At 44.9% G+C, this 62,061-nt stretch overlaps 2 long non-coding RNA genes and 2 other non-coding genes across 4 annotated transcripts; 1 reads left to right on the top strand and 3 right to left on the bottom strand.

Annotated features, from left to right (window-relative positions):
- The first annotated feature begins 6,023 nt into the window (after positions 1-6,023).
- On the top strand, positions 6,024-6,162 carry LOC116551086. Its single transcript, XR_004268709.1, has one exon. It is a non-coding gene; the product is annotated as a U4 spliceosomal RNA (small nuclear RNA).
- Positions 6,163-14,811: 8,649 nt separating this feature from the next.
- Positions 14,812-23,455, bottom strand: LOC116551024. Its single transcript, XR_004268674.1, has 3 exons — positions 23,053-23,455; positions 18,212-18,322; positions 14,812-15,221 (listed from the first exon to the last, which is right to left on the bottom strand). It is a non-coding gene; the product is annotated as an uncharacterized LOC116551024 (long non-coding RNA).
- Positions 23,456-28,963: 5,508 nt separating this feature from the next.
- Positions 28,964-37,025, bottom strand: LOC116551025. The gene is made up of 3 exons (XR_004268675.1): positions 36,783-37,025; positions 31,868-32,136; positions 28,964-29,697 (listed from the first exon to the last, which is right to left on the bottom strand). It is a non-coding gene; the product is annotated as an uncharacterized LOC116551025 (long non-coding RNA).
- Positions 37,026-45,370: 8,345 nt separating this feature from the next.
- Positions 45,371-45,444, bottom strand: TRNAN-GUU. Its single transcript has one exon. It is a non-coding gene; the product is annotated as a tRNA-Asn (tRNA).
- Between the last annotated feature and the right edge of the window lie 16,617 nt (positions 45,445-62,061).

Consider the following 62,061-nt stretch of genomic DNA (forward strand, 5'->3'; position numbering starts at 1 on the left):
ATAAAGGAAAGTAAGCTAGAGGCTTTACCTGGGAACCCAGAGAACAATTCTTGATCTTTCCCAAGTCCAACAGTGCTGGGGACCTGGGAATCTGTAAGGATTGCAGTGTACCTGGGCCTAGGGTGTCCTGTAGTCCAAAAATGGCTATAGTGACCACTGGCTTGGGGAACTCATCAGCACACTTTGAATTCTTGGGAGACCCTCTGAAGGACAGGTACAAACAAGACCCAACTGCAAATGCTGGAAAAATACCTTATCCTTCAATGCCCAGATATTGGCAAATATCACCAGTATCAAGGACATTTAAGTCAATGTGACGTCACCAAATAGACCAGATAAGCCACCAGTGACCAACCCTGGAGCGATGGAGATATGTAATTTCTCAGGAAGTTTAGAATAACTATTTTGAGAAAGCTCAATGAACTTCAAGAAAACAGAAAAAATTCAAAATTATATCAGAAAAATTTAACAAGGTTACTGAAGTAATAGAAAATATCAAACACATCCTGGAGCTGGAAAATGCATTAGTGAGTGTCAGTAGAATTGATTAAGCAGAAGAAAGAATTAGTGAGCATTAAAACAAGCTATTTGAAAATTCAGTCAGAGGAGAAAAAAGAAAATAATGAGAAGGAACACAGAATGCTTACGAGATCTAGAAGAGGGCTTCAAAAGAGAAAATCAAAGATTCATTGGCCTTAAATAGGGGGTTGAGAAGGAGCAAAGAGTAGAAAGCTTCTTCAAAGAAATAATAACAGAAAACTTTCTAAACCTAGAGAAAGAAATAATATTCAGGCACATCGTGGAAGACAGTGTGGCGATGCCTCAAGGATCTAGAAACAGAAATACCATTTGACCCAGCAATCCCATGATTGGGTACCTACCCAAAGGATTATAAAACATTCTATTATAAAGACACATGCACACATATGTTTGCTGCAGCACTGTTTACAATAGCAAAGACTTGGAACCAAACCAAATGCCCATCAAAGATAGACTGGATAAAGAAAACGTGGCACATATACACCATGGAATACTATGCAGCCATTAAAAAATGATGAGTTCATGTCCTTTGCAGGGACATGGATGAAACTGGAAACCATCTTTCTCAGCAGACTGACACAGGAACAGAAATCCAAACACCGCATCTTCTCACTCATAATTGCGTGTTGAACAATGAGAACACACAGACACAGGGAGGGGAACATCACACACTGGGGCCTGTCAGGGGGTCAGGGAGCTAGAGGAGGGATAACAGGGGGTGGGGAGATTGGGGAGGGATAGCATTAGGAGAAATACCTAATGTAGGTGAAGGGGGGGGTGGTGGAGGCAGCAAACCAAATGGCATGTGTATACCTATGTAACAATCCTGCAAGAGCTGCACGTGTACCCCGGAACTTAAAGTAAAATAAAGAAAAAAAAAAAAAACAAAAGAAGATACACCCTGGAATGTGGTTTGTTCCCAGTAATATGAAACATTTAAAGAATGGTTAAATGATCACTTGACAGTTATACTATAAACAGGAATAAGACAGCCTGAGTTAAACATCATTACTTTGAGAAGATAAACGTTAATGTCATTTTCAATCTTTAAAATCTTTGGTTTTATTTGGAAAAAAAAAATCCTCAATCTTAAAAAGATCATAGCAAAAAAAAAAAAAAAAGAAGAAAAGGATTATAGTCCTTTTGCTTTTTCAAATAAGAAACTTGGAAATGTATTCTTAAGAATGTCAATGTAGTGTGGTATATTAAGAATTGACTTTCATATGCTGGCTAAGTTTAGAGAGATTACATTTCATGAGAAAATATTTTTTGAATTTTAATGGTGTATGCTTATTTAAATCTAATTTTCTATTCTGTTTTGGGAAACAGTTGTTTGTGTCTTTTAGTGTATTCTCCTTCCTGTCCACATATGTGGAATCTGCCTATTCTCTTCTCTTTTGAAATAGTTTAAATGACTCAAAGAGAATGGCCTGGGCTTTGCATATCCTTAGTCTGATAGACATTTCCCTGGCTGCTCACTTAGACAGACACTAGCAGCTAACTAAGTAAACTATGTCTCTTGGCAGCCAGAAATTAACAAAGGCTTAAAAATTAGCAAAATCTCTGTTTTGCTGTGGCCTTATGTGCTCACAGTCTTATCTTAAAGACAAAAAATCTGAATTATATAGATTAAAATTAACTTTGGCAAAAATTAAAATGGAGGCAGGGATTTTTTTTTTCAACAACAGAAAATAGCAAAAGCAAAGCTACAGTAAAAATAGAAAATTTCCAGTGTAGAGATATAAATATAATAACTGACACAACCAGGGATGATTAATGAATAATAAAATGTTTAGGGGATGATCGTCTGAATACAGGATATGAATACTTTTAAAAACCATTTATTTTTTCAATTACTTCGGCATAAATAATGTGTCTCTGAAAGGTACAGATCTGGCATCACGATCATGGTGATAGACAAATGGTGGAACAGTCCTGGTACCACGATCATGGTGATAGACAAATGGCGGAACAGTCCTGGTACCACGATCATGGTGATAGACAAATGGCGGAAGAGTCCTGGTACCACGATCATGGTGATAGACACATGGTGGAACAGTCCTGGTACCACGATCATGGTGATAGACACATGGGACCTGCTCTGCCTGCAGATGTGTGAGGTAGCATTGACCCTGCAATGTTCCCGGAAAACCATTTAGGCTGATTTTAATCATGAGGACGTTTTCAGACAACGTCAGAGTGTAGACCATGGATCCAGAGATCTGACCTGTCCTCTACAAACAAGCCCATGTCACCACCATCAACAACAACAACAAAAAGGTGAGGAGACGCTTTGGGTTCAAAAGAACTAAAGAAATGTAGCTACAGTACCTTTTTACTCTTTTTCAACCCAAAATGTCTCTTCTCCTTTTAGTTGTGTGATTTGTGGTGACATGGGCTGTCTGAAGCAGACAGGTCAGTCGTGCTGCTCACTGTTCTACATTCTGAAGTTGTCTGGAGATTACTTTGGGCTATGAAACTCAGGCTAAGTGTTTTCAGCAAGAACATGGTGTTGTTCATACTCTGCACTGGCAGAGTCCCATGTGACATGTTGTCTTAGTGTGGGAATATGACCCCTATCCTGGAGACCAGGTGAAGCTTTATCAGCTTCATAGTAAGAAACCTACTGTCCTTGTCCAAATTCAAGCAAACATGCTCTTCTACAAATAAGAAAATGGCATATGTGTAAGCCTGGCATGTGTAATAGAACTCAAGATATGCTGTATATGTGGAACACAATATATCCAGTGAGTACCAGAAGACTTCAGGCTCTCTCTTCTGCTTCCACCAGCTCCAGGCTGAGCCTAAAAAAGGAGAAAAAACTAAAGAATAAGTCAGGGAAAATGAGACATCGTAGAGCCCCAACTAGATTTCATGGGTAGCACAAGAAAGTGGTTAATAAAGAAAAAACATAGATCCATTAATAACGTAACAAACTATTGCCTTATGCTGGGATGGACGAGAGTAGGGTAAAAAAGAATGAGAAAGAAAGACAGAGAGAGAGAGAGAGAGAAAGTAAGCTCAGTGAACCGTCCAGGTGACACACTGATGAGGGAGTAAAAGCACACTCTGAGTTAGTGCCCTCAGGACACACAGTGTACACTGATCCTAAAAACAAGTATGGTCAACCTACAGTAGTTAGTAAACAGTAAGGGGAGGAAGAAACGGAAACCTAAATATCTACTGCAATGAAAACCAACGGCAATGTTAGTAGGAATAATTCAGGCTTCGTTGAAAAGATGATATCAATATTATCAGCCCACTCTGTTTTCCCTGGACCTGGCGTCTCCAGGTATCAACACAAAATTAGCTGTTCACAATTGCTCAGAGTTACCTGGGGCATGGTGGGCCTTGGTCTTCTCCCTCTTCTTGGTCCTTTTTAACCTCTGCAATAAATTCAGACAGGGAAAGACAAAATGAGTCAATTCCCCTACACCCAAAACAGTCCACTGTCTAATCCCTGCACAGGGACCTCAGGCTCCTCAGCATGCGAACAGGATAATGTGAGAGATAGACATCAGGAGGTCTCAAGGCCAATCATGATAGAGATTCCTTCGTTTGTGTCTCAGAACCAATGGTGAAACGTCCCTATTCTGGCAGACCATTATCCCTTTATCCCAAGTTTGTACAAACAGGAAAGAACCTCATAGACATGCATGGGGAACAAAACTCACGAGGAACGTGGTAGCTGGCAAGAGACATTTAATTCAGATTGACAGACATTCAATTCAATTGACAGCGCATGGACATGCACTGCATAGCTTGGTGCGAGTTGGCAACACCTGCCTTGGGTTTCAATGTCCTGAAAGTCAGCCCAGGGTGCGACGGGCATGGCCTGAGACTAGAGAGAGAGCAAAGCTCACTGACCCACCCCGTGTCCGTGCTTCAGACTGGAATCCAGAGTGACTGAAATCTACACTAATGGGTAGGTTCAGCCCACAGTGATGACAACTCTCAGCCCGGCCAGGGGAGCAAGGCCCGAAGACTATGGGGTCTATCTGGGACACAAATTGGAGCTTTATCAACTTCACAATGGAGTACTCACTGCCTATGTTGACAGCCAAGTCAAGTTTCTGCTCCTGTAATGAGTGCAAGTTGCTCCTGTAAGACTCATGCCAGGAGGAACTGAGAGAGTAGAATAACCTTCATCCCAGGACTCCTGGGGGACTTCCTCCTCCACAGACTCCTGCAGGTTCCTGATGAGCCAGGCAGGACAGGATGACAGAGGATGAAACCAACAGAGATTAGACAACAAAGTCTCCCAGGTGATCTGATAGAAGTCGGAATGGAGTGGTCACAGAAAGCAAAGGCATTTTTCCTTCAAGAGAAAACAAAACAAAACAAAACAAAAACTATCCTTCTAAATGCAGGGTGGAGGGTGACTACCCTGGGGACAGAGCACAAATGAGCAGCATGTGCTCAGTGCATTTGCCACAGATGAGCCATTGCAGGCCACCTAGACTCTTCCTGTAAATGATCATCATGACTTGCAGCACGAGAACTAACACGGGGCTTCAACTACCTCGCATAAGTTGTGTTGAATTTTACATGTGGCATTCAAGTGAACAGAGCTCCTGAGGCATTTCAGACACCCAGATCTTGTGTATTAAGGGCCTCCCGTTTCCAATATCTTGATATAATATGTATATTTTTTGAATATCTTCTCTTGCACAAATCCTAGCAAACATGCTAACAATAAATGGGCAGAAAGCATACATGCATCTCTCCCTGGGTTTAAACACAGTGGGGAGAACAGGCGAAACCAGGAAATCCCTGTTTGCTGAGTTCACCTGGCTCATCTGATTGCAGGTTCCCATCTTGGGAGGAGTGAGAAATTAAAGCCTATACAAGTGCCACAAATCACCCACAACATTGTCAATAAGGACAATTTGTAGCTGGCGAAGGGAAGAAAGAGTTCTAGTCATCACTTCCTCGTTTTCCCAGGATCTACAGTCTCCAGGTGTCACTATTGAACTAACAGCCCACAAGTCCACGGCATTACTTGGGGGGCACTGGCCCTCTTTCTTCCTCTTCCTCATCATCACTTTGACTTTCTGTAAATAAATTCAGAGACGCAGGTCACATTAAGCAAATCACACTTCACATATGACCAAATCAGTGTTTAGTCATAGCACAAGCACAGAAATGTTCTCAGGGCAAGAATACAAATTCTGACAGGACTATTCCAGGCTGCCCTAGATGAAGCCTGGGGAGTAGGTGAGCCTGCTTTCCAGACACACAGGCCTAAATCTCCCTCTATGGGTAGACCATCATGCCATATTCTCTGCCTAAGTCTATGCAAAGTTAAACCAAATTTTTTCCCAGAAAACCTCCAAAGACTAGTCAAACTATTTTCTGAGATTGTTGCTGCAATACTGACTTATCTGACCAGGTAGCAAGGTCATTGAATGGTTAGAGGCATCTATACATGAAACTGGACAATATGTACATTCTAACAACACTTGCTTTAAAAAGAATCTATGAGCTTTGTGCAGTGGCAGTATTGTAGCCAATGAGGTTTATCCGAGACCTGGTTTTTGCTAATTGAAATCCTTTCCCAATACCCCACTCTGACGACTTGCATTACAGTCGGCATTGGCAATTTTAAAGTCTTTAGGGAGACTGAATTAAAAAAGACAATATGAAAACAAGCAAAAAGAATCTGTGGGCTGGGCATGGTGGTTCACGCCTGTAATTGCAGCACTCTGAAAGGCTGAGGTGAGCACTTCACGAGGTCAGGAGATCGGGACCATCCTGGCTAACACAGTTAAAGCCTGTCTCTACTGAAAATACAAAGAAATTATCTGGGCATGGTGGCACATGCCTGCAGTCTCAGCTACTCGGGAGGCTGAGGCAGCAGAATCATCTGAACCCAGGAGGCGGAGGTTGCAGTGAGCTGAGATCGTGCAACTGAACTCCAGCCTGAATAACAGAGTGAGATTTTATCTCCAAACAACAACAACAACAAAAAAAACAACAACAACAAATCTGTGATTTCAGAGGACAAGGTGGGTGAATGATTTAAGGTCAGGAGTTCAAGACCAGCCTGGCCAATATGGTGAAACCTCGTCTCTGCTAAAAATACAAAAAGTAGCTAGGTGTGGTGGGGGGCACCTGTGGTCCCAGCTACTCAGGAGGCAGAGGCAGGAGAATCACTGGAATCCAGGAAGTGGAGACTGCAGTAAGGCAAGATGGTGCCACTGCACTCCAGCCTGGGTGACAAAAGGAGACTCCATCTCAACAACAACAACAACAAACAATATGTGATGCTATGAAGAAACATCAGATCGGCCATTGCATGGATGGGGTGGAGAGCTGGGCTGAGCCTTGCTTTATGGAAACATATCAGCAAGGTAAAGAGGAAATGTTTTCATCCTGGTCTCAAGGTGACTATGCAGCTAAGCAAGCTGACTTAAAAGAGATCAAGACTGAAGCTCAGAGCAGTGAAACCTGGGGAGCAATTTCTCCAAATAAATAGGCAAGGCTCCCAGTTTCCTTAAAAAGAAATAGAAACTCCATGGACATCGTTCAGGGACAGATGACATAATTACAGGTGATGAGAGATACCGAATCAGTGCTAGGAGACCTGACAGACACCTCCTGCACTCAGGTGACCATGAGTTTGTCACACTGGCCTGGGGTCTGGTAACTTGATTCTTGGGCCTGGGAGACAAACGCATGGCATGTGCTGAGGAAGAGATAAAAATTCCCTGATATCTGTGTTTAGCATCCCATCATACATTTTTATTCAAACCAATTTGTGTGTATAGAGCCTATCTTCAGAGTTGATCTTCCTCAGCCTAGACAGAGGTACCAACAACCAGGAATGTAGAGGTCACCTGAAAGAATGATTAGAGCATCCTCCACCACATCATGAGATGATTCACTCTCTACAACCAGCGCAGAGTTGATGTTGTCTTCCTCAAATATGATTTCATTGGTGTCTCCATGAGGCTGGCTGGAGTCAGTAGGGCCATAGCTATTTGAACGAGTGATGACACATTCATCCAGTGAGTCCTCAGGGACTTTCTTGACTTCAACCTTCTGCACCTCCCTGATGAGCCAGATGGGATGGAGATGAAAGAAGGTTAAACAAAGAGGGATTGGACCCCAGGAAGTCCTAGATGGTTTTCACAGGAGGAATGAGAGAGTGGTCCCAGAAGGCAAATGGGAGGTTCCCTTTGAGAGGAAACAGGCAATCCTCCTCTCTGCAACAGAGCATGGCTGCCATGGGAACGGGAGAGAAAGACAGCAGCTGGTATTCATTACACTGGGCATAAAGGAGCCGAGAAGAAAAGAGACTCAGTTATCCCTGTATAATTCATACACGGCACTCAGCACATACAAAGAACCACAACAGCTGCCACACCCTGTGTCTAAGTTGGGTTGAACTGAACATATTGTGGCCAGGGAATGTAGGCTTTTTGCCCATGGTAGACACAAGAGAGGGTGTGCTTCTGGACCTTTATCACATTTTACTACCATTACTTGCTCCTGACTATTCAGTATTACCTGGGGGCACGTGATTCCTGTATGTTCCCAGCCTCTGTAAGCTTAACATCTTCATCCTCATCTTTGTCATTTTCTGCAAGTACAGATGTGTTCATTCTGATATTTCCCATTTCACACTCTGCAAGGACAGTCACCCCAATGTGCGCAGGGACATGAACACCTGTGTATGGGTCCCTGTTCTACTGAAATCTCTCATGTTTTCTCTTTAACAAAATGCCCTGGCAATGCATTTCTGATCTGGAGGCTCACCATCAAGATGAGGCCAAATGTTGAAAAGACCTTCTGCTCCCACATCACTGGAGGCTTGTGCAGCCTCTCTCTGGACTTTGACAGCTCTCTCCCCCATCCTGACACAGATCTGATTCCCAGCGACAGGCTTGGTGTCCTGCCACAGTTCACATTTACAACCTATTTCTTTCTCTTAGAAGAGGACAAACAAACTTGTCTCACCATCCTCTGCACATCAGGTGACTTCACAGGCCCTCCAAGTGGCTTCTGCTATGTTATTCAGGGACATTCTCTCCACGGGGAGTGCTCCAGTCTGAACCACTTCCTACCACCAAATGCCCACACATCAACTGCTTTCTCCAACACCAAACAGCGAGGGGCTTTATCTCATTGTGATAAGTGGTCATAAGTGTTGGCACACTTGAATTCTTCAGACACTGCAAGATGTCTGCGTTTGCAGATGGAGAGAGAGAAATTAGCCTGCCTTTGCAGATGGAGACAGAGAAAGTCAGGAAGGAGAAATCAATTGTTCACTGACAGTTCCTAGGAACACTGCTGAAGATACAGCCTGGGAACCTTCATTCTTACTCCAGAGCTCTTTCCAGTCCAACAACTGCCCTCCTGTCACAGCTTCCTTCCTGTCCTTTACAACTGCAGAGATGCTGCCTCTTGTTCCAAAGACCACCTTCCATCATGGAAGGAGGGACATTTGCAATATTGTGACGTCCAACCCCATGGGTTTCCCATCTCTGTCTCATTCAGAGAGTCCTGGTCATGTCATGGCCACATATGTTTAGTGGGAGAAAACACCACTGATAAAACTGTCATTGTGGAAGTATGGAGGTCTGCAGTCTCTCATAAGGCCATAAAGGAAATATGCACAAAGACAAATAAAATTTCTTTTATGTTAGAAATGGTAGAATGAAGAACTAATAGGCAGTGTTTACTCTGTGCCAACAATGGTCCTGGGAGAGTTACAATAAATAGGTCATGTAATTCAGTGCAGCTATGTACAGTGGTAGGTATTATTATAGTACCCTATGAACAGATGACAAAACTGAGTTAACAAACAAAACAAGCAACTCGGATGGAGCTCAGGAGACTGGCCCAGGGTCCCTACTCTATGCACTGCTACCTCCACAAAGTCATGGGTGCTGTCATTCTTCCTCTTTACCAAGGAGAGCCTGTGCACACAAAGCAGCGTGTCCCTTTCACCAGAGTAATCCCTGCTCTTGATGATGCCACTTACAGATAGCACAGGTTATGTAAGGAGCAGAGCCCTCTTTAAGCTCCCCACAGAAGGTACTGTCTACTATCACTGCATTTCCCCCAGGGCCCCCAGAACACAGCTTTGCCTACTGGGCCTCAGAAGAAAGCAGAACCAAATGGAATTTCAGCAGCCTCAGACATTTAGATGAACTGACTAGATGCTACTTGTCTGCAGGATCTTATACGGTACAGAGAGGATTCCTGTAAACAGGGATTTACCCTCTTGCTGAGAAACACAGGTAGTTCTGTGCCTGTGTCAGAAATCAATAGCTGGGATTCTAACCCCAGTCCCACACCCACCTTACTGCAGATGTGGAAAAGTTGCTAAAGACTTCAGCCTCTGTCTTCCATCTTTAACAAAATATTAGAATACCCATTTCTATTTTCTACAAGTATGGGAAGGATGAAATTAACTTTGATGAAGAGAGCAGTTAGTTTCTTGAACAAGACGGGACATCATTCATCACTTTCGGGGTGGTGAACCTACAGAACGTACTGTATGTCTTCAGCCAGTAGTTCAGGAAGTAGGCCACCTGGCTCATTGGAAGTCTATTTTTGCTAACTCCAAAATTTGGCTTGTTTTCTTCCTTCTGGGAGCAGAATTTCTCAATGCCTTCTGGAACGTTCACCTCTGGGTTTTCTCTGGAAGGAGACCTGCCAGATGCCACCTTGCTGACGTTTGGGGCAGAACACAGAAAGCCAGGGACTGGGGAGAAGAAACCCAAACACATGATGGGTTAGAAACTGGTGATGTCAAATTGGTTTAATTGGGACTGAGCAATGTCTCTGGCAGCCGTGCCTATTGATTTGAAGATGTTTCCCCATTTTACTCTTCTCATCTCCACTCTTGATCTCCTTAATGTTAACTTGTCTTAGGTACTCAGTCACCTTGAAGCCAGGACATAGATACTTCTACCTTTATCTTGCTTATAATTTCTGTAGGATCTTATATGGCAGAGAGAGGATTCCTGTAAACATGATTTAGCCTCTCGCTGAGAAAAACAGGTGGTTCTGTGTCTGTATCAGGAATCAATAGCTGGGATACTAACCCTAGTCTGACATCTGCCTTACTGCAGATGTGGAGAAGTTGCTAAACACATTGGCCTCTTTCATTCATCCTTAACAAAATGTTAAGATACCCATTGCTCTTTTCCTAGAAGTACAGGAAGGATGAAATTAACTTTGATGAGCAGAGTGTATCATTTCTCAGAGACAAGACAGGACATCGTTCAGCCCTTTCATGCTGGTGAACCTATGGAACTTACTTTCCATCTTCAGCCGGCAGCCCAGGTAGTAGGCCACTTGACTCATAAGAATTTTATTTTGCTATCTCTGTATTTCTGTTCCTCCTCATGATCTTTTCCATCTTCTGAAAACAAATTCAGAAGAGCAGGTCACATTAAGCCAATCACACTTCACACAAGACCAAATCAGTGTCCAGTCATAGCACAAGGACATAAAATAAACTCAGTGTAAGAATGTGATATTCTGATGGGAATCTTCTAAAGGGACCTAGATTAAGTCACCTCAGAAGTAGATGAGCCTACTTTTCAGATCCATGGGACAAAATCTCCCTCATCTGCTAGATCTTAATCACATATCCTCTGACGTAAGTCAGCACAAACAGTTAAAACTTTTTCCCCAAAATCTTCAAAAATTGCCCTACTTTCCAGAAGTTTTGCTGCAATACCGATTTATCTCATCATATATCATGGTCAATGAATGGTTTGAGAAATTTATAAAGGATACTGGACTGAGGGATGAATTCTAGCAATGTTTACTTAAAAAACAATCTGTGGAGCTGGCACAGTGGTCCATGCCTTTAATCCAAGCACATTAGGAGGCCCAGGATGGCAGATCACTTGACCTCAGGAGTTCAAGACCAGCTGGGCCAATGTGGTGAAACCCCGCCTCTACTAAAAGTACAAAAGTTTGCCAAGTATGGTGGTGTCCACCAGGGATCCCAGCTAACTGGGAGGCTGAGGCACCAGTACCAGGGTACTCCCTGCTCTTGATGGTGCCACTTACAGATATCACAGGTTCTGTTAGGAGCAGGGTCCCCTTCAAGCTCCTCACAGCAGGTACTGTGTGCTATCACTGTTTCCCCCAGGGTCCTCAGAACACAGCTTTGCCTGCTGGGCCTCAGCAGAAACTGGAACTAAATGGAAGTTCAGCAGCCTCAGACATTCAGACCAACAGACTAGATGCTACTTGTCTGCAGAATCTTATACGGTACAGAGAGGATTCCTGTAAACAGGGATTTTGCCTCTTGCTGAGAAAAACAGGTGCTTCTGTGCCTGTGTCAGAAATCAACAGCTGAGATTGTCACCCCAGTCCCACACCCACCTTACTGCAGATGTGGAAAATTTGCTAAAGACTTTGGCCTCTGTGTTCCATCTTTAACAAAATGTTAAAATACCCATTTCTATTTTCTACAAGTATGGAAAGGATGAAATTAATTTTGATGAAGAGAGCATTTAGTTTCTCGAGACAAGACAGGACATCATTCATCACGTTTGTGGAGGTGAACCTATAGAACTTACTCTACGTTGTCAGCCGATAGTTCAGGAAATAGGCCACTTGACTCATAAGAAGTCTATATTTGCTGTCTCTGAAATTCGGTTTGGTCTCCTCCTGCTGGGAGCAAGAATTCTCGATGGTTTCTGCAAAGTTCACCTCTATGGTTTTCATGGAACAAGTCCTGCCAGGTGCCACCATGCTGATGTTTGGGGCACCACAGGCAGAGCCAGGGACTGGGGGGAAGAAACCCAAATACATCATGGGTTAAAAACTGGAAATCAAATAGGTTTTATCAGGACTGGGGGATGTCAATAACTCAAATTCTTAACTTACTGTTGAGAAAAACCTGATCCCTCCTCACAGCACTTTAAGGTCCTTAACCGCAAAAACAAGGTTCGCAATGCTTGAGCTGAGAACTGAAGGCGCTGCCTGTAGCTCAGGCTCTGACGAGAGTGTGGGAGATAGTGGCCAGTGTCCCAGGTAACGGTCTGCTGTTGCAGTAACAGAATTAGAAGCTGGGCATGTCGTGGAATCTTAGGAGCCCTTCATTCCATTGCCCAGGGTTTGCTAAAACACAGGCCTCCTGGTCTCACCTGAGGTCACAACAGATGGGGACTGTTCCTCTATTGGTCACTCTCAGTATTTGTGTACCCTGGTGACAATGCCACAGTCCCATCTCACTCCCAATACATCTAAGCATGTGCCTCATTTTTCATCTCTTTTGTGTATAAAATCATCAAGGCAGAAACAGTTTCCCAACACGTGATACTTTCTTAATGCTAGTCATGAAGTCAGTCACCTCTCCTTCCCTTATGTTAAAACAGAATTGAAGGCTTTTCCACAAGTTTAAGATAACAGCCTATTACACTGCCATCATATCCTCTGAGTCTTCTGCAGTTTTTTTCTGTATCCACAAGAAAGTCAATGAGTAATTCATTTCTCCAAAATGTTTTCTTTCCTGGCTCAATATTCTTCTTGCTGCATCCCATGGTTATGCTATTTAGTTTTTCTTACTGGCAGATACCACTACACTGATGTTTGTGGCAGAAGAGGCTTTTCATTACACTTAAGACCAGTGTGACGTCCCTACGTCCAAAGCTTCCTCTATGTGGGATGATTATTTTTTAATGTGACTGAACACTACGTCTCATTCTTGTCACTTATGGATGTCATTCTAGTCCAAGAAGAGCTCTTTTCAAGATATCAAGTCATCAACATCATTTCTACAGAGATCTCCTGAAAGCATGTGTGACCATCTCTCTTGGGAAGTCTTGTAAACCTGATATGATTATGTTTTCATTTTGTTTTTTTCCATATGTTAAAAATAACAGGGCCATGAGTGGTCCTTATGGAATACTGTTTGATAGATATTTTTCTGAGTTGGTCTGTCACCGTTGATGTGTGGTTGCATCCCACTAACCAAACACGGCAAGATCAAGGTGATGGTCAGGGGTGGTTGGTGGTCCTCCGTGTTGCTGTGCAATAGAAGGTGAATCTGAGATGAGAGGAACAAGTAGGGAAGAGTGATCCCCTGAACCACCTCCTCACTTTCTCAGCCATCATCTCCACCTAGGTTTTGTGAGCCTGGGACTTGGGAGACTGTTCTGTAGCCCAGGTCTCCTATGTTTGGCTGCTGGGCTTGCCTGAGTAGAGGGTGCAATGGGTGTGACCCTGGGCTGAAGGAAGTGAAGGAAAAAGAACTGGATCAATCCCACTGGAAAGCGTGCCTCTCTACAGCCCCCACCGTCCTCCAACAACACTGTAAGGACACTGCTTTGAGATACATCAAAGGCTTTAAGTAAATGTATGTTCTGGTGTCTGGGAGGCCTGACATTCTGTGGCAGAATGAAAAGCTGTCAGGTTTCTTCATTTTAAAAATGTTGAAACTGTAGGTTCACAAAGTTATGTGGCTTATTTGAGGTCACACAGAGATGAGTTTTGAGCCCTGCTAATAAAAGCAATCACAACAATTATTCCATAATTATTCATAGAATCCATGTCATTCAGTAAATATTCATATAATTATTCAGTAATTATTTCTTGACCAATGTGTACCAGGCATTTTGCTCAAAACTGTGCACATATTTGGACAGCGTATCTTCATCATAATCTTCAAGGTAATGCTGTTATCCTAACAATCAGGTAAGAAACCTGAACAAGAGGGCTAGCAAATCATGAATTTGGCCATATTTCCATTGTTTGGTTTCTGTGATGCTGGATGAATGACCAGAATGAGTCACAGGAAGAGTATTCATTCCTGTATCATTTTCCAGGACAGAGCTGTGCCCTCCTAGAATACTGGGACCAAAATTCAGAAGTGTCTGCAACCTTGCTTTAACAGCATGGGAAATAACCTCTATTACCTGGAATTTCCCTGGGCTTTTGGAATATACAAGAGAAGTATGAGACTTGGGTCTTCCCTTGACTATAGTTAATTCTCTCTTCTATGGAATACCAATGATTCTCACTAAGAGTTTTCCTTTTTTTCTTTTTCTTTTTTTTTCCTTTTTTTTTTCTTTTGAGACATTCTTGCTCTGTCACCAGGCTGAAATGCAGTGGCACAATCTCAGTCCACTGCAAACTCTGCCTCCCAGGTTCAAGCAATACTCCTGCCTCAGCCTCCTGAGTAGCTGGAACTACAGACATGTGCCACCATGCCCAGCTAATTTTTGTGGTTTTGGTAGAGACAGGGTTTCACCATCTTAGCCAGGATGGTCTTGATATCTTGACCTTGAGTTTCTTTAGAGAGACAGTAAATACCTGAATCCCAAGTGCTTAGCACAGCATAAAAAAAAAAAAAATACTCAATAAATATTTATGAGAAACTTCCCTCAACTGAAGGTGCAGAAGAATATTTTAAGTATCACTGCTTCATATATAAGCAAGGGACAATTACTCTGGCACCTGACCTAGGGCAGAGCTGTTTGATGTAAGAATAGATATCTCCAACACTTGTCCAAGCGCGGTTATTCCCTCTAATCCACACTGACCTGAAGAGCATCCACTGCTAGAGCAGCAACGAGGTCGAGACTCCTGCATCTGGGGTGGGGGCTGATGGTCACATCCTTCCCCTCTTGGAGTCGAAGCTGCCCCTTACTATAAACCAGCTGTGATCCACGCTGTGGTTCTCCCTGGCCAGAGGCAGGAGATTCCTGTGGAGGAAGTTTCTCTCAGTCCCCACTGCTCAGCTCACCCTGCTCCTTGAGGGTTTAAATGACCATAGGCATTGCCTATTTCCCCTGAGGCTTCTGGCCCATTTGCCCTCATTGTCCCCTTCTTGGGTTTTCATTTACCAATGGCTTGTCCTTTGTGGATTATTCTATCCCCTAAACCTGCTGACTTTCTTCTACCTGTTCCCTCAGCTCTGGGATTCCAGCATGTAGACTCAGCTCAGGCTCCTGCAGCAGACACACAGAGTCAGGTCTCAGCTGAAGGTCCGAGGCAGCATTGAAAACCATCTCAATTCCTCAGAGATTCAGAGAAAACAGAGCAGGATGGGACCTCAGAGAGGTACAATAAGCCTCTACCTTACCGAGGAGGAATCTGAAGCCCAGAAAGACTAAGACTCTCTCAGGCTCCCTCCCTCACCACTTGGTGGCAGCAGATCCACCACAAGCCTTGGCCTCAGCCTCCCTGTGCAGAGCAGGTAATTCACCCACCAGAAGCTCACTGCTGCCTTTCAGAAGCTTTAGATGAAAAACAGCAATTTCTTCTGTGAAAACAAAAACAGTAAAAGGCCCTTTCCTTGGACAAACCCTTTATCAGAGTTCTATAGTCCTAGCATTTATACTTGGTCAGCTGTCATTCACTGGCTGGTAGACTGGGGCAGGGAGCACCTAGGATTAAATAGTGTTTCACAAAACCCTGCATTCCCGGCCAGGGCTCTCAGCTCCTCCATTCTTCTTCAGAAACTATCTCCTGCTGTAACTGCTGGAGAGTCCAGGCCCTCATGTGGGTAATTTCTCACTGAAGATCCCTGTTATTTTCTTCCTCTCCTGGAGACAGAGAGGGCAGAGATTGGTTCTGGGACTCCATAGTCTTAGGTTTTCTCCTAATCCAGCCAGGGCAGCTGAAAGCAATCATGACTGAGAGAGGTCAGGTCAGTGAAGTGGAGCACGGGCTCACAAGGACAGCCCCTGGTGGAGATGGTCAGGACTGTGACACAGGCAATATCTGACCAATTCTGCTGGGGATAATGCAAGAAGGATTAAGTAGAGGATCCTGCCATGAAGAGAAAGGGGAAGAACCAAAAGAGTGGGGGAAGAAGGAAAATAAAATGTTTTCAATAACGATAGAAAAAAATGCAGAGCCCGGAGGCAAAGCCCCCTGTCACAGGGGTTTATTTCCAGGCTGAGGAGCTTAATCAAGAAATTCCTGCTGGACTTTGCTCAGCCTCATTTCAAAATGGTTTTGGATCAGTTTGTTCCCTCCACTTTCCCTCGTTTTGAACAAGAATCACTAGCATTGTTATTCTGCGACTGTCCCACCAGTGCACATTGAGGACAGATAAGCTGTTTCTTCAGTTTCACAGGTCAACAGAGATAAGGGAATTAGATCAAGGATCTGTACTTGAGCTGGGCATGGTGGCTCATGCCTGTAGTTCTAGCACTTTGAGAAGCTTAGGGGGACAGATCCCTAGCCCTGAGGTCAGAAGTTTCAGACTAGCCTGGCCAACAGGGTAAAACCCCATTTCTACTAAAAATACAAAAAAAAAATTAGCTGAACGTAGTGGCACACACCTGTAGTCCCAGCTACTCAAGAGGTTGAGGCAGGAGATTGGCTTGAACCCAGGAGGCAGAAGTTGCAGTAAGCCAAGATCACACCACTGCACTCCAGCATGGGTGACAGATCGAGACTCACTCTCAAAAAATAAGAATCTGTGCTTAATAAATGCCCTCCAAAGCCTCATTCACACTTGGTGTAGATGATTTAAATGAGATTTTAAACTTTTGTTCAGATTAGAGCTACATGACATTTTTCACTTTGAACTAATGCATTAATGACATGAAACTTGGAAACCTTAGGTGAGAAGGTGAATGTATTTTGCATCTGTGAGGAACATGAATGTCTGGGGATCAGAAGTTGAACTGTGATAGGTGGAATTCCTAAAATGGTCTCCAAACATGCTGTACTCTTATCTCTGGAACCTGTTAAACTGGTGAGACATTCCTGTGATTACGTTGTTACATGGCAGTCATATGACTTTAAAGAGTGATATGGTTTGGCTCTGTGTCCCCACCCAAATCTCATGTTGAATTATAATCCTGAGTGTTAGAGGGGGGGCCTGGCAGGAGGTTACTGGATCATGGGGATGGTTTCTAATGGCTTAGCACCACCCCGCAAGTGCAGTCACATGATACAGTTTCCATGAGACCTAGTTGTTTAAAAGTATGTAGCACTTCCCCTTTCTCTCTCCCTCTCTCCTGCCGGCCATGTGAAGACCGTGCTTGCTCCACCTCTATCATGACTGTAGGTTTCCTGAGTCCTCCCCACAAGCAGAAGCCTGTACAACCCACATAACCATCATCTGATTAAACTTCTTTCCTTTATAAATCACCCAGTCTGAGGTCATTCATTATAACACTGCAAGAACAGACTAATACAAAGCTGAGCTTTCCTGAGTGGGCCAGATCTAATCACATCACTCCCTATGTGTCAGAGATTTCTCTAGTGGGTAGAAGACAAGTCAGAGAGAGGATGGGAGCTGGAGAAGAATTCCATGAGCTGTTGTTGGTTGGAAGATGGGGAAAGTGAGAAAGAATGCAGGTGGCCTCTGGAGTCAGGGTGTCTCCTGGCTGAGAGCCATGGTACAAAAGGGATCTCCATCCTCCACCCATAAGAAGAGGGATTCTGCCAATATATCTGCAGTGAACTTGGAAGAGTAGCCTGAGCTGCGGATGAAAAACACAGGCAGCACATAACTGGATTTCAGCCTCCTAAGACCCTGATCAGAGAACCCAATCATTCCTGAGTTCTGTGGTTTCAAACCACTAACTTGTTATAATGCATTAGAAGGTAGCAACAGAAAACTAGTTACAGGTGCCTATCTGTACTCTTTTTATATTTTCACATACATGTATGCTAATCCCTATAAGCATACACACACAAAAAGCAAAGAACTACAGTAAAATGTTACACTTACCTTTATGGGAGCACTGTAAGGGCTGTTCCAGAGCCCTTGCAACTTGAAGAAGATAATGAAGGGCATTTCAGGCAGGTGAGAAGTGTCTCCTCAGTGTGGCCAACCCAATTTCTGAAAGAAAAAAGATGGTAAAATATTTAACTCCAAGCCAGGTGTGGTGGCTCATGCATGTAATCCCAGCACTTTAGGAGGCTAAGGTGGGTGGATCACCTGTGGTTGGGAGCTCAAGACCAGCCTGACCAACATGGAAAAACTCTGTTTCTACTACAAATACAAAATTAGCTGGGCATGGTGGTGCATGACTGTAATCTCAGCAACTCAAAAGGCTTAGGCACAAGAATCAACTGAACCCTAGAGGTAGAAGTTGCAGTAAGCTGAGACTGCACCATGGCACTCCAGCATGGTGGCTCATGCCTGTAATCCCAACAGTTTGGGAGGCTGAGGAGGGCAGATTACCTGAGGTCGGGAGTTCAAGATCAGCCTGACCAACATGGAGACACCCTGTCTCTACTAAAAATACCAAATTAGCTTGGCATGGTAGTGTATGCCTGTAATCCCAGCTACTTGGCAGGCTGAGGCAGGAGACTTCCTTGAACCCAGGAGTTAGAGGTTGCAGTGAGCTGAGATCACGTCATTGCACTGCAGCCTGAGCAACAAGAGCAAAACTCTGGCTCAAAAAACAAAACAAAACAAAACAAAAATAAAACTTAACTCCGCATAACATCATCTGCAAATTCATCATCCACATTTCTAATAGAAGATTTTTTTTTTAGCTCTTTCACTTGTGCTCACCAGACAAGGTTTGATAGCAACTATCTGTCACCAGCATAGACGAACCAATTCAAGGAGAGCAATAAACAGGACTACTACTAAGTTCCCCCAAAGAACGTCCTTTGAATAAAATATCTCCTCTAGTTGCCACAAGAGTAAGACAATGGTCCATTCTATAAAATTCCAATCTAATAAAAGCTTAAATTTAATGTTTGTTTTCCAAATTTGTATTTTGTTCAGGCTCCGTCAAGGTGAGCAGGGATTGGAAAATGACTGCAAAGAGGCTCTGGGGAATCTGGGGAGGAAGAAATGCATACTAAGAGGGGACTGAGGTGATGGCTGCAAAATTCTATATATCTACTTAAATTATTAAATTCTACATTTGCAATTAGTGACTTTTATTACAAGCAACTTGTTAAATGATATTTCTGGTTTCTACTCCAACTTGTAAGGAGCTAGGAGGTCACCACTTGTCCTCACAACAAGAGAAAAGCTGAACAAACTGAAAATTATCAAACTTTATTAGAGGGACCAGAGGAGAGGTCACAGGGCAAATTGCCATGCTGAAAACAAATACAGAGAACAGAAGTTGCTGAAGCCAGCAACTGGGAGGAGCACTTAAACGGTACTGACAGATTACCAGAAGCTAAGGGTGGCCTGGCTTGAGCATTAAAAACTCCTTGGGGACCAGATTTAGTGGCAATATCACACTTTTCTAAGTTTTACCACCAGAAGCGCAACCACGTTCTCATAGTAAAGATCAGAAAAATCCCCAGAGAATGGACACTGCTGACTTCAGTACTAATTATAAAGCTTCAGAAACCAAACAGTGTGGAAATTGATGAAGAAAGAAAAAAACAGACAAATAGGTCACTAGAAAAGAATACAGAGCTCGGGAATACACCTACACAAATACTCAACTAGTCTTTGAGAAAGGCGCAAAGGCAGTTTAACAGGGAAAGGACAGTCTTCAACAAATGGTGCTAGAATGACTAGATATTCACATGTGAAAAATAAATAAATGTAGGCACAGATTGTACACCTTTCACAAAATAGGCCTTACACCTGAATGTGAGGTGCAAACCTGTAAGACTCCTGGATAACATAGGGGAAAATCTTAGCGACTTTGGGTTTAGCGATGACTGCTCAGATACAAAGCCAAAAGCACAATCCAGGAAAGAAAAAAATGGATAAGTTGAACTTCATTAAAGTTAAAAACTTCTGCTCTGTGAAAGACATTGTGAAGAAAATGAATAAGCAAGTGATAGACTGGGAAAAAAATATTGGCAAAATACAGATCTGATGAAAGACTGGTGTCCAAAATATATAAAGAACTCTTAAAACTCAATAATAAAAAGCAAATAACTCAATTTAAAAATGGGCAAAAGATCTGGATAATTCACCAGAATAGATACATGGATGGCAAATAAGCATATGAAAAAGATGCTCAAAACCATGTGTCACTAGGAAATTGCATATTAAACCAATGAGATGCCACTACACTATAATATACACCTAATACGAAGGCTCAAATCCAAACAAGTGACAATACCAAAGGCTGTCAAAGATGCAGAGCAAGAGGAACTCTCATTCACTGCTAGTGGAAATGCACAATGCTAGTCACTTTGGAAAACAGTTTGGCAGGTTTTCGTTGTTGTTTTTTACAAAGCTAAGCATAGCCTTGCCATATAATCCTGCAAATAGCAGTTTTAGATACTTACCAAAGTAATGTGAAAACATGTTCACTCAAAAACTTGCATCCAAGTATTTACAACAGTTTTACTCATACTTGTCAAGAACTGGAAGTAACCAAACGGTCCCTCAGTAAGTGAATGGCTAAACAAACTGTGTTTATCTGTACAAGAGAATATGATTCAGTGATAAAAAGACATGAGCTATCGAGCCATGAGAAGACATGGAGGAACTTTAAATCCATAATGCTAGGAAGAAACTAGTCTAAAGACTCTACACACTGTATGATTCCAACACTAGGACATTCCAGGAAAGTCAGAGTGGTAGAGACTGTGAAATGATCAGTGATGGCTAAGCATGGAGGAGGGATGAATTGGTTGAACACAAGGAGGTTTTCAGCAGTGAAACTCTTCTGTGAGATACTGTACTGAGGATTCAGGACATTAGGTAATTGTCAAAACCCATAGAACTGTAAAACTCAAAGAATGAACCCTAATGTAAACTATGGAGTTTAGTTAATAATATCATATCAATATTGATTAACCAATTGTAAACATGTATCACACTAACGCAAGATACCAATGAGAGAGGAAATTGTGTGCTAAGGGACAAGAGAGAGTAGGGGAATTCCCTGTACTATCAGCTCAATTTATCTGTAAACCTAGAATTATTCTAAAAAATAATGTCTATTACATTAAAGTTAGGATGCAACAGCCCCAAATCAAAGTGTTGGTGGCATCCTGTTACTGTGTGGTTAATACTGGGCACTGAGGTGCACCAACCTGGAGTCAGAACAGTCGGAGACATCAATGCCAATGCCTTCAACCTCTGGCTCTGTGGGGGTCCCCGGAATCCAGAGAGCAGATCAGTTAGCTTGAGACAGCCTCAGTACTCCAGATAGTGCAGGCTTCTGGTAGGACAGGGAGAAATCATCTCAGGGCAGTAATATGGCCGATATATATTTTATTTTGGACGTGGGTGAATCTTGAAGTCTAAAAAGTATTTAACTTAAAAGACAGATAATCTCTGCTCATTATGTTAAGAACAAATGTAGAATCGTTCTTAAACTTACATCTTTATTTCCCTAGCTGGCCAGGACCTCATCAGTAGCTAGTGATGTCACTAGTGTCCTCTGATCACCTTGGCAGTGTTCACTGTTTTGACCCAACAGGAAACTGAGGTGTTGCTTGTACCTAAGATGCAGACACCTGGCAGAAGTCCAGGGTCACTGGCACAGAGCAAGTCATGCAGCTGTTGATGACAACCAGAAGGGTGACCAGGCCATCCACTGAGGTCACCTCCATGCAGCATGAGCCACTTGCTCTAATGAAGCCACCATCACTACACTTCTCATAACTCGCTATTCACTAGACTGAGAGTTCTGGGAAAGCTGAGATCATATTCTACTCATCTCTGTGTTCACGATTCCCAGCTTAGGGTATGGCACTAAGGAAGGTCTCAGCAGTGTTCATGGAAGATAGGACAAAACTGACTACCAATATCCAATCCAATCACCGACATTCCACTCTAAAATGTCCCACCAGGGAGGCTACAATTTCTCCCACGTTGCAGCAGCAAGCCTCCTTCCTATACCTGTAGACCCCTGCTCTAGGGACCAGTCATGTGCCAGGGTCTTCTGTGGGTCACTGGAGGAGAAACGGGACTACTCTGAAGAATCCCTCTTATGGTTCCCCTTGTCATTAGGAGCAATGTCTTCATCTACACTCCCATCCTCTGGGCTGCCATGACACTCCACTTTCAGAGAGCTACTGTATTTTCTTGAAATCATGTCTTTGTGTTCTTTCTCTCATGGGCTTGAGTTCCTTGGGGAAACATTACTATTTGAACCCCAAGTGCTTAACACAGTGTAGAGGAAATTAAACACCCAGTAAATACTCATATCATATAGAGACCTTCCTCAACTGAAAGTGCAGAGGAAGAGTGTAACTATCACTGCTTCATATACTGGCAGGAAACAGTTACTCAGGCACCTGACCTAGGGCAGAACTGTTTGAAGTAGGGACAGACATCTCCAACCCTTGTCCAAGCACGGTTATTCCCTCTAACCCACACTGACCTGAAGAGCATCCACTGCTACGGCAGCCCTGAGGTTGAGGCTCTGGGGTCTAAGGCAGGGGCTCATGGTCGCATCCTCCCCCTATTGGAGTTGGTGCTGCCCCTCATTATAAACCAGCTGTGATCCACCCTTTGGCTCTCCCTGGCTGGGGTCAGGAGACTCCTGTGGAGTAAGTTTCTCTCTCCATCCCCACTGCTCAGCTTGCCCTCCTCGAGTAGTTGAATGATGACAGACCCATTGCCCATTTCCCCTGAGGCTTCTGGCCCAGTTTGTCCTTATTCTCCCCTTCTTTGGTTCTCACCTGTTCTATCATTGACTTGTCCTTTGCAGGTTATTCTCTTTCCCAAAACCTGCTGACTTTCTTTCTTCCATCTGATCCCTCGGTTCTGTGCTTCCAGGGTGTGGACTCAGCTCAGGCTCTGCAGGAGACACACAGGGGCCAGTCAGGAGTCAGACCCACAGAGGTCAGTGCAGGTTACAGGTCCAGGAAGTGTTAAAAACCATCTTAGTCCCTCAAGAACTCGGACAAAACTGTGCAGGAAGGGACCTCAGAGAGGTAAAATAAGCCCCTACCTTGCTGATGAGAAAACTCAAGTCCAGAAAGACTAAGACTCTCCCAGGCTCCCTCACCACTTGGTGGCAGCAGACACACCATGCAAGCCTGGGCCTCAGGCTCCCTGTGCAAAGCAGGTAACTCACCCTCCAGAAACTCACTGCTGCCTTTCAGAAATCTTTGGATCCAATACAGCAATTTCACCTTGCAAACAGAGTAAAAGGGCCTTTCCTTGGACAATTCTTTATCGTGGTTCTATAGTCCTATTACTTATTCTCAGCCTATTGTCATTTGCTGGCTTGTAGATTGGGGCAGGGAGCACATGAGAATTAAACAGTGCTTAACACAACCCTGCTTTCCCAGTCTGGGAGTTCATCTCCTCCATGCTCCTCAGGGAGTTTCCTCTGCTGTAACTGCTGAAGAGTCCAGGCCCTCACGCGGGTCATTTCTCACTGAAGACCCCTGTTATTTTCTTCCTCTCCTGGAGATAGAGAGGGCAGAGATTGGTTCTGGGACTCCATAGTCTTAGGTTTTCTCCAAAGCCAGCCAGGTCAGCTGAAAGCAATCATGCTTGAGAGAGGTCAGTTAGTGAAGACACTCCCAGAGGAGTGCCTGATGGAGATGGTCAGGACCGTGACATGGGCAGTATCTGATCAATTCTGCTGGGGATAATGGACCAAGGTTTAAGTTGAGGATGCTACCAACAGGAGAAAGGGGAAGAACCAAAGAGTGGGAAAAAAGATAAATAGTAATAGTTTCAAGAACTGCAGAACAAAGATCCCAGAGGCAAAGTCCCACAGGATGGAGGCTTAGTCCCAGGCTGTGGTTCCTATTTAAGAAACTCCTGCTGGATTTTGCCCCACTCCACTTCCATACTATTCTGGGTCGCTGACTTCTTTCTCCCTTCCATGTTCCTTCATTTTGAACTAGAATCACTGTAATTGTTATTCTGTGTCTGTCCCGCCATTCCACATTAGGAGCAGATAAGCAGTTTGTTCAGTTTCACAGGTCAATGGAGGTAAGGAAATTATGTCAAAGATCTGTACTTAATGGACACCCTCAGAAGCCTCATCCATACCTGGTGTGGATATTTTAGATGAGATTTGATCTGATGTGGTTTATGTGACATTTTTCATGTTGAACTAATGCTTTATTTACATGAAATTTGGAAACTTTAGGGGAGAGGGTGAATGCATTTTGCAGATGGGGGAATGTGAGTGTCCAACTGTGGTAGATGGAATTTCTGAAATGGTCCCCAAACATGCCATACCCTTGTCTCTGAAGCCTGTTAAAGGGATGAGACATGATTCCTGTGATTATGTTGTTATATGACAGTTATGTGACTTGAAGACGGTGAGGTTACCTGCATGAACTGGATCGAATCACATCACTCCGTAGGTCACAGAACTTTTTGTGGCTAATTGGAGAAGATGAAGTCAGAGAAAGGAGGAGCCTGAGAAGGACTCCATGAGTTGTGATTGGTTGAAAGATGGAAAAGACAGGTAAGTAGGAAAGCAGGTTGCCTCTGAAGTCAGAGTGTCTCCTGGTTGACAGCCAGCACAGTAAAAGGGCCCTCAGTCCCCCACAAACAAGAATAGAAACTCTTTCAATAAGTGTAGTGAACTCAGAAAAATAGCCTGAGCTCTAGAGAAAACCCATAGCTAGCCCATTCCCAGATTGTAGCTTCACGTGACCCTGATCACAAAACCCAGCTGCTTCATTCCAGACTTCTGTGGCTTCAAACCACTGGTTTGTGGTAATGTGATAATAGGCAGCAGGAGAAAACTAGTTACAGGTGCCTGCCTCTACTCTTGCATTCTATTTCAGATACATGGATGCTAACCCCTCTAAGAGCAAAAATCAGTCAATCAAAGAACTACAGGAAAAATCTTGCCCTCACTTTTATGTGGCTATTCCAGAGCCTTGCCACCTGAAGAAGACAATGAGGAGAATTTCAGGCATGTGAGGAGCGTGGCTTTACTGTTATGAACCAAATTTCTGAAAGAATAAAGATGGTTCAGGCCTGGTGCAGTGACTCATGCCTGTAATCCTAACACTTTAGGAGGCAGAGGCAGTTGGATCACCTGAGGTCAACAGTTAGAGACCAACCTGGCCAATATGGTAAAACCTTTTCTCTACTAAAAGTACAAAAATTAGCTGGGTGTGGTCGTGGGCACCTGTAATCCCAGCTACTCAGGAGGCTGAGGCAGGAGAATCACTTGAACCCAGGAGGTGGAGGTTGCAGTGAGCTGAGATCATGCCATTGCACTCCAGCCTGGGCACAGAGCAAAAATTCTGTGAAAAGAAAGAAAAGAAAAGAAAAAGAATAAAGATGGTTTAGTACTTAATTCCACATATTAATATGTGAAAATGTATCATCTCTGCAGAGAAGGCCTTTGACAAAATTCAACAGCCCTTCATGCTAAAAACTCTCAATAAACTAGGTATCGATGGAACGTATATAAAATGATAAAAGCCACTTATGACAAGCCTACAGTCAATATCATACTGAACGGGCAAAAGCTGGAAGAATTCCCTTTGAAATCAGGCACTGCACAAGGATGCCCTCTCTCACCACTCCTATTCAATATAGTACTGGAAGTTCTAGCCAGAGCAATCAGGCAAGAAAAAGATATAAAGGGTATTCAATTAGGAAAGGAGAAAGTCAAACTCTATTTGCAGATGACATGATTGTATGTCTAGAAGACCCCATCGTCTCAGCCCAAAATCTTCTCAAACTGATAAGCAACTTCAGCGAAATATCAGGATACAAAATCAATGTGCAGAAATCACAAGCATTCCTATATACCAATAACAAAGAAACAGAGAGTAAAATCAAGAGTGAACTTTTCACAATTCACAATTGCTACAAAGAGAATAAAATACCTAGGAATACAACTAACAAAGGATGTAAAGGACCTCTTCAAGGAGAACTACAAACCACTGCTCAACAAAGTAAGAGAGGACACAACGGATGGAAAAACATTCCATGCTCATGGTTAGGAAGAATTAATATTGTGAAAATGGCCATACTTGCCAAAGTAATCTATATATTCAATGCTATCACCATCAAGCTACCAGTGACCTTCTTCATAGAACTGGAAAAAAACACTTTAAACTTCATATGGAATCACAAGAGAGCCTGCATAGCCAAGACAATCCTAAGCAAAAAGAATGAAACCAGAGGCATCACACTGCTGGACTTCAAACTATACTACAAGGCTACAGTAATCAAAACAGTATGGTACCGGTACCAAAACAGAGACACAGACCACTGGAACAGAACAGAGGCCCCAGAAGCAACACCACACAACTACAACCATTTGATCTTTGACAAACCTGACAAAAACAAGCAATGGGGAAAGGACTCCATGTTTAATAAATGGTGTTGGAAAAACTGATTAGCAATGTGCAGAAAGCAGAAACTGGACCCCTTCCTGTCACCTTGCACTAAAATTAACTCCAGATGGATTAAAGATTTAAACATAAAACCTAACACCATAACAACACTAGAAGAAAATGTAGGCAAAACCATCCAGGACATAGGCATAGGCAAGGACTTCATGACTAAAACACAAAAGCAATGGTGACAAAAGCCAAGATAGACAAATGGGGGGTCGGCAACCAACAGAATGGGAAACAATTTGGCAATCTACCCATCTGACAAAGGATCTACAAAGAACAAAAACAGATATACAAGACAAAAACAAACAACCCCATTCAAAAGTGGGCAAAGGATATGAACAGGCACTTTTCAAAAGAAGACATATATGAGGCCAACAAACATATGAAAAAATGCTCATCATCACTGGTCATTAGAGAAATCCAAATCAAAACCACATTGAGATACCATCTCATGCCAGTTAGAATGGCGATCATTAAAAAATCTGTAGACAACAGATGCTGGAGAGGATGTAGAAAAACAAGAACACTCCTACACAGTGGGTGGGAGTGTAAATTAGTTCAACCATTGTGGAAGATAGTGTGGCAATTTCTCAAGGATCTAGAAATAGAAATTCCATTTGACCCAGCAATCTCATTACTGGGTATATACCCAAAGAACTATAAATTGTTCTACTATAAAGACACATGCACACATATGTTCATTGCAGCCCTGTGTACAATAGCAAAGACCTGGAACTAACCCAAATGCCCATCAATGATAGACTGGTCAAAGAAAATGTGATACATATACACTGTGGAATACTATGCAGCCATAAAAAATGATAAGTTAGTGTCCTTTGTAGGGACTTGGATGAATCTGGAAGCCATCATTCTCAGCAAACTGACACAAGAACAGAAAACCAAACACCACATGTTCTCACTCATAGATGGATGTTGAACAATGAGAACATGTGGACTCAGGGAGGGGAGCATCACATACTGGGGGCAGCTGGGGGTGTAGGGGAGGGATAGTGGGGGTGGGGAGGGTGGGAGAATAACATGGGTAGAAGTGCTGGATATAGTAAAATAAAATAATCTTCAGAAAAAAGAAAAGAAAATGTATCGTTTCTGTTTTAACAGCAGATTTTTAAAGATTCCTTTCCTTGTGCTCACCAGACAAGGTTTTGTAGCAAATACCACTCACCAGCACAGATGAACCAATTTAAGGAGAGCCATAAACAGGACTACTGTTATGTTTCCCCCAAAAACATGCCTAGAATCCAATCTCTTCTCCATTTGTCAGAAAAGGAAGAAAACAGGCCAATATATAAAGTTCCAAACACATGAAAATGTAAATAGAGTGAAGTCTGTTATCCAAATATTTATTCTATCCAGATCTAGTCACGGGGAACAGGGATTAGGAAATGACTACAAAGAGGCTCAACAGAATCTGGGGAAGTGACAAAAATTTGCTAAAATAGAACTCTGCTGCTGGCTGCACAATTCTATACATCAACCTAAATGACTAAGTTGTACACTGACAGTGGGTGACTTTTATTACAAGTAACTCCTTAAATGAACTTTTGGGTTTTGACCCCAACATGGAAAGAGCGAGGCAGTCATCACTTATCCTCACAGCTAGAGAAAAAACTGAACAAACTGAAAGTCAGCTCTTCTAGGATGCACCAGAGAAGCGAGGTCACGGGGAAAACTGCCATCCTAAAACTGAGAGAGACAAGGAGTCACAGCGCACCAGGAAGAGAAGCTACTGGAGCCAGCCACTGGGAGGCGCACTTAAATGTAGTGACAGATTACTAGCAGCTGACGGTGGCCTGCCTTGAGCGTTAAGAACTCCTCGAAGACCAAACTAAGGGGGAATCTTAGACACTTCCAAGTTTGACTACAACAATCCCAATCAGGTTGTCATAATCAAGTTCAGAAAAAAACCATGAAGTTGGTACTACCAGCTTCAGGACTTACAAGAAAGCTTCAGAAACCAAAACAGCGTGAAGCTGGTGAAAAGAGAAAAAACACACAAGTAAGATCTATGAAAAAGAATACAGAGCCCAGAAACAGGCCTACATACAGTCCACTGATCTTTCATAAAGGTTTAAAGACAATTTAAAACAGCAAGGATAGCCTTTCCAACTAATGGTGCTAAAACATCTAGAAAACCAAATGCAAAATCAATCAATCAATCAATCTAGCTGTGCATGTTATGCCCTTCATAAAATGAATCTTACACCTAAACGTAAGGTACAAAACCGTAAGAATCCTAGGAGATCATATAGGAGAAAAGCACAATCCACGAATGAAAAAAATAAAGTTGAGCCTCATGAAAATGAAAAACTTCTGCTCTGTGAAAGACACTGTGAAGATAATGGAAAAAGCAAGTCAAAGACTGGCAGAAAATATTTACAAAATAATCTGATAAAACACTGCTGTCCAAAATAGATGAAGAATTCTGAGAACTAAACACCCACAAGTCAAAAAAATAATAAAAATAGGTGACAGATCTGAGCACATCACCAATAAAATATGCAGATGGCACATAAGCATATAAAAAAGATTCTCAAAATCATCTGTCGTTAGGGAATTGCACATTAAAACAATGTGCTGTCTCTGCAAACCTATTAGAATGGCTAACATGCAGAAAGTAAACACACCAAATGCAGTCAAAGATGAGGAGCAGCTAGAACTCTCCATAGTTAGTGAAAATCAAAGTGGTACAGTCACTTTGGAAAACTGAAGTGCACTCAAAATCCTGCACATAAGTACTTACAGCAATTTTATTCATCAGTGTGAAAACTTGGAAGACCCAAGGTGTCTTTCAGCAAGTGAAGGAATAAACAAACTGTGTTGTAGCCATGCCATGAAATCTAATTCAGTGATTTTTTAAAATGAGCCATCGAGCCACAAAAAAGACATGGAGGAAGTTTAAGTCCATCATGTGAGCAAGAAGCCAGTTGGGAAACCTATATATTTTATGATTCCAACTGTAGGACATTCCTGAACAGTCAAAAAGACAGAAACAGTGAAATGATGAGTGGTTGTCAGGGGTGGAGGAGAGGAGGCCTGAAATGGTGAAGCGCAGGGAATCTTCAGCAGTGAAACTATTTTGCATGATGCTGTATTGGGGATTTATGACATTATGTAATTGCCAAAACTCATAATGTGTGAAAACTTGAAGAATGAACTCTAATGTCAACTATGAACTTTAGTTAATAATGATGTATCAATATTGGTTGATCAATTGTAACAGATGGACCACACTAATACAACATACTAAAAGGGAAATTGTGTGCTGGAAGTCAGGGGAGCCTAGGAGAACTCTCTGTACTATCTACTCAATTTATCTGTAAACCTAGAACTGTTCTAAAAAATAATGTCTATTAAGTTTTTTGAAATTAGGAGGCAGCAAGCAGGCCCGAATCAGGTTTTGGTGGCATCCTGTTATTGTGTGATTAGTACTTGGCATGGAAGTGCACCGACCTAGAGTCACAGCAGTTGGAGATTTCAATGCCTGTGCCTTTTGCCTCTATCGCTGGGGTGCCGTCGGAATACAGATAGCAGATCAGTTAGGCGGAAGCTGCCTCAGTGATCTAGACAGTGTAGGCCTCTGGTAAGGACAGGAACAAACCGTCCAGGTGGGCAGAACATAATGAAGACTAGAAACCACTGAGACTCAGCAGCTGCCCCAGGGGTACCCACAAATCAAAGGAGAAGGAGGCTGGGAGGGGCTGAGGGATGCAGGATGACCTCCCTGCCTGAAAGACAGAAGTCACTCCAGAGATTTGGGTAAATAATGTAGGTTTCAGTACAGTGTGGTCTATTCAAAAAAGTTTAAATGAAAGAAAAGAAAGAAAGAGTGAGAGAGAGAGAAAGAAAAAGAAAAGAGGACGGAAGGGAGGGAGGGAGGAAGGGAGGGAGGGAGGAAGGGAGGGAGGGAGGAAGGAAGGAAGGAAAAGAAAGACATGGAAGGAAGGAAGGAAGGAGGGAGGGGAGGGAGGAAGGAGGGGAGGGAGGAAAGAGGGGAGGGAGGGGGGAACAAATGAACTTACACAACAATGAGAAGATCGAGGGGAACTTACATCACCAATATTTTCCATTAACAGGAACACGCTAACTAGTTATTAGAGATGCACTACTGTAAAACCATATTGTTTCCATGATGTGCAATTCCTTCATCCTTTTCTGAAACACTGTCTCTGCCTGCTGTTTCCAGAGACACTGAGTCCTCCCTTTAGACAAGTTCTGGCACCCACAGGAATGAGATGGGACAGTGAACTCTAGAACACCAGGCCACGACCTCCCCTGCTGCTCCTTATCCAACTCCAGAAGCTACCCGGCTGCAGGTGGGGGTCTTAGCCCCTGGGTCTGACATCGTCCATTTGCCTTTCTCACTGGGCTTCTCTCCTCCCACTCCCCCAGGACCTGGCAGGTGACCACGTGAGAAGGACACAAACAGGCCACGCTGCTTTCTTTCTCCCCCTCTCGATGCCTGCACTGGTGGGTTCCATGGGGTAGTGACCTGATATTTACTCATTATGGTGCCCCTAGCCCAGAGCAGGGCCTGGCACCTAATAACCACCCTGTGAATGCTCAGTGAAAGGAGGCGTCCACCACAAGATCCTGAGGAACCAAGAATTCCACAGTGGCCCATCAATTTTAAGTCCTACACGATTCCAGAATGGGAGATTGAAAGGCCTTCAAGAGTGGTCGCTCTCTGAAACCATTATACTGGCAGCTGAGCCATGTTTCCCCATCCTGGGCACATCTAGAGGGCACCGCCTAAATCCAGACACATCTCCCCACATAGGACAGTGCAGGGGCCTTAGCCTGGGAAATGCGGGTGAACAGGGAGGGGGTGAGCCATGAAAGTTGAAGAGGAGAAAGCAGGTGAAAGGGAACAGCAAGGTGGAAAGAGAGAGAGAAACGGGGACGGAGACTGGGTGGTGAGAGGGGAAGAGAGAGGAGAGGGACGCAGATCCAGCCACTGAGGAAAAGGCCTGAAGAGAACACTGTCCTCTCCTGAAGTCAAATAACTTCCACCTGACCATGCGCTGCAGGTCATGGGCGGCACATGGTGCCAATGGCTGCGATGTTCAGGGCCTATGGACTCTTCCCTTCTCATCTGAGTCATAATAGATAGAGGACTCTCTCACCTCATGATTTTTACCTGTTGGACCTGGCAGCTCTTCAGGTCAGCCCACGCCATGTGAGGCTGCTCTTGGTGCATCAAATGGGGAAGATTCTACATCAGTGCCTTGGAGAGTCACTAAAAGCCCTGGACAGCAGGAGTCAGTGGTGCCCCAGCCTGGAGCCCAAGAGCACACAGCGCTGAAACTCCAGACACCCTCAGGAGGACAGTTAGGGGAATCTGCTGGTGAGAGCCTGGGTCAGCAGGAAACTTCACCTGGGTCTGAACATGATTCGCCTTCATATTGGCTATGAGATAAAAGAGAGAAATCAAGGTTAACATTGAGATTCAGGGCTTGGGCAACTTGAAGGATGGAAGTGACACTTATTGAGACTGGGAAGATGCAGAAAGGCGTAGAGTGAAAGGTGGTGGGGAACTAGAGCTGGCTGGTTTCTGTCACATGCCATCAACAGTCCTGACCAGCCTGGGCAACACAGTAAGACCCTGTCTCTGCAAATAAAAAATAAAAATTAGCGGACCATGGTGACCCACACTTATAGTCTCAGCTACTCTGGGGGCTGAGGCAGGAGGATTCCTTGAGCCTTGAGTTAGAGGTTACATTGAGCTATGATGGCACCACCACACTCCAACCTGGGGGCTGGGAAAAAAGAGTCCTGACTAATTACTTGAGTAGCCAGAGAAAGTGCTTACTTTTCACAAAGTACTATTTGAGGCAGATCTTAGTGAACAGGAATTCCATTCTTTCTGCAGGAAATTAAGAGAGTGTGGGTGTGGTTAGTTAATGCTGACTGAGCTATCTTTGGAATCTCATCTACTGGTCTATCTGGCCTATTTCTATATGTATATTCTGTCTGCCGTCTCACTGAGCTTTGCTAGTTTATGCTGCAGTAACAAAAGCCCCCAAATCTTAGCAGCTACAGATACAAAGGTTTATTTTCACTGACATTTCCTTTTACGGCAGGTTGACTGTGCCTCTGCTCTATACAAGCTAGTTTATTTGTTAAATGGTGAATGCTGTGATGCTTGGAGAATTGTTGAATGTGGTATCAGTATGTTCATTCACTCATTCATCTAACAAATATTTATTCAATATCCTGTTTCATACCAGGCAAGGTCAAGTACTGAGAATACAGTAGTGAATAAGGGATAAGATTTCTAATTTCCAAGAGCTTATACTGAAAATGAAATTAAGCACATACAAAATAATCATAACAATAATACTACATTCACAAATAATAGATTTTAGTAAATGCTTTAAACTAGAAAAATATTAAAATTACTAAAACTAAAATGGTCAAGTGTGACGGCTCACGCCTGTAACCCCAACACTTTGGGATGCTCAGGTGGGAGGATCGTTTGAGCCCAGGAGTTTGAAACCAGTCTGGACACCATAGGAAGGAAGAGCCTGTATACAAAAGATAAAAAATGAGCTGGGCATGGTGGTGATTGCCTGTAGTCCCGCTACTAAGGAGGCTGAGGTGGGAGGACTGCTTAAGCCTGAGAGCTCAAAGCTACAGTGAGCCATAGTCACACCACTGCACCACTGCACTCCAGCCTGCTGGGCAACAGAGGGAGACCCTGTCTCAAGAAAAAAAATTTTTAAAGGAAAAAGAAACAATTTAATCAATGTAGTCCTGAAACTATTATGTAGAATACTATTGTCTACATCATATTACATCAGTTCTTTAAATGGCTTAACACTTATTTAGGTATGATCCATAAAGTTTTCCTGGTAATTAAGTACACTTAAGAACAATTAAGTATAACAGAGTTACTGCCTTGACAGGAGGATTGTAAAAACTTCAAAAAGACAAATAAAAGAGTCCAAACTGTAGCTCTGTTAGGCTCAAATAACATTAATTCAAGTCACAATGAACATCTAGCCATCATTCTGAACACCATATAATTGACTTAATACATTTTGCCTGAACGCCCAACACATCTGACTTACCGACACCTGTATGTAGCCAAGAAATTGACAATCATTTATAAATTATCACCTATGACTCCATCTGCTCTACCCACCTTTTAAAAATCATTTATTTATTTACTTTTATTTTGTAGAGACAGGATCCCACTATGTTGCCCAAGTTGGTCCAGAAAGGGACCCACACTAATTTCATACATCAGATGACCATACAGCCATCCAATTTATGAAAACAAAGTGCCATACAGTGCAGAAGGGCAAGAACGGTCTTTTCAATATATGGTGCTGCATCAAGCAGTCACATCCATGTAGTAAAAAGTGAATCATAGCCACGTGGGGTGGCTCATGCTTGAAATCCCAGCACACTGGGAGGCTGAAGTGGGCAGACTACTTGAGCCCAAGAGATTGAGACTAACCTGGGAAATATGTTGAATCCTCATCTCTACAAAAAATAAAAAAATTAGCTAGACAATGGCGGCACATGCCTATAGTCACAGCTATTCAGGAGGCTGAGGTGGGAGGATCACTTGAGCCAGGAGGTAGAGGTTGCAGTGAGCTGAGATCATGCCACCACACTCCAGCCTGGGCAGTACAGTGAGACCTTGTCTGAAAAATAAATGCATAAACTAAAATAAAATTGCTATAAGGTTAACACAGAAAAATGTGTTTGTATTCTTAGGTTAGGCATTGGTTTTTTGAACAGGACACAAAAAGAAGTAACCATAAAGGAAAAGATTGATAAAGTATAATTTTATTAAATTTAAGAAACTCAGCCTGGGTGCAGTGGCTCACGCCTGTAATCCCAATACTTTGGGAGGCCAAGGCAGGTGTATCACTTAAGCTGAGGAATTCCAGACCAGCCTATGCAACATGGCAAAACCTCATCTCTTCTAAAAACATAAAAAAGAGTTGAGCATAATGGTGCTCCCCTGTAGGTCCCAGCTACTTGGGGGCTGAGGCAGGAGGCTCATCTGAGCCTTGGGAGGTCCAGGTTGCACTGAGCTATGATTGTGCCACGGCACTCCGGCCTGGACAACAGAGTGAGATCCTGTCTCAAAAAGAAAGAAAACAATTAGAGAATCTCCATTCATGTAAAAACACCATTAAAAGAGTGAAAAGGCAAGCTACCGTTTGAAAAAAGAGAAATGTAATACATATGTTACATTTATATCCTAGAAAGGACACATATCCAGAATAAAGTATTACAAATCAACAGAAAAACAAGCATATCAATGAAAACAGGATACAAAGATTTAACAGGCACTTCACAAAAGAAGATATATAAATGGCACTAAAAAATACTCAATCTCAATACCAGGAAAATGCAAAATGAAACCACACTGATCTATTATAGCACCTCTACTCGAATGGCAAAATAATTTTTAACTGACAAGCATCAGCAAGGATGTGGAGTAACTGGAATATTCCCTGTTAAATGGTACAACCACTTTGGGAAAATGTTCAACAATATCTGGTACTGAAGTTTTATCATTCATATACCTCTAAAGCCAACAATGCCACTCCTACATATATACCCCAAGTTAGTAATGTTCTATTTCTTGATCTGTGGTAGTTCACTTAGTAAAAATTCATTACCCATACTTTTTTCTTTTTTTTTTTTAAGAGAAGGGGTTTCACCATGTTGGCCAGGCTGGTCTCAAACTTCTGACCTCAGGTGAGCCACCCGCCTCAGTCTCTGAAAATGCTGGGGTTACAGGCATGAGCCTCCACTCCCAGCCTCTGCCATCCAGGCCAGAGTGCAATGGCATGATCACGGCTCCCTGCAATCTCAACCTCCTGGGCTCTGGTGATCCTCCCACCTCAGCCTCCCAGGTAGCTAGGACTACAGGCACACACCACCACACACAGCTAATTTTTGTATTTTTGTAGAGATGGGGTTTTGCCACATTGCCCAGGCTGGTCTGGAACTGCTGGACTCAAGTGGTCTGACCACCATGACTTCCGGAAGTGCTGGGATTACAGGTGTGATCCACCATGCCCGGACCACTCGCACATTTAAAATTGTGAGCTTCTTCTGTAGACTTCAGTAACTTTTCAAAAATTTCTTGGACAAAAAGTTCTCAGAAATCTTAAAGCTGGCATTTTAGAATAGAAAAAAACTACTTCTGGTTCACTGGTGAAATTTTACCAGTAAAATTTAAAAACAAAAAGAAAGCAACTAACGCATATCAGCTCAGAACAGAGACTTAAAAACTACCAGCAGATCACTTTAACTTGGTCAAGCTCTGCGAGTCATTCCTTCGGCAAAGAAAGGATGGACAACACTGTAACCCAAAGAAAAGATGGCACTGCAGGAAAAGACTTCCTGTCGGAAGCAGCTTTACCAGCAAAAGACAGGAGGAAAGGGAGGAAACCATTCCAAAAGTCCGGCTTGACTCTTCTGTGAGAGGATGCCAAATGAGATGATCCAAGAAGCCCCAAAGACAGACAGACAGACACAGGGAAACCACAGCAGCTCTTTTGAGGGCAAACAGCAACACCACAATCCAACCTACTGGAAATGCTGCGATTAATTTGAGCTTGCCCCGTTAGTCCTGAGGTGATTCACTGACTGCTGCACACGCTCCTCTAGTGCATCCTGGACCCGGCACACCTGGCTTGCTCGCCACCAGCCTGGAGACAGCGCCAGGCGCGGAATCCCCGTGGCCAACTTTGCAAGTCAGGGGCCAGAGCAGTCTCGCCCCGCAGGTCTCCAGAGGGAACCGATTTCTGGCCTCGAAGGTGGGGCGCAGGGTCAGCGTCCCCCACAGGATTTACAAGGACCTGCCCCCAAAGCTGCCCGTCCCTGCACCCCCTGGGAGGCCACAGGAAGCCCCGCCCGCGAGTTTCTTACCCCGCTCCCCCCAGAGGGCGGGGGGCGGCAGCGGCGGGCGAAGAGCGCAGGAACAGGCCCGGGCAGGGCGGCGCTCCCACCCCGCTCCGCAGCAAAGCTTGCTGTATCCCCGCGCGCCGACCCAGTTGTGCACCCACGTGTCCAAGACTCACCGTCCGCCCGACCTGGGGGGCGCCCTCCCCTCGGAAACGCTGGTGGACTTCACCCGAAACGTTAACGTCCCACGGAGAGGGCAGCCGCCCTGCAGGGCCTCCGCCTGCTCCTGGCTCCGCGGATCGCCCTCCTGGCTTTTAAACATGCATCGCGCTCACTCAGAAACTCAGGCGCCCAGGGACCCGCACCTACCCCGGGACCGCCGTCTCAGCCGCCGCCAGCCCCTCCGGCGGCCCGCGGGCTCCTCCCGGCAGGCCGGCTGGGAGCCTAACGCGCATGCGCGGGCCTTAAAGGGCCCCTCCACCTCAAGGGCAGAACCTTGTTAGGGGGCGCTAGGGGGATGGACCCAGTGAAGCAAGAAAGGGGAAATCCCTCCCTCCCCTCTGCCTCTCTTTCGAAGCACCAGCCCCGAATCCTGAAAATCGGTGATTTCCCGGCAACCGAAACCGCCCCTCCAGATTAAAGAGGCAGGAGACACAGCCCCTGCCGGCTGGAGCGAACCTGCTCCTAGGACTGTAGGTCTTGGCGCTGCCCCAGGCCAGGGCACCCGGTGCAGCCGGGCAGGCTTCAGAAGGCAGTCCCCAGATCCCCCAGAGGTGGCCTTAGGTCACTCTCAAAACAATAATGAACGTGTCAATGGCACTTGTAGTTATTTTCTAATTTAAATTTATAATAGATTTTGCAGATTGACTTCCACTAAAATAAGCCTTTCAGAAAGAGAAACACTTGTTTTTATTTATTTTCATTTTCTTTTTCTTCTCTTTTCTTTTCTTTTTTTTTTTGTTTAAAGACGGGGTTTCACCATGTTGGTCTGGCTGGTCTTGAACTCCCGACCTCAGGTGATCCACCCGGCTTGTACTTCAAAGTACTTGGATTACAGGTGTGAGGGGAAAACCTTTTTTTAATATTAAGAGATACCAAGAGATAGGAAGTAAAGCCATGCTGTCCACACAGCCAAAAACTTTAAAAACTTGAAATTTTATCTAAGGCACATGTTTGCATAACTTTAGGTTGTGCCATTATTTAAAGTCAATTTCAATTAACAGTTTCATTGCAATTGAATCCATCGTGTATAAGAAAACTATGATATAGCCCTGATAATCTACCTCTCCTCTCCTATATTCCATCCATCAGCGCCCTGATTTTTATCCACCAGGTAAAAATCCTACTGGTTTTTACCGTGCAAAATTTCCTTCAGTCTGTCCTCCTCTGTCTCCTCCATCACCACGCTAGTCTGGGCTACCTTCACCTGGGGAGTGGGGGTGGAGGACTACTGACCTAGTCTTCTCGCGGTTTACACACATCCCCCTTATCGCCTCTCTAATCTCAACACAACAAGCAGAGTAGCTTTTTCACAATATAATGTGACCCTGCCACTTCCCAGCCTAAACCACTTAAAAACACCTTCCCATTTTCCTAGACAGAACTTCCTAACTATCCAACCCTGAAAGGCCAGACGCTTTGCCCACCTCTCCATCTCTTCTCACTGCTCAGACCAATTCCATCCTGCTCTCTCTGCTCCAGCCAAACTGGCCTCTTTTATTCCCTATTTACCAGATTCCTGGCTGCCACAGAGCTGTCGCTCATGCTTTCCTCTGTGCCTGAAAGTTCTTCCAACACTCATCCCTCTGACAACAATAATAGTCTCCACCTCTGAGAAGCACCTTCTCACCTCCCTATGGTGGTCCCTTACTCCTATCACATTGCATGAACATTACGTCCAACAAGACTTCTACCAAAAATGCTCTTAGTAACCTCATTTTTATACTAAGGAAAACCTGGGTAAAATACAAATTTTCATCCTCAGAAGAATTTAATACCGACTGTTACATAGTCATAAAATGATCCCAGAAGTTCACTCTATAACATCAAAACCAGAAACCCACACTGATGCCACTGATGGAAGAAAATCATGATACAAAAATAGAGAGAGAGAGAGAGAGAGAGAGAGAGAGGGAAATTGTGCTACAGCCATAGTAGTGGGTAAAAGCCAAAAGAGCTCAATTTCTATGATGATATTCAATAGAAGAACTGAAGGAACATGAGCTAATAGCTCCAAGGGTCCAGGTCTGCACAAGGCTGGGTGCAGGGTTCCTTCGGTTTCAACAATGCATCTCAGATGGGCTAATTTATATGGACATGACCCCTGCAAAAATCTATCAAAGAATAATAATTTGCATGCTAATTTACCATGTATAGGAGGAAGAATGAGCATGAGTTTTTTTCATCAAATAAAAGCAAAATCAAGATTTATGAAGCGGAAAGGGGAGAAGAAAAATATCACCTGGGACCTTTGTGATTTTGCTCCCCTTGGATAAGCGACCTGACAGACGGCTTTCAAAGAGGTCACTGTGGTCCATCTTCTCCAGACCGATGTGACTTGGTCACCACAGAAAACAATTACGGATGTTGGAAGACTTTAAAAATATCTTAAAAGCTTAGCAGTTCATCGTATGCCACTGAGTATCTGTGTGATGTCTACCATGTCTTTCTGTTGTCCACCCTCTCGGTTAAGCCAGGAGGGCTCCTCTCCCCTCAGTGGAATATCATACATCGATGTGTAGAAAGTTAGCTGTGCCAGCAAGTAAGTGACAAAAGAGACATTGATAAAATTTGGAAACAAATTGGAATATGATTTGGTCCCACTTCCTTGGAAGATAAATGTGTAGAATGTATTCAAATTAGAAGCATTAAATTAATACTGGAATGAAAAAATGGCACATCCTGTTCTCTACACTATAGAAATACCTGCACGAGTGACCAAAGAAATGTGTACAAGAATGGTGGTGACTGCAGCATCATTTGTAATCCTAAAACCATGAAACCCACCTCATTTCAAAAACATTTATGTTTTTGAAACCAAGTCTCACTCTTGTCCCCCAGGCTGGAGTGCAATGGTGTGATCTCAGGTCCCTGCAACCTCAACCTCCCCTGTTCAAGCAATTCTCCTGCTTCAGCCTCCTGAGTAGCAGGGATTACAGGCGCCTACCACCATGCCTGCTAATTTTTGTATTTTTAGTAGAGACGGGGATTCACCATGTTGGCCAGTCTGGTCTTGAACTCCTTACCTCAGGTGATCCGTCAGCCTCAGCCTCCCAAAATGCTGGGATTACAGGCGTGAGCCACAGCGACCAGCCTTCAAAAACATTTGAAAAAGGTTAAATAAATTATGCACAAACTGAAGAAGAAATGCTGTTTTCACAAACCATGGCGAGGATCAGCATGATGACTGATTCCACTGGTCACGTTATTGATAGAGCAATCGGTAAACCCAGGAACATCCTGGGGATAGGATGCTGCTGTAATAGGTCTCCTATTATTATAAATGAAAAACTTGAGGCACCTTATTCGCCCAAGCCTTCCATGGCAGCAAAGAGTTTTATCACACCAGAAATGAATTACTGTCTAAGGTCTCTGGGATTCCTGAGTGTGACAGGTATAAGGGGCGGTTGGTCCTTCTCACCGCCTCAGACATAAGAAGTTGTGGAAGAGGACATGTGTGTCTCGGGATTAATGTCCCATGAGTAACCCGGTTGATTGTATATCATCAGAAACGGGTTAACCTGGTTGATTAAAACGGGTTAAAACACAACACGAGGCATCTCTGGGTGGGCTCGAACCACTAACCTTTCAGTTTCAGTTAACAGCCAAACACGCGAACCCATTGCGCCACAGAGACCGTGACTACAGGTTGTACAGGACGCTTTAGGGAGGGCACACTCACCAAACTACCCTCATCCCTTCCATCTTCAGCCCTCCCCTCCCCCCAGCGCTGGCGTCTGAGCTAAGCCTTGGACAACCGGGGAGATTAGACACTGTGATTCGCTACGGTCACATCGCACACCCGCGCTGGGAGATTCTGGAGTCAGCGGACAGCGGAATGACCATACCCCATCCTGCCCCTGGCCTGCTTCAGAAGCCCCCGGAAACGCCCCCGACCCCGACTGCCCCGAGCCGCCTGGGGGCCCAAGAGAAGGTGAATGCCACCTGGGCTCCAGGGTTAGCTCTTCCCATTTTTTGCTCTACAAAAAATTTTTTAAGCACAGGGAGCCTGTGCCCGCCCTGCTCAGTGGCTTTCTGGGCCACTACGGAGCTTCTGCTGCTGTCTTCGGATTCTGCGCCCAGCTCGCGGGCTCCACCAGGGCAGGGATGGGGGTGAGGGTCGCTGGTGGGTCTTCTCACGAGGAGCAGGGTGTGCACTCACCAGGGCCCACGACTAGGACTTGTAGAAGGAATCCATCCTCACCTTTTGCTTTCAGTCCTTTGAAGAATCCTGAAAATAGAAATCACGAACTGTTTTTCCATGGGGGTTTTGTTTTGTTTTGGAGACGGAGTGTCACTTGGTCACCCAGGCTGGAGTGCAGTGCTGCAAAGGCAGCTCACTGCAGCCTGGACCAGCCTCGACCTCCTGGGGCCAAGCGATCTTCTGGCTTCAGCCCCCAGATGGCTGGTACAACAGGCGCGCCACCACGCCTGGCTAATTTTTGTATTTTTTGTACAGACAGGATTTCACCAGGTCGCCCAGACTGGTCGTCAAGGGGAAGTACTTTTTAAAAAGCCTCGATTCCGATTGATTTCTCCGCATCCCCACAAGAGGGCAAGGGGCGAGGCCCTCTAGGGGCCAGTGGCAAGAGAGGGGCCCTGCCACTTGGTGCAGTGGAGCTGAGGGGCTCAGCTGCACTGTTTTGGGGTGAGTGCCTGGGGCAGGAGGCTGGGAGCTGGGCTGGGGGTGGGTCCAACAGGGAATTGCCAGGAGGAGGGCCAGGAAGTCGGTAGAGGCTGGACCCAGGAGACAAAACTTCGCAGTAGCTTTGTGCAGCGGTGAGGACTGCACCAGGGAGAGATGAGAAGTGTTTTTATTACAGCAGAGTGGGGAAAAATGGAGAGACACCGAGAAAAAACGAAATCTAGGAGGACCCTTTGATCTCCAAAACGGAAGCAGCCCTACATTAAGTTTAAAGGAGTCCGGCGCTTCAGCTCCCTTGGCTCACCCTGATGGCATTGTGGTTGCTACTCTGTGCTGTGGCCGCAGCAAACTCTGCTCGAATCGGAGTCACTGCAGTGTCCCTTCTAGGGTGTAGGGCTCTTCTTTCCCTTTGGCCTCCAATGTCAGCCTGGGCTGCACCATTTACCTGTGACTAGAGAGGTTACAACTTTCCTGTGGCTTCGGAGCTCTCTGTAGTGGCAGGAATAGAAGGAACCGGTACTCTGCGCTCCGAGTGGCGTCATCTTGAAAGGGTAGACTTTTGCCCTCTCTGAGCAAGTGCAATTCCCAAAATGGGAGGAGCTCCCTCTCAGTCGGACTTATTGGAATCTTTTACTGATGACATGATGTGGCCATACCTTTTTCTTTAGCTCAGATATTTCAAACCTCCTTAGGGCCTTTTCAGGCCAAAACAGAAACGAACAAGAGAAGATGAGAGTTCACACTCCAACCGGGTATTTTAAGTGAAACCTAAAGAATATAATAAAATCTAAACTTAATTACATTCCCCAACCCCAATTTTTAATTTTGTTTTTACTTCTTTATTTGCTATCAGTAAATGACTGAAGTATAATCCACACAGACCAAAGTGTGCTAATCTTAACTTCGCGGCCCAGTGCATTTTGACAAAAGAGACTGTCACCTAGATCAAAGTTATGGGACATTGTCACCAGCCCAAAAAGTCATTAGAGCCCCTTTCCAGTCAGTCCTCACCCCATCCCCACTTAGGCAGTCACCCTTCTGATTTCCATCTCTGTGACTTACTTTTGCTTCTTCTTGAAATCACGTAAAGGAGTATACTGGTTTGCCTGTTTTTTTGTTTGTTTGTTTTGTTTTTTTTAATGCAACGATGGTTATGAGATGCTTCCATTATATGGCATGAATCTCAGGTTTTTGGTGTTATTGATGAGTGTATTCTAACCTGTGAATACACTACAGTTGACAATTGGGCTGTTTCTAGTCTTGGCGATTGTGAATAAGGTGTTTACAAATATTCTACTAAGGGCCTTTTTTTGGACCTGTGTCTTCGCTTCTGTTGAGTATAAGCCTAGTAATGGAATGGCTGGGTCAGGAAGTAGGTGTATTTTTCACTGTATTGGAAACTATCAGACAGTGTTTAAGAATGGTTACACTATTGTATTCTCTTTTTCTCTCCCTTTTTGAGACAGAGTCTCACTCTGTCAGCCAGGCTGGAGTGCAATGGCTCGATATCGGCTCACTGCAACCTCTGCCTCCCAGGCTCAAGCCATTCTCCTACCTCAGCCTCCCAAGCAGCTGGGATTAAAGCGTTCTTCCTCAGCAATACTCAATGTCTCAATGAATGGCTTTCTGTGTGCTGAGCAGCAGGAAATGGAACAAGACCCAGTAGAACTAAGGATCCAGGTCTGTAACAGGGGCCTGTTAGGTGCAGGATTCTGTTGGCTCCAATGATGTTTCTCAGGTGGGCTGATTTTTATGGACATAGCCTCTGAAATAAATCAGTCAGTGAATAATTCAGAGACACTTACCTGCATGTGAATTCTTCATTAATATAGAAGGGGGAGCTGGCATTAGATTGTTTTCAGCAAACAAAAGTAAAATCAAAATTTAGAAAGAAAAGTGGAATAGGCAGGAGAAAAAATATCTGGGACCATTGTGATTTTGCTCCCTTTGGATAAGCGACTTGGCAGAAGGCTATCAAAGAGGTCACTGTGATCTGTCTTCTCTGGACCCATGTGACTTGGTCACCACAGGAAACAGTGATATGCTGGGCACAGTAACTCACAACTGTAATAGCAGCACTTTGGGAGTCAGAGGCAGGTGGATTGCTTGAGCTCAGTTGGAGAGCAGCCCGGGCAACATGTTGAAACCCCATCTCTACAAAAAGATACAAAAATTAGCCAGCCAGCTTTGGTGTATGCTGGCAGTCCCAGCTACTCAGGAGGCTGAGGTGGGGAGGCTCACGTGAGCCCGGGGAGGTTGAGGCTGCAGTGAGCCATGATCATGCTCCACTATGACTGTGTCACTGCATGGCTGCCTTGGCAACAGAACGAGACCTTGTCTCAAAAATCAAATGAAACGTCTTGGAAGTTTACCTGTCCATCCTGTGCCACAGAATATCTGTGTGTGATGTCCTCCATGTCCTTCTGTTGTATCGTCCCCTTACTTAAGCCACGAAGCCACCTAGCCCCTATGAGAATATCCTGGGCACATGGCCAAGCACAATGGCTCACACCTGAAATCTCAGCACTTTGGGAGGCCAAGGCAGATGGATCTGTTGAGCCCAGGAGTTAGAGACCAACATGGGCAACAAAGCAAGACCCTATCTCTACAAAAACAAACAAACAAACAAAAAAACAAAAAAACTGAATGTGGTGGTGCATGCCAATAGATCCAGCTGCTATGGAGGCTGAGGTGTGAGGATCACTGGAGCCCAGGGAGTGGAGGTTGCAGTGAGCTGAGATCACACCACTGCACTCCACACTGGGTGACAGAGTGAGACCTACTCTAAAAAAAGATGGGGAGGGAGAAGAAAGTTTGTTGTGCCAGCAAGTAAATGAAGAAAGGGACAGTATTAGAGTTGAGAAATAAATTGGAATATGATTTAGTACCTCTCCCCCAGAAGATAAATTTGCTAAATGTGCTGAAGTTAGAGGTGTTTACAAGGCTCAATGCAGTGGCTCATGCCTGTAAATCCTGGCATTTTCTGAGGCCTTGGAGCTGCTTCAGCCCAGGAGTTTGGAGACCAGCCTGTGCCACATGGTGAAGTCTCTTCTCTTCAAAACATACAAAAATTAGCAGGGCATGATGGCGCATGCCTGTAGTCCCAGTTACTGGGAAGGCTGAGAGATGGGAGGATGGCTTGAGCCTGGGAAGTCGAGACTGCAGTGAGACATGATGGGGCCACTGCACTCCAGCCTGAGAGACAGAATGAGATCCTGCGACAAAAACTAAAAATAAAAATTAAAAAGCCTGTAACATGGCGGTGGCACATCCAGTTCTCTACGCTATAGGAATATCAGTGGCCAAAGAGATGTGTACGAGAATGTTGATTGCAGGATTCTTCAAAATCCCAACACCATGAAGCCAATCTCATTTCAAACACATTTTGAAAAGGGTTAAATAAATCATGCACAAACTGAGGGAAAAATGCTGTTTTCAAAAATGATGGAGAGGATTATGATGATGAATGACTCTACTGGTCACATTATGTAAATCTAGGCACATCCTGGGGACAGGACACTTCTCTAAGCTTCCTGTTAAAAATGAAAAAAAAAAGAGGCTGGTATATAACCCATCCCAGTCCATGAGGGGAAGCATAAGGATTTTATCACACAAGAGGGACTCGTTTGGTCTCTGTTTCTTGTACACAGGCACAAGACAACCTGACATTTCAGGAGATGATCTGTCAGAATTGGATCTGCGGGGGGCGGGGAGGGGGTGGCCCCTGACAGTGATCCCTGTTAACTGTGACTAGAATCCTGAGAAGAGAAAACCCTCCCTGAAATGGGCATATCCCTGGCTAGCCCAGAACCACCAGCCTTTTGGAGTTAGGACTATGGGAAGAAATGGGAGATTCTCTAGTGATTGATAATACATGAGCCCTCTAAAAGTTAGAGGAGGCGTCTCTGGGTGGGCTCGAACCACCAGCCTTTCGGTTAACAGCCGAATGCGCTAACCAATTGCGCCACAGAGACAGGTGCTGGTGGTTCCACTGGGTGCTATAGGCAGGGCCACTCACCAAACATCCCGCATCCCTTTCAGCCTCAGGGCTGCCCCAGCAGGACGGCGAGCAAGATCTGGGGAACCTGGAGAGATTAGAGCGGGGAGTCCGCTGGTCCCTTAGGACACCCGCGCATTGGGAGATTCTGGAGGCAGAGGACAGCGGAATGGCCTTCGCCCGCCCTGCCCCGCCGCTGCTTCAGAAGCCCCCGGAAACACTGCGGTCCGCGACCCGGGCGGAGCCACCTGGGGGTCGAAGGGAAGCTGAGCGCCCGGCGGGCTCCCGGGATGGCTCTTCCGTTCCTTGCGCCGACTTCACCCGGTGAGGAAGCCTGTGCCCACCCTGCCCAGTCGCTTTCTGGGCGCTGCGGAGCTTCCACTGCTGTCTTCCGATCCGGTGTCCCGCACGGGGTCTCCACCAGGGCAGGGATGTGGTGAGGGTCGTTCGTGGGTCCCCTCGCGGGGAGCAGGGTCCTGCACTCAGCAGGGCGCACAACTAGGACTTGTCGAATGAATGCATAGTCGCGTTTAGCTTCCGTTTTTTTGTTTTGTTTTGTTTGTTTGTTTGTTTTTTGAGACGGAGTTCCACCCTTGTTACCCAGGCTGGAGTGCAATGGCGCGATCTCGGCTCACCGCAACCTCCGCCTCCTGGGTTCAGGCAATTATCCTGCCTCAACCTCCTGAGTAGCTGGGATTACAGGCACGCGCCACCATGCCCAGCTAATTTTTTGTATTTTCAGCAGAGACGGGGTTTCACTATGTTGACCAGGATGGTCTCGATCTCTTGACCTCGTGATCCACCCGCCTCGGCCTCCCAAAGTGCTGGGATTACAGGCGTGAGCCACCGAGCCCGGCTAGCTTCCGTTTTAAGAGCCTTGAGAATGGAAGTCATGAGAGGTTTTTCTATGGAAATTCCGTTTATAAAGCGTTTATTCAGGTTGATTTCTGGGCACTCCGCAGGGCGAGCAAAGAGCAGGGCCTCCAGGGCACCTTCTGCGCGGTGGAGCCCGGGGGCACAGCTGGGTTGGGGTCAGGTCATAGGGCGGGATGTCGGGAGCGGGGAAAGGGAAAAGCAGGGAAAGAAGCCGGGGAGCGGTGGCCCCGACAACCAGACCTCCTAAAAGGCTCGTGCAGAGGCACTGGCGGTGAGATTTAATTTTTTTATTGCAGCAGAATGGAGAGGAATTGAGGGGAAAACAGAGACAGGACCTGAAAGAGCCCAAATGCGAGAACCTGTAGCTCCCAGGCATAAGATCTTCCAGAAGAACTAGAGCAAAACTAAGTATCTGCGAACCCTGAAATCCTTGCAGGGGTAGCATCTCATGACCCTCTGCATTCCTTTAGGCAAAAGGACTTCCTTCCACTGTTTGTGTGTTCGATTGCTTGTGTTTGTTAAATAAATAAAGCGCTTTCCATTATCGTTGAAACTGCGTTGGTTCTATTACTTTAGGATTACAAACAATGCCGCACACATCATTCTTGTTCACTTCTCACTGGTCACTGGTGTGCTTTGATGGGGAGGGGCCTGGAGAGCAGTTGTTTCAGCACAGCGATCACATGGTTTTTATATCAGTCCATTTTTTTTCCTATTTTGGCTTATTAGCTATAATCCTTTCTTTTGTTATGTCAGTGATGGCTTTAGGGTTTCTGGACTACATCTTGATAGTCTGCCATCAAGTGACATTATACCTCTGCTTCTGACCTTTATGCTAGCGTTGTCATGTCATTTGATTTTAGACATGTTGTAAACCCCAACATCAAAATACTCACATAGCGATTTTCAGTCATCTATATTTCTTTGTGGAGGTCCAGATTTCTGTCTGGTATCCTTATCCGGGGCCTAGAGGACTTCTTTAGCCTTTTTTGTAGTGTGGGTCAGTGAATGCTTTCATGTATTTTTATGCCTTTATTTTTATTTGTATTTTCTTTTTAGTTTAAGAGCAGAAGTTTAATAGGTGAAAGAAAGAGAAAAGCTCCCTCGTGCAGAGCAAGGGTCCCAAATGGGTTTCCTATTTGTATTTTCTTTTTTTTTAGATGGAGTTTTGCTCCATCGTCCAGGCTGAAGTGCAGTGGCATGATCTCAGCTCACCGCAACCTCCATCTCCTGGGTTCAAGTGATTCTCATGGTTAAGCCTCCTGGGATTTTAGGTGTGTGCCACCACACCTGGCTAATTTTTGTATTTTTAGTAGAGGCAAGGCTTTGCCATGCTGGCCAGGCTGGTCTCTGACTCCCTGACCTCAAGCGATCCACCTGATTCCCAAAGTGCTGGGATTACAGGCCTGAGTCACTGTGCCTGGCCTCATTTTTTGTATGTCTTTGAATGTCTTTACTTCAGTCATGTTTTTGAAAGTTTTTTCATTGTGGCATAGAATTCCAAAATAACTTTTTTCTCTTCCACTACTTTAGGATGTTGCCACTTTGACATCTTGTCATCGATATGCCATTCTGTTTTTGTAAAACTGGCATAAAGAAGGCGTCCTAAACTTGTTATGTAATTTTTGGAATATGTATTTAAATTCACAATTTTTTTCTTTATTATTCTTTAAGTTCTGGGATACATGTGCAGAACATGCAGGTTTATTACATGTACCTATACATGTGCTATGGTGGTTTGCTGCACCCATCAACCCATCATCTACATTAGGTGTTTGTCCTAATGCTAGCTCTCCTTTTGCTCTCTACCCCCCAACAGGCCCTGGTGTGTGATGTTCCCCTCCCTGTGTTTACGCGTTCTCATTTTTCAACTTGCATTTATGAGTGAGAACATGCAACGTGTGGTTTTCTGTTCTTGCATCAATTTGCTGAGAATGATAGCTTCCAGCTTTATCCATTCCCCACAAAGGACATGAACTCATTCTTTTTTATGGCTGCATAGTATTCCATGGTGTATATGTGCCACGTTTTCTTTATCCATTCTATCACTGATGGGCGTTTGGGTTGGTTCCAAGTCTTTGCTATTGAAGAGTCCTGCAATAAACACACATGTGCACGTGTCTTTAGAGTAGAATGATTTATAATCCTTGGGTATGTACCCAGTAATAGGATTGCTGGGTCACATGGGATTTCTGGTTCTAGATCCTTGAGAAATTACTGCACTGTCTTCCACAATTGTTGAACTAAATTTAAAATATTAAAATGGGCTTGGTGAGGTGGCTCAGATTTGTAATCTGGACACTTTGGGAGGGGGAGATGGGAGGATTGATTGAGGCCCAGAGTTGGAGACCAGCCAGGACAAGATAGCAAGACACACTCTCTCTCTCCATATATATAATATATATGTATCTGTATGTGTGTATATTGTGTGTGTATATATATGTCTACACACACACACATAGATACATCCATCATGAAAGTCCTAGATTCATCTTAAATTCCACCAAAAGTACACTTAACATAAAATGTGCCCACCCTGAGTGTCAAACCTACCTGCTGATGTGTAATTTGTGTTTGTGCAACATTCTCAATAGCGTTTGCTTTCTCTAGCATAGTGCTTTTCATGTTTTCCTCACACCTGAATGTCTCACTGTAAAACCTCTCAGAATTCATTTCTTTTGTGGTTTTTCTTTGAGAACGCTGCAGGGTTTTGTTTTATTTATTTATTTTATACCTTTAAAAAGCATAGAGACAAAGACTGGCAACTGGCATATATTAGTCTGGTTCTCCAGAGAAAGAAAACGAGCAGGACACACCCACACACAGAGACAGACAGAGAGAGAGAGAGAGAGAGAGATTTACATTGGCTCATGTGATTATGGAATCAGAGAAGTCCAAGGTCTACATTGAGTAAGCTGTAGACCCAGGAGAGTCAAATATAGTTCACCGCCAAGTCCAAGGCCCAAGACAGAAGACTGATGTCCCAGCTCAAATGCAATGAAACAGACAGACTTCTTTCTTAGCCTTTCATTCAATTCGAGCCTTCTGTGGGCTGGATGAGGCCCATGCACACCAGGGAAGGCAATCTGCTTTACTCAGTTTACGGATTCAAATGTCAATCACATCCAGAAACACCCTCAGAGACACAGTGAGAAATAATGTCTAACCAAGCATCTGGGCACCCCCTGGCACAGTCAAATTATCCCAGAATTAACCTTCACAGACAGTCTCAGTAAAAGTGACGAATAAATGTAACATCACGTCCTGCTGAGAAAGACATTTTGGTCTTTTCTATATTGTTGATTTTTCATGCGTCACCCAGTAATGACAAGTTTGCCAGGAGGGAAAGGTGATCCCAATTGATAAACATATCGAAGAAACTGGATTAGTAAACACAAATAGCTTCCAGGTAGACAAGGCCAAGGCAAGGAAATCACACTGAACACAGGCTGTGTTTTGGGAGGGAGGGGCTTCTAAACAACAGGAAAATCAACACTAAATGAACATATGAGAGAAAAGAATTGGGAAGACTGAATATGGGATATTTATGAGACTATTATCCAGATATGCATACTGCATATACACACATTTCATTAAAAATACATGCCAAATATATATAATATATATGACAAATGACATAAATGCATATATTTATATATAAAATTCTACTGAAAGCATTACATAGGGATATGGAAGAGGTTGAGTTAACTTTATAATCACTAACATTATAATCTGGTCCATCGAAATTGGAAAAATATGTAGAAAAATAAGACGAATGAGAGCAAGAAGGTGTGGTAGGGAGCAAATGCTCTATTAGACAGCAGGGAGAAGTCACCAGGTAAAGAGAATGAAACATAAGGCATTCACCCTGTCCTATTTCCTGGAGCCAGGTCAGTGCTCTGGATTCCTGGGAAAGCCAGCAGATGAGAGTGTTGGAGCCAGCAGGGCTGAGTCCTGACTGGGAGTGTGGGAATCCATGGGGAAGCAAAAGAGACACAAGCAAAGAAAGCAGTTTCAATACTCGAGTTATCACGGCACGTGTCAGGGGCTATGCATCCCCTGACACTCACTGAGCGCCTTCCATGTGTCCTTTCCACAGACCCAGGTGCTGCTCCTTATCTCACATGACCTCCCTTCTCCTGAGGACAGGGCTCCCCTCATTCCTCAGCTGAGGGCACCACCTGACAGATGAGCACCAGGGAGCCCCAGGGGATCCGGGAGGAGACATTGAGCGGGAAGGAGAGTAAGGATGAACACGACTCAGGGTTCTAAGGAAATCTGAGTGGAAGTGGATTCCTGTGAGAAGGAAACTGAGGACATGGCCATGGACATAAGTGGAGATGATGAACTGAATAGAGTTGCATAAAGATACAGATTTGTACACTTTCCATGAGAAGGTTTATTGCCCTTTATTGTTTTATTTCAAAATGGGGAGAAAAAACAAAGCAAGTAGCTGGATGTGTCAGGAGACTGACTTGTGGGCCCAGGATTTGCACTTTTACTGACTGTGCCTAATAGGTTGTTACTGAAGTGCTTGAGAGGGGAAATTGACTTAAAAACGGATGTTGACGGAGTTGAACAAAACTGGCAAGAGACTTCTAAGAAAACACAGGAAGAGGGGTCCCTAGAAAGTGGAGATCCTAACAGTTGCTCTTTTTCCACACAAAACAATGCATGTGACATCACTTCCTAAGTGCTAATTTACCAGAAAGATAACAATTAGGTAACATCTATTCATACATTCATTGAGCAATTTTTATTGAATTAGCTCTTTGGAAATTATACTAATTAATGTTTTCAACGATTGAATGTGGATATTATTTTTCATGTCTCTCAGATGATGGAACTGAGATGAAAATGCCAGCACCACAAATGACTCGGCCAAGGTGAATACTGAGTACGGATTAAACCCAGGACCTGAGAACAGGTTTGATCCGAAACCCCAGGCTCTTGCTCACCTCACTGGGCTGGAGCATCGTGGATTTCTACTTGACTCTGAGGGAGCAGGAAGAGACACCACTGCCTCCTCCCCTCACAGCACCATGACCACCAACGCCCGGATTAGAGCTTCCTGGCCCTCATTCCTTCCCTACCTTGGAAGTGCCATTGGTTCCCAGGATCCGCGAAAATACTTGCAAAATACAGATCTGATAAAGTGCTTGTGTCTAAAATAAAGAAGGAACTCTTCAAACTCAGTAATAAGAAAGTGAACAACCCAATTTAAAAGTAGGTAAAAGATTTGAACACCTCACCAAAAATATATACAGATAGCAAATAGGTATATGAAAGAGAAACTCAAAGTCATTTGTCATTAGAAGATTGCATGTGAAAACAATGAGGTAACAGATCATACCTATTAGAGTGGCTAAAATCTGTAGAAAGTGACAACCTCAAAAGCTGTCACACACGCAGAGCTACAGGAACTCCTACTGATTGTTGGTAGAAATGCAAAATGGTACAATCACTTTGGAAAATAGTTCGGGAGTTTTTTTGTTTTTTAAAGCTAAACATAGTCTTGCTATATAATCTCACAGTGTCAGTTTGATTAGCCAAATGAGAGGAAAACTTACGTTCACTCAAAAACCTGCACACAAATATTTACAGCAGTTTTACTTACTACCCTCAAAAACTAGAAGTGACCAAGATGTCCTTCTCAACAAGCGAATGGACAAACAAAATTGTGCTGTGTCCATCCACTGGAAGGCTAGTCAGTGATGAAAAGAAATGAGTTATCAAGCCATGAAAAGACATTAAGGAATGTTCAATTGATAACGCTTGAAAGAAGCCAGTCTGAAAACCTACATGCCCTATCATTTCAACTGTAGGACATTCTGAGAAAGTCAAAAAGGTATAGTCAAATGATCAGTGTTTACCAAGGGTGAAGGAGGGAAAGGAGGGATGGATTCGTGAAGCGCAGGGAGTTCTCAGCAGTGAGACTGTTACATATTGGGGACTGTTACTGTATTGGGGACTCACGACACCGTGCAATTTTAAAACCCCACAGAATTTTTAAAAAAGAAAAAAAGAAAAAAGATGGAACCCTTAATATAAAGTATGGACTTTAGTTAATTATAATTACCAATATTGGTTCATCCAATGTAACAAATGTACCACACTATTGCAAGATACTAATGGGGGAAATTGTGTATTGAAGGACAGGAGGCACATGGGAACCCTCTACAGTATCTGCTCAATTTATCTGTAAGCCTAGAACTGTTGTATAAAGTAATATCTATACATTTTTCTAAATTAGAATGTGAAAGCTCCAGTCTTTGGCGGCATCCTGATACTGTGTGGTTAATACTGGGCATTGAGGTGCACAACCTGGAGTCAGAGCAGTTGAAGATTTCAATGTCTGTGTTTCACCCTCTGTCCTAGGGGTGTCCCTGGAATCCAGAGGGCAGATCAGTTAGGTCGTAGTGGCATCAGCACTCCAGATAGTGCAGGTTCTGGTAAGGACAGGGCGAAATCACCTTGGATGGCAGAACTTGCCAAATACTTGGAACCACAGATCAAAGGAGAAGGAGACAGGGAGGAGCCGCAGGCTACAGAATAAGCTCCTTGACTGAAAGAATCAGAAGTCAGAAAAAGAACTTAGATTTCAGAGCAAAGTGGTCTATTTAAAAAAAAGGGAGACTGGGAGCAGTGGCTCACACCTGTAATCCCAGCACTTTGGGAAGCTGAGGTGGACAAATCACCTGAGGTCAGGAGCTCAAGACCAGCCTGGCCAATATGGTGAAACCCCATCTCTACCTCAAAACACAAAAATTAGCTGGGCATGGTGGCGTGTTCCTGTAGTCCCACCTACTTGGGAGGCTGAGGCAGAAGAATCGCTGGAACCCAGGAGGCGGAAGTTGAAGTGAGCTGAGATCATGCTACTGCACTCTAGCCTGGTGTCAGAGAGAGACTCCATTTCAAAGAAAGAAAGAAAGAAAAGGAAGGAAGGAAGGAAAAAAGGGAGAGAGGGAGGAAGGAAGGGAGAGAACTTAGGTGAAGACTAAAATATCCAGGAATGGGCTTAAACCATCAATCCTTTCCATTAATGGCCACATGCTAACAAATTCTAGCACAGAGAAATGATACTGTAACATCAAATACAGTTAGCATGGGGTGAGAAGCTGCTCCCCAACCTCTCCATTCTCCTCTAAGGACACATTCAGAATTCACTGGGAACAGAGATATTGAATCTGGCCTTTGGGTGAGTTTGGACATTCACATGAAGGAGCTGGGGCGCCAGACACCAGAACACCAGGCCATGACCTGCCCCGCTGCCCCTTGCCTGCTTCGGAAGCCACCCCACTGCGGGTGGGGCCTCAGCCCCAGGTCTCATGTTGTCCGTTTGCTTTATCACTGGGCTTCTCTCCTTGCACTGGGTGCTACTTCCCCAGGATCCAATGAGTAGCCACCCGGGAAGGACGCAAACTGGCTGTGCCCCTTTGTCTCTGACACCTCTCAATGCCTGCAGAGGTGGGCTCCAGACCCACTCCACGAGTCGTGACTTGAGACTTGCTCACAATGATCTCCCTATCCCAGAGCAGGGCCTGGCACTTCATAGCCACACCATGACAGCTCAGTGAAAGGAGGCATCCCCACACCTCCCGGGGACAAGAATTCCACTGTGGCCCAGAACTTTCTAGTCCCAAAAAGATCGCGGATTGAGAGATGTGAAAGGCTTTCGAAAGTGGCCATCCTTTCACACCATTATACTGACAGCTGCACCATGTTCCCCATCCTGGACATGTCTGGAGGGCACCAGCCACACCCACACACATCTCCCCACCCACGACAGTGCAGCAGCATTAATTTGGGGGATGCCAGTGGGCAGGGAAGGGGGAACCATGAAAGCTAAAGAGGAGAAAGCAGGTGGAAGTGGGGCAGCCGAGTGGAAAGAGAGAGAGAAAATAAAGGTGGGTAGAGAATGAGGGGGCTCAGGAGGAGAGACAGAGACAGAGAGAGAGGGACAGAGAGAGAGACTAAGAGAGAGAGACAGAGAGAGAGAGAGAGAGAAAGACTGAGAGACAGAGACAGAGAGAGACAGAGAGACAGAGAGAGACAGAGAGAGAGAGAAAGACAGAGAGAGACTAAGAGAGAGAGAGAGAGAGAAAGACTGAGAGACAGAGACAGGGGGGGAGACAGAGAGAGACTGAGAGAGAGAGAGAGCGAGAAGGAGGCAGATCTAGTCACTGAGGAAAAATCCAGAAGACAGCGCTTGTCTGCTTAAGTGAAATAACTTACACCTAACCAGGGGCAAGGGCACTGCAGGTTGTGGGTGCCATGCCCTGGTCATGCTCTGATGTTTAGGGACCATGACATCTTCCCTTTGAATCTAAATCATAATAGAGAGGGGACGCTGTCCCTATCTAGCTGGTAATGCCTTGTGATTTTGCCTTTTGGATCTGGTGGCTCTTCACGTCTGCTCACTTTGTGGGAGGCAGCTCTTGGGGCACCAAATAGGACGATTCACGGCCTCAGGACGATGGAAGGGGCATCCTTGGTGAGCGCCCACATCCCCAGGAGCCTCTGCCTAGGTGGACACGGGCCCACACCTAGCTTTTCTCTGCACAGGCCCTAGCCAGGCGTCCAGGGTGCTGGCTGAGTCCTGGGTCATGCAAATCCCCGTGTCTTGGCCTCGCGGTGGCTGGAACGGGAAACCGTGATCCTTCCACTTGGAACTGGACTTGCAAAGAAAAAGGCTCCTGCTGCTGTCAATTTCCTTGGACTTTGGCAACTGGATTTGGTCTTCTGGAATGGGAGCAGGACTCTTTTGGGTCACCCGAGGCATGGGGTGGCCTTGGATCTGCCGGTCCTGCCCAGGCCCTGAGGACTGGCTGACGTTCGTCACCTCTGTTGGTGTCGCTGCACTCACGCTCACCAGTAAAGATCCCCCAAAATGTCCTGACTATGAATATCCTCCTCCACTTCCTCTAGGACCGTGGTGGGCATTTTTCTGTGAGTGTAGGCTGCGTGGGAGGTCGGTGGTGGGTAGGGTGGGAGCCTAGAGAAGGAAGAGGAATGGTGGCCAAGGGGGAGCGGAGGAGGAGGAGGAGGCAGGAAGGATGGAGAGCTGGAGGGGGCTGGGAAAATGGGTGTGGGGGGCTGTGAGGAAGACAGGGAGGAGGAGGGAGGGGTTGGAGCTAGAATGACAGGAGGAGGAGAAGGGAGAGGAGAAAGAGGAGGAGGAGACGGCAGAAGAAGAAGAAAAAGAAGAGCAGAAATCCCAGCATATTCCAAATCCCGTTCTGGAAATGGTCAGCGGTGCTCCATGGACAGAGGGAAGAGGACAGTTGCAAAGAGAAAGAAAGAAACCCCAGCGGGTGGGAAACTCTGGCAACTCGGCCGAGCTGGTGGCTTTGTGGAGGCCTAAATATAGCTCTTCCGTGTTCCTAATCCCAAATAGTGCTTAATCTCATTCTCTGAGATACAATCCTAAAGAGAAGAGCAGAGACACGTCAGTCTGGGGCCACTCCTCCTATTGTAGTTTAAAGGTACTCAGGTGCTGTGTGACCAGAAGAAAACAGCTGCAAAGGAAATTCTGGTGACTCTGGAGGCTGAAAATTCACTTGCAAATGCCAGTAACTGAGACTGCTCTTGCCTAGTGGTTTCATGGTGTAACGGTGAGCGCTCCGGACTCTGAATCCAGCGATCCGAGTTCAAATTTCGATGGGACCTTGCTGTTTGCTATGCACAAAAGCTGGTCTTTTACTCTGGAGCCCCTCCCGCCTCAAAGATAAAGCGAAAGGGATGTGGATTTCGTTTGCCCTTTGTTTCAAGTCCTGGGTCACAGGAGAGAAAAGTTTGGGTCCCAGGGAAGGAAGTCCCGCAGTGCGGGGGCCGCTGCAGGTCCTAGCGTCCCTCCTGCTCCCGCCTCGCGATGCGTCCCCGGCGATATGACTTGCGCTTTCCTATCCCCCTCTCAGGGGTCCGGGTCCCAGAAACTGGGCTCTCACAGGGGCCTGGTCCACAGGGAAATTGCTGAAACATCCAATCGGAGTCACCAAGCCTGGAGGATCCCCGTCCTGAGCGAGCCTCCTGGCCCCAGACAATCGGAGGGCCAGAGCGCACCGCCAGCGTCCCAGTAAGTCCCACACCCCGTGACCCCGGGTTTTGGAGTGAGAGGTCTCCTCCACTAAAATGGCTGCTACACCTCAATCCTAGACCCGGAGATTCCTTTCACCCAGAAAATCTCTTAATGGCACCCATTGTCTTTTTCGTAAGCAACGGTGGTATGAGGAATTTTGGTGGGGTTAGCTCAGTCGTTGGTGATTGTGTCTGGGTTTAGAGTCGATGATTGGAGACCTAACTTAGGAGTAATACTGTTTTACTCAGATGGCTCATCCTATTCCGAATGTTAATTTACTCTGTTCTTCATATTCAGGTTTTATGCCGAATTTCTAGCTCCCACGTCTCTATTGCGGGCTCTTTGTCGCTGTTTCACTAAGCTTTGGAACCTGACTCTGGAAATCTCATTCTTTGGTCCCAAGATCTCAGCCAGAAAGAGAAATCCACGCAGCGGCCTCTTAAGCTCTCGAACTGGGAGCCCTGGTCCGGATCCTCCGCAGCCTGGAAGGATCTCCTGCAGGGCCACAGGGAAGAGGAGGCTGAGTAGCCCAGAAGGATGCGTGTCGGACCGTGGGGCTCCCCCTCGACTGGCCAGGACCCCGCCCCAAGGAGAATATGACACCTTAGGACAAGACAGATGCAAAAATGCTTTCTTCTACTCAGCAGAACACTTTGGATGAGGCTCATGGTGGGTGTTGAGAGCGAGCTAAGATGTCCCTCCAGGCGCTCAGGACCATCGCTCTGATTTTCATATTTTGAAAATATGAATATTTGCAGCAGCTATGAAGGACTGAAAAACACTGCAGTCTTTGAGGTTATCAGTTTGGAGGGTGTAGGGGGTGTGTGGTGGGGGGGTGGGAGAGAGGTGCCTTGTTGGCTCCTTGGAGTGGACCAGCAGGAAGGAAAACACACACACTCCGTTTCCTCTTGTAGGCTGGACTGAGGGCCTGGGATGGAAAATAGCACAAAGACCAGTAGGTGCATTGAAAATTGTTACTCCTAGAGAGAAGTGTGGGGCCGGAACACTGCCATCGTTGCTGCTCACCGCCAGCTTGGCAGCATGTGTGAATTTCATAACAGTATACAGTGCATGCAAATCACTCCTGTTTACAATCAACTGATCACAATTCCTTACAGATTTCTTTGTTCCTTCTCCACTCCAACTACTTCCCTTGTCTAAACTTAAAGGAAAATAAAAACATTTGTTTTTACATATATTGTTTAAGTTGATCCTCAGCCCACCCTCCTCTAGTAGCTGGGATCACAGGTATACAACACGGTGTCCAGCTAATTTTTGTTTATTTTGTAGTGATGGGGATTTTGCCATTTTGGCCAGGCTGGTCTCGAACTCCTGGACTCAAGTGATCTACCTGCCTGGGCCTCCCAAAATGCTGTCCTGCATGCCCAGCCATCATTTGTATTTTGCATTTAAATATTTTATAGTCACATGTATCATTCCTCAAAGATTCTGGGTTTTGTAGCATGTGAATGATGGGGTTCAGGACACACTACTCCAAAATATAACACCTTGGGCTCCTAAATATTTTATACTAAAGGAATTTGAGAAAACAGGAGCAGGAAGGCCACTGTCACCCTCCCCCTGCCCTTCTTCCCTGAAGCCAATTGTACCACTCTCATGTGAGGGGTGCCTTCTCTGTACCCAGAGGAAAGGTGCATCCTTGTGTCTGAAGATACAGGGACACAGAGAAGAGTCTGAACATATAGGCCTGCTATGTTTCCCCAGTTTATTACCATTAGATCGTACTGTAGGGCTGATGGCCCACAGGGTCGTGGGGTGTTCCTTATGCTGTGCTGAGGCACAGGATCCGAGAAATAAAGAGACAGGACACAGAAGTACAAAGAAAATGCAGCTGGGCTCAGGGGGACACGCCGCCTATGAGTGGAGTCAGGGGAGGCCCCCAATGTCCAGAAGCATTAGTATTTATTGTGTATAGGTTAGGGGGTAGGGCAGTGAGTGAAGTCATCTTTAAGGATAGTGATAGGGTCATGAGCAATAAAACAATGACCCATTAGGTCACCTAGGCTGGAAGGGGGACAGTGCACAGCAGGAAGTACATTCCCATTAGGTCACCGAGGCATGGAGGTGGGCCGTGCGCAGTGAAGAGGGTGCAGTGTGCAATACCTCTATTTATGGGCAAGCTACTAAGAAGATTTTTAGGAGGATGCTTTAAGTCACACAGCAGTGACAGAGCTGTCAGGGTCTACGCCACCTGCTGGCAGCTTCCAATGGATTCTATGGGAAGATGCTTTTCAAGCAGCACAGTAGCAAGAGCTGATAAACTTCACAGTCACCAAGGTGGATTGCCGGTCTGAGGGCAGCCTTCCACAAGAACTGGAGCAAGGTCCTACAACTCCTTTATCAGGAGGAGTGGCTCTTGCCCCAAGCCTGCCATACAGCGAGCATCTTTACGATACTGAACGCTGCCGCTTGGGCCATGAATTCTTGTCCTGGTATAACTGTTTTTCCCTTAAATCATGCTCTGCACTGTGTCTGCTCTAGGCATTCCTCCGATTATAAGCTGCTTATTCCTTAATTCATGCTCTGTACTGTGTCTACTCTGGGCATTCCTTTGTTTATATACTAAGATATAGTTTTATATATATATATATATATGGAAATAACTGAGTGGTAAGATATTCTTTCGGCACTCATTCTATGAACTAATAATATGTGATTATATAGAGAGAGTTGCATAAAGGGAAATAACAGTAGTAACACTATAAACTGAGATATTCCCCAAGCCCTAATTCTATAAACTAATATATGATTGTATAAAGGAGTATATAAAAGGAAATCATTGAGTAGTAACACTATACACTGAGACATCTCCAGGTCTTAATTGTGCCAGGATTCTGCTTAGCTCTCCTTCCTCAGTACCTGTGTGGGGGTCACCCACATTGTACTCCTTTTAGTCCATCACACTTCTCTATGACTATCCACTCTTCATCTAACCTACTAAAAAAAAAAAGGAAAAACCCTGAGGTTTCGTTGTTTCCATGGGCCTTATTTCCTTTGGAACTCACTCCCATCATGTGAAACTGACATTAAATAACTAGGTATGCTGTTCTCTTGTTAGTCTGTCTTTTGCTGTAAGGGTCTCAGCAGTGAACCTAGGCTGGGTGAGGAAAAGTCATATTTCCTCCCCTACGTGTACAAATGTCTTCCACTTTAAAACTACACAAATTTTATTGAGGCTGATTTGAAGCAAGGAATTGAATCACTAATCCCCTTCGGATGAGCTGAACAGATGAGCTAATAAAGACCCAGTTCCTCCCAGAGAGAAATAGGGTTTTGTTTTGTTTTTTTTTGAGACCAAGTTTTACTCTTGTTGCCCAGGCTAAAGTGCAATGGTGTGATCTCGGCTCACCGCAACCTCCACCTCCCGAGTTCAAGTGATTCTCCTGCCTCAGCCTCCCAAGTAACTGGGATTACAGGCATGAACCACCATGCCCAGCTAATTTCATATTTTTAGTGGAGATGGGCTTTCTCCATGTTGATCAGGCTGGTATTGAACTCCTGACGTCAGGTGATCCTCCCACTTTGGCCTCTCAAAGTTCTGGGATTATAGGTGTGAGCCACCATGTGCAGCCGGAGAAACACTTCTGTGGCTCATTCCCTGAAGCTCCTTGAGGGTCAAACCTGCTGAAGATTGACGGGCCTTCCTGGGACCTCCCACCCCAGGAGATCGCTGCTGGTGAGAGGATTGCCGCAGTCTCCCTGGGAGGGTGCACAGCCACTGGAAAGTATCACTGCTGTGACTTCAATACAACTGGTTTTCATCACATCTCTGTTTGTTTTTTTAAATATGGAGTCTCACTCTATCACCCAGGCTATAGTGCAGTGGCACAATCACAGCTCACTGGAACCTCTGCCTCCTCGGTTCAAGTGATTCTTCTGCCTCAGCCTCCCGAGTAGTTGGGATTACAGGCGCACCACCTTGCCGGGCTAATTGTTGTATTTTTAGTAGAGATGGAGTTTCACCATGATGGCCGGGCTAGTCTCAAACTCCTGACCTCAGGTTCTCCACCCACCTTGGCCTCCCAAAGTGCTGGGATTACAGGCATGAGCCCTGGCACCTGGCCACATCTGCTCTTTGTGCACTGCTGCAGGTAACTACAAGAGCGAACATGCAAATGAGTAACAGACCCACACTCCTTGACTATGCCTGATATGCAAACTACCACATGGCAGGCACAGCCGATGAGTGTGTGTGATTACTTATTTAGTCCTTACAGGCCAAGGCTGCACCATCATCTTCATCTTCCATGTGAGAGGACTGAGATGCAGAGATGTTAACTAACCTGCTCAGGGTCACTCAGGTCAGATTTCTTTGACAGTCATACTTTTCCTATGTCAGGTTTTTCTCACTGTCATAGTTTTTGCAAAGGGCACATTCACCAGGAGCAGTACAAACACAGTGGTTCTGAGAATGCCTTCTGGAGCCAGGCTGCCTTCAGTTCAAATTCCTACTTTCAAATTCTCCTTCCCCGGCTAAGTGACCCTGAGCTCTGCACCTGCTTCTAACCTCCAACCTGCCCTTGGCTATTCCTGGGCATAGGCCAGGCTAAATATGGGAGAAATTTACTTCCAACTCTAAGTCTGAAACAAAGATGATAACGGCCCCTTCCTGAGACAAACTCCTTCCTTTCTTGGGCATCAGAGCTCCTTAGTAAAGCTAACAAATTAGCCACAAGATTGAAAATTATGGCTCAGGAGCCAAGCAGCCAGAAGACACACGATTCCTAAACTCCCCAGTTGTTCCTATAAATGACATCATTCGTATAAAACCTAAGATTGGCATTCAAGGTGTTTTTCAGACCCTGTCATATGATGAACTAGCTGGTGCCACCCAGATAGGTGAACTGGCTCCTCTGGTCCTGTGGCCCCCACCCAGGGACCGAGTCAGTGCAAGAAGACAAGGTCCAACTCCCTGTGATTTCACGAACCCCTACCCAACCAATCAGTTTTCCCCATTCCCTAGTCCTCTGCCAGCCAAACTATCCTTTAGAAAAACCCTAGTCTCTGAATTTGGGGAGAGACAGATTTGAGTAATAATAAACCTCTGTCCTGTTGCTTAGCTGGCTCTGCATGCATTCGATTCTTTCTCTATTGCAGGAAGCCTGCTGTTCTCAGCTCCATGGACTTTTCTGAGCAACCAGCAAGATAAACTCACCAGTTACATTAATAAAAGAAAAACACAAATGGCACATATACTTGAAAAGAAATGTAAGTGTGTGTATTTCTTTTGAAGAAATGCAAAAGGAGGAGGAATGATATGAGAGGCAGTACACTGTCCTAAATCTTTCACGATTCTCCTGCCTCCCCCACATCCTTCTTCTCCCAACAACTGCTCCCCAGAAACCTTCAACTTAAGCATGATTCCTGCCAGAACTGGGTTTGTCCTCCCCTTTACATTTTCCTCTCACCTGCCCCAAACCCCTTCCATATCTGATCTGTTCTTTCATTTCCAGGTCATTGACTTTTTCCATTTAAAAATATAAAAGATACAGAAAGAAGATAACCAGTCATCCATATTTCCACCACCTGGAATTAAGTACTATTTGCACATGTACATATTTTTCTTCCAAACCATTTTGAAGTTCCTTTTTTTTTTTTTTTTTTTTTTTTTTTTTTTTT

This window comes from Sapajus apella, unplaced genomic scaffold, assembly GCF_009761245.1.
Source record: "Sapajus apella isolate SASKATOON/1434 unplaced genomic scaffold, GSC_monkey_1.0 scaffold8, whole genome shotgun sequence".
In the NCBI taxonomy this organism is placed as follows: Eukaryota; Metazoa; Chordata; class Mammalia; order Primates; family Cebidae; genus Sapajus; species Sapajus apella.